This window comes from Coregonus clupeaformis, chromosome 28, assembly GCF_020615455.1.
Source record: "Coregonus clupeaformis isolate EN_2021a chromosome 28, ASM2061545v1, whole genome shotgun sequence".
NCBI lineage: Eukaryota > Metazoa > Chordata > Actinopteri > Salmoniformes > Salmonidae > Coregonus > Coregonus clupeaformis.
Window position 1 is genome coordinate 34,838,101 of NC_059219.1, and position 52,963 is coordinate 34,891,063.

Here is a 52,963-nt window from a genome sequence, read left to right on the forward strand (position 1 = left end):
TAGATGTGTCTGAGAAGAATGGGGGTGGGAAAAGATGGAAGTTTGGGACAAACTTGACTTGGGTGGGCAAGGATGGGAGGTTGTGACAAGCTTGGCTTGGGTGGACAAGGATGGGAGGGTGGGACAAACTTGGGGGGGGTAAAGGGGGAGGGAAACTGGGAGGGGAAGGTGGAGAGGGACAAGCTTGGCTTGGGAAAGTGGGAAGGAAGGATTTATCTATACTACAATGAGACGGCATCAGACATTTTCCTGAAGTATGTGTGGTGCATCCACTCACCTCACTTCGGTCTCAGTGGATCCACTCTCCCCCAAGTAGAGCCCCACCAGCTACTATACTTTAAGGTATTACAAACTGACCAAAATATTTAAGTGCCAGTCTTTCTTCAATGTATGTACAATTACATAATCCATAGATTTTTGGTACATTAGGGGAGGAGTAAATTAGAAGCTTAAAAGCCCCAAAAAGGCAGAGCACCTCAAAATACAAATACATACTTTATATTTTGTGTATGTTCTCTGTTAAATGATTGCACAGCCTACATGTTCCTACATGGTCACACATTTTATATGTGTAATGTATACAATAACTATGTATTCATGCTACGACTCCATATCCATGGGATGTCCACTGCCATCATATTACATGTTTTACCTGGTTCTTCAATGACAGATGGAACAGACAAGGTTAACTTTGTAGGCCAACAAAATCCAACTTATTACATGGAATGTGCACAGGCTTTATGATGGAAAAAACAAGCATAAAGTTCTTGAACATTTAAAGAGATTTTCAGCAGATGTGTTTTTTTGCAAGAGCTACACTTCAAAAAATGAAGAATTTAATATTTAAAGAGGAGCTGGGTTGGAGAGGCCTATGCTGCCACCTACTGTAGTAACAGCAGAGGTGTAGGTATACTGATAAATAACAATGCACCCTTTTTCCTTATATCCCAGCAAAGGGATCAATTAAGGATTTTATTCACATTTTGAATTGTACCTTACATGGGGGAAAATACACATTGATTTCATTGCATATCATACCCAGGGGCAAAACTGGTGTTTTTAGATAGAATTCAAGCTATATTAGATCAAACCCAGACATAAACTATTATGAACTAAGCATTCAGAAAATTAGACAGATATAGCAATAAAAAAGGGAAATTCAAGGAAACTCCAAAGAGACTGAAAATGTTCATCTCTACAAATATTTTACAGGACACCTGGAGATTATCATCCCCAACTTCAAAAGACTACTATTTTTTACTCAAAGTAAGAAAAGCTATTTTTTTTCTAAAAAAATGCACTTCTAAAATCCATGATATATTGATATCAGATCATTCTCCTGTATTATGCTTAATTACACCAACAGAAAATACACTTCAGAACAGAGCGCATCTTCAAGACCTTTACCATTACAAATGTAGACATAGAGGACAGAGAAAAGCTGACCCCCAACATAATTTGGGATGCTTTTAAGGCATACATTAGGGGAATGATAATCTCATACTCTGCAAAAGTTAAAAATTAAGGAAAAAGACAAAGAAATCACTATCTTAGAAAAAGCCCATAAAAATCTTTACAAGGTAAAGAACAAAAAAAAAATCTGAACTTAAGCAGGAACATGATCTTTTACTTTTGAAGAGAGCCAACAACTATAAGTTAAACTCAAATAAAGCATACTATTTAATAGCAAATAAACCTGGTAAACACCTCGCAGCCTTCACAAAACAAATACATGCCAAACCAGTTATAATTTAATAAGATAAGGATAAACAACGATGCTATTAATAACCATTTTAAAAGCTTATATGAATCAGAATTAAATAACAGTTGGACTGATCCTGCAGCCTTCTTAGACTCAATAACCCCAAAGCAACTATCAGCAGATAACAAAATAATCATTAAAAATGGAAATCACCCAAAAAGAAATATTAGATACTGTTAAAACATTACCATGGAGAAAAGCACCAGGGAGGGGTGGCTTTCCCATATAATTTTATTTTATATTCTGGGTCAAAGTAGCGGCCCTATTTACTCAAATGACAAAACAGGTCATTCAATTCAGTGCTTCCGAGTTCCATGTATAAAACAGTTATTTCACTTATATTAAAACCAGGAAAATCTGGGGAGTCCCCTACAGAGTACAGATCCATAAATGTAATACATTGTGACAAAATAATAACAGAACTCATAAGCAACAGAATGGCAAAAGTATTATCAGACTTGATACATATTAATCAAACAAGGTTTATGAAAAATATACACTTACAAACAAATACAAGAACATGTTTTAGTCAGGGTTGTGTTCGAGACCCCCTAAAGTGAGACCGATTCAAGACCAAGACCGGAGCAAATTGAGTCCGAGTCAAGACCAAGACCGGAAGGGGTCCGAGACCCGAGTCAAGACCGAGACCAGAAAAATGCATATCCAATTCAAGACCACCTTGTAATTTTGTCAAATCACCACCATAATAAGAGTTCAAAATGTCCAGTATTTATGTGTTCATATTTCAGAACAACATATGGATTATTTAGACATTCAGAATAGTGAAAATATAGCCACTCTATAAATTATTACTAACCCAAACACAGTGGAGAACAATGGGCCTTCTATGTCTTCAGAGAAGGGCTAATGATTTATAAAATAATAATAATAATAATAATAAATAATAATATTATTTTCAATGATCTGATTTTTGTTGGAAAGAAAAGGGTTAACGCTGAAGAGAAAACAATATCCAATCAGGATTTTTCTTTGCTGGTCTCTGGGGATATAAATCTAGCTAGCTAAATCAGCCATTGGCTAGGCCATGAGAAGCTAGATAAAAGGCACCTGTCATTCAATTGAATTTGGGCAACATTTTGGCGTGACAGTGGAATCAACCAATCACATTTTGACTTAATTGGTGGGACTGTTTTTACAAAAACGTATGGAAACTTCTGCCAAAGATTTTTTATAACTAATCCTCATTGTTCTATCTGTGCTTCTGTCTTCTTGAAGTCGAACAGGTCGCCGCGCTTGCTGTTGTTAGCCATCTCTTTCGAAAATATTGTTGCATTTAAAGTGGAACTGCATTTTAGCAACATGAAATCTTATTAAAATCTGTTCATATACACCCCCAGGAAGAATGACACTTTTTAAAGATTTCTCTAACAAGCGACCACTTAGATATGGTCATTTTCACGTTTTCATAAATTCTTAGAATGTTTGGGAATTACGTATAGAGGGCTTGCAGCTGCGTCACAAATAATCTAGCAACCATGTTGGAAGACCAAACTCAGCCTGTTGAAAGTCCTACATTAGTCGACATGGCTGGCTGCGTGTTGCTACCACCAACAACTTCCGGAAGATAGCCCATTATTTTATTTTTTCTAAGGACCCAGAAAACGGAGGAGGAGACTGAGGACGTTTATTGTATCGATTTGAAAGTCTGTGTAGCAAGCTATGTAGCGATATGTGCTGATAAAAAGGCACACATTCACGCATTACAACGATTTTGGTCTGACTTTAGTGTTTGAAGGTCTACATAACGAAAAAATCAGTACAATTTATCGTATTGGACGTGGGGGAAATTGGAAGAGTAGGGGGAGTCGGAGGAGAAATGTTGTCCCTAGACAAGGCAAGAACTAGATGTATGTCAGGAGAAGTGCAGTACTGTCATAAGGAGAGTTATACTTGGAATACAGAGGAGGAATGGAGGGAAAAAGAGAGGCAGAGGAGGACTAAGAGAGAGAGGGAGGAGCTTGAGTCAGTTAAAAAATGGCGGAAAAAAGGGAGATTGTTTGTTAAAGAAGAATGGTAGAAAGTGTAAACAGTGAGTTGAAGACAGGAGGAGAAATGGAAGTGAATGAGGGCAAAGTATCGGAGGTGGTAGGTGTGGTGAAGTTCTCGGAGCCCGAGGTTTGCACCGAGGGTCAGGATAAAGATGAGTCTGTGACAGTAGGAGTGAAGTTTATGGGAAAAGTGGACCTTTGCCTTTTGGTTGATCCATTTGTGGTATCACGATGGGTGAAAACAGAGTTGGGTGCCGTGAAATCGATGAGGGTAACCAAAAGTGGTCTAGTGATAATTGTTTGTGTTTCTGTTGGTCAGAGGGAGCAGGCGCTCCGTGTTAAACAAATGGTGGCAAGAAATGTGAATTGTTTTGCTCTCAAGAAAAGGGTGCGTGTTTTTTGGTGAGGGTAGTATTAGATGGTAGGGTATTTGTTGTATTTTTAATTTTTTTAAGCAAAGTATGAGGGAGTTATACTCCAGTCTAGTAGGTGGCGGTAATGCAACATTTATCGGATGCCAACCGCCATTAAACTTAATCGAAGAAGAAGAAGAAGAAAACGGAGGAGGTTTGGTGGGAGGAGCGAACGGAGGCATCTGGAGGAACGACGGCTGAGAAGCTGTCTGCGTTGGGTAAACTAGGATAGATAAACAACGATTATTCAATATAGCTAAGTCAATAGATTTGAACAAAGATAAACGAAACGGAGAGGAAATCCGGTGGAGGTGGTTGAGCAACACTGGGCTGTGACTGGAGCAGAGATGGATGGAAAGGTAGGGGGGTTAGGAGTTGAGGAGGACGGGATGGAGTGTAGTGGTGGAGTGGAAAAAGGTGGAAGTATAGTAAGAGTAAAGGTTAAGAAGAAGAGGAAGCCTGAGGAGCCTTTGCAGGTCTGTTCAGAGGAGAGTAGGGAGGGAGGTTCGGGTCGCAGTGTTGTACTGAGAGAAGTGGAGTTCAAGGTGTTGGTGAAATTTAAGGATCAAGGTGATGTCACGGTGGTGAGTCCGATCACGTTGGCTATGGATTTGGAGAGTAAAGTAGGAGAGGTTGTGTCTGCTAAAGTTCTTTGTGATGGAAGTTTGGTGGTGGTGTGTTTCAATGTTAAACAGTATGAGAAGGTGCTCAAACTCAAGCAGGTATGTAAACGTGTGGTTGATAGTAGCATGCCAGATCAAACTAGACGGAAGTGGGTGAAGGGAGTTATTACAGGAGTAGAGGAAATTGTTAACATGCAAGAAATAAAGGACCACTTGAAGGGAGGCTCTCTTATTGAGGCAAAGCGCCTCCAGATAACACGAGATGGGAAGAAGGTGGATAGCTTGTCAGTGCTACTAAACTTTGAGGATCTGGTATTGCCAGGAAAAGTTAGGATTGGGTATATGAGTTACTATGTGCGAGCATATGTTCCGAAACCATTGCGTTGCTATAACTGTCAAAGGTTTGGGCATGTGGCGGTGTATAAAGGCAAAAGGAGATGTGTGAAGTGTGGGGGAGAACATGCATATGGGGAATGTGGAGAAGGGGTCCAGTTAAAGTGCTGTAACTGTGGGGGCGCCCATAGTGTAGAGTATGGGGGTTGTTCAATGATGAAAAGACAGGTAGTAGTGCAGGAGGTGAGGAGTGAGCATAACATCTCGTATGCAGAAGCATCTCGTAGTTCACGCAGAAACAATCGGGGCACCTAGAAGAGAAGGTATTCCAGGGCAGATTGAGATGCAGGTTGGGCGTGATGGAGGGAGCAGAATGGGGGAGAACACAAGACTGGTAGGTGTCATGAGGAAGGTTGTTACATTTGTGACAGCAGCAATCAATTACACAGAAAAATTACAATGGAGGACTAAGAAGATAAAGGTCATAGTGGAGCAGGCAGTGAGGTATCTTGGGATCACAGGACTGACATGGGAAAATGTACAGGATGACCTCAATAACATTGAGAATCAGTCCAGCCAGGAATCATGTATTGGTTAATTTGCATTGTGGTGTTAATCCTTCAATGGAATGCCAGAGGTTTGATGGCTAATGGGCAAGAGTTCAAACAGTTTTTTGAGGAGTTACCAGCCAAACCTGATGTGATATGTCTCCAGGAGACTAGATTTTGTATTACAAGGTTATGTTGCAGTCCGTAGAGATTGGGTGGCAGGGGGAGGAGGGGGGTGTTTGGACACACCTACTCATTCAAGGGTTTTTCTTTATTTTTACTATTTTATACATTGTAGAATAATAGTGAAGACAACAAAACTATGAAATAACACATATGGAATCATGCAGTAACCAAGAAAGTGTTAAACAAATCAAAATATATTTTAGATTTTAGATTCTTCACTCTACACTCTTGGCATTCTCTCAACCAGCTTCATGAGGTAGTCACCTGGAATGCATTTCAATTAACATGTGTGCCTTGTTAAAAGTTAATTTGTTGAATTAATTTCCGCCTTAATGCATTTGAGCCAATCAGTTGTGTTGTGACAAGGTACAGTGAGGGGAAAAAAGTATTTGATCCCCTGCTGATTTTGTACGTTTGCCCACTGACAAAGAAATGATCAGTCTGATGATCAGGTTGGGCTCTGGGATATAACAGCCGTTGAGTATCTGATTTTATGGTGGATTGTGGAGGAGGGGGGTTGAGTGTGTTGGAGTATGTGAGTATGTGCGTGTGTGCTTGTCTGGCATCTGATGTGGGGGCGTGGGGATGTTGGGGGGGAGGGTATGGAATGGACCACGGGAATTATTTGCTAGGATAATAATTGCTTGTCAATGAATTAAATGTAATACAATGGCAATCCGGGTTATATGTTAGAATCCTACGCGTGAACTGCCGACATTATTACACATATTAATTGATAATGATGGAAAATATGATATGCATGATTTAAAAAAAAGAGCTGATCACTGGGATGACGGCTCAACTTGGGATGGGGAGGGGCTTTAGCGGGGGAATTAGTGGAGAACAATTGAAGGGTTGCTCCGTAGCAGTGCAAATATCACGGTACAGCTATATGGACACTCAATCATTACGCTATTTTTTATTGGTAAATTTACAAACATATATAATGATGTATGGTGAAATAAGTATAGCCAGTTACAATTGTAATGGCTTAGCTGATAATAACAAAAGAAGAACAATATTTACATGGCTCAAAGAGAAAGAATATAATATCTATTGTATACAGGAAACTCATTCAACAATTCGAGATGAAGTAGCGTAAACAATGGGGGGGGGGAGGGGGGGGAATATACAGTGGGGAAAAAAAGTATTTAGTCAGCCATCAATTGTGCAAGTTCTCCCACTTAAAAAAATGAGAGGCCTGTAATTTTCATCATAGGTACACGTCAACTATGACAGACAAATTGAGAATTTTTTTTCCAGAAAATCACATTGTAAGATTTTTAATTAATTTATTTGCAAATTATGGTGGAAAATAAGTATTTGGTCACCTACAAACAAGCAAGATTTCTGGCTCTCACAGACCTGTAACTTCTTCTTTAAGAGGCTCCTCTGTCCTCCACTCGTTACCTGTATTAATGGCACCTGTTTGAACTTGTTATCAGTATAAAAGACACCTGTCCACAACCTCAAACAGTCACACACCAAACTCCACTATGGCCAAGACCAAAGAGCTGTCAAAGGACACCAGAAACAAAATTGTAGACCTGCACCAGGCTGGGAAGACTGAATCTGCAATAGGTAAGCAGCTTGGTTTGAAGAAATCAACTGTGGGAGCAATTATTAGGAAATGGAAGACATACAAGACCACTGATAATCTCCCTCGATCTGGGGCTCCATGCAAGATCTCACCCCGTGGGGTCAAAATGATCACAAGAACGGTGAGCAAAAATCCCAGAACCACACGGGGGGACCTAGTGAATGACCTGCAGAGAGCTGGGACCAAAGTAACAAAGCCTACCATCAGTAACACACTACGCCGCCAGGGACTCAAATCCTGCAGTGCCAGAGGTGTCCCCCTGCTTAAGCCAGTACATGTCCAGGCCCGTCTGAAGTTTGCTAGAGTGCATTTGGATGATCCAGAAGAGGATTGGGAGAATGTCATATGGTCAGATGAAACCAAAATAGAACCTTTTGGTAAAAACTCAACTTGTCGTGTTTGGAGGACAAAGAATGCTGAGTTGCATCCAAAGAACACCATACCTACTGTGAAGCATGGGGGTGGAAACATCATGCTTTGGGGCTGTTTTTTCTGCAAAGGGACCAGGACGACTGATCCGTGTAAAGGAAAGAATGAATGGGGCCATGTATCATGAGATTTTGAGTGAAAACCTCCTTCCATCAGCAAGGGCATTGAAGATGAAACGTGGCTGGGTCTTTCAGCATGACAATGATCCCAAACACACCGCCCGGGCAACGAAGGAGTGGCTTTGTAAGAAGCATTTCAAGGTCCTGGAGTGGCCTAGCCAGTCTCCAGATCTCAACCCCATAGAAAATATTTGGAGGGAGTTGAAAGTCCGTGTTGCCCAGCGACAGCCCCAAAACATCACTGCTCTAGAGGAGATCTGCATGGAGGAATGGGCCAAAATACCAGCAACAGTGTGTGAAAAACTTGTGAAGACTTACAGAAAACGTTTGACCTGTGTCATTGCCAACAAAGGGTATATAACAAAGTATTGAGAAACTTTTGTTATTGACCAAATACTTATTTTCCACCATAATTTGCAAATAAATTCATTAAAAATCCTACAATGTGATATTCTGGAAAAAAAATTCTCATTTTGTCTGTCATAGTTGACGTGTACCTATGATGAAAATTACAGGCCTCTCTCATCTTTTTAAGTGGGAGAACTTGCACAATTGGTGGCTGACTAAATACTTTTTTTCCCCACTGTACTTCTCCCATGGGCAAAGAAATTCAAAAGGGGTGATGATATTAATTAATAGTAATTTCGATCCGAATGTGCAAATTGTACAAATAGATACACAAGGTAGATGGATTATTTTAAATATGTTATTGGACCATAAACAGATATGGCTCATTAACCTTTACGGACCAAATAATGATGATCCACAATTCTTTGACAATATATATAATAAATTATCAAGCCTGCAAGCAACTCAAGACAATATTATTATGGTGGGGGATTATAATACTGTTTTAAATAGCTCATGGACCGTAAAGGAAATCACACCACAAACAATCACCCACATGCTCTTAAGGAAATTGTGAATGTCATGGATACATTAGAACTAGTAGATATATGGAGGCTTAAATATACTGATCTAGTGAGATGTACATGGCGGAGACTGAATCAAGCTAGTCGTCTTGACTTCTTTCTTATCTCATTCTCGTTGGCACCAAAAAGTAAAAAAAAAGTGTTGATAGGGGACAGAATGCGGTCGGACCATCATATAATAGGCATATACATTACTCTTACTGAATTTCCACGTGGGCGAGGATATTGGAAATTTAATCAAAGCCTATTGGATGATAATTTATTTATAATTAGAACAAAGGAATTAATAACTGACTTTTTCCCAACATAACATAGGTACAGCGAATCCCCTTATTGTATGGGACACCTTTAAATGTGCCTTTAGAGGCCATGCATTTCAGTACTCATCTCGAAAACAAAAGCAATTTAGGTCAAAAGAGTTTATACTAAGAAAGGAAATAGAAAGTCTAACAGAACAGATAGATGGCAATAAAAACTGTAACATAGAGGCTCAGAATAAATTAGAGGAAAAACAAAAAGAAATGGAGAAACTTATTCAAGAAAGATCAAGTGTAATATATTATAAAAATAAAGCAAACTGGATGGAATATGGGGAAAAATGCACAAAATTATTTTTTAATCTTCAACATAGGAATGCTACCAAAAATAACTTCATGAAACTGGTTACAATTGACGGAGTCACCCATAATTCAACAAATGATATTTTGAAGGAAGAAACAAAGTACTTTAAGCATGTGTTTTCTTTTCAGTCGCCTCCATCTCCTCTAACTGAAGCTAATTGTAGAGATTTTTTTTCTATTGATAATGTCAAATTAACAGCCACACAGAAAGACTCATGTGAAGGTGAAATTACAGAGGAGGAACTTCTGGATGCAATTAAAGACTTTAAGTCTGGGAAAACTCCAGGGTTGGATGGCATACCAGTCGAGGTATACCAAACCTTTTTTGATATACTAAGAGGACTGTTATTAGCATGTTTTAACCACTCCTATGTAAATGGTAGATTATCTGACACTCAAGAAGAAGGTCTGATCTCATTACTACTGAAACAGGATACAAGTGGAAAATATAAAGATCCAGTCCATTTACAAAATTGGAGGCCCCTTACACTTCAGTGTTGTGATGCAAAAATCCTAGCAAAATGTATAGCGCATAGAATTAAAAAGGTATTGTCGGATATTATTCATTCTAATCAGACAGGTTTTTTTTACATGGAAGATACATTGGAGATAATATAAGGCAAGTATTGGAAACAATAGAACACTATGGAAAATATGGGAAACCAGGCCTGCTATTCATAGCAGACTTCGAAAAGGCATTTGATAAAGTTCGACTAGGGTTTATATATAAATGCCTGGAGCATTTCAATTTTGGAGAATCTCTTATAAAATGGGTCAAAATCATGTATAGTAACCCTAGGTGTAAAATAGTAAACAATGGCTATTTCTCAGAAAGTTTTAAACTGTCAAGAGGAGTGAAACAAGGTTGTCCATTATCGGCATATCTATTTATTGATGCCATCGAGATGTTAGCTATTAAAATCAGATCCAATAATAAAATCAGAGGATTAAAAAATACAGGGCTTAAAAACAAAGGTGTCATTGTACGCTGATGATTCATGTTTTCTTTTAAATCCACAACTAGAATCCCTCCACAGCCTCATAGAGGATCTAGATACATTTTCTAACCTCTCTGGATTACAACCAAATTATGACAAATTTACTATATTACGTATTGGATCACTAAAAAATAAATATTTTACATTACCATGTAGTTTACCAATAAAATGGTCTGATGGTGATGTGGATATACTCGGAATACATATCCCAAAGGAAATAAATGATCTCACTTCAATAAATTTTAATAGAAAGTTAGCAAAAATAGATAAGATCTTACTACCATGGAAAGGAAAATACCTGTCAATTTGTGGAAAAATCACCCTGATTAACTCTTTAGTATTATCCCAGTTTACCTATTTGCTTATGGTCTTGCCTACGCCTAGCGAACAGTTTTTTAAATTATATGAGAAAAAAATATTCAATTTTATTTGGAACGGCAAGCCAGACAAAATTAAAAGAGCATATTTATATAATGAATATCAATTCGGAGGACAGAAATTATTAAATATTAAAGCATTAGACCTATCACTAAAAGCTTCAGTCATACAAAAGTTATACTTAAATCCGAACTGGTTCTCAAGCAAATTAGTAAGATTGTCTCAACCAATGTTCAAGAAAGGCCTTTTTCCCTTTATTCAGATTACAACCTCTCACTTTCAGTTATTTGAAAAGGAAATAATCTCCCAAATGTCACTATTTCTAAAACAAGCCATAGAAAGTTGGTTGCAATTTCAATTTAATCCTCCAGAAACGACAGAACAAATAATGCAACAAATATTGTGGTTAATTTCAAATATACTAATTGACAAAAAAACTTTATTGTTTGACAGAATGTTTAAAAAAGGTATAATCTTCGTAAATGATATCATCGGTAGGACTGGTGGAGTTATGTCGCACATGCAGCTGACAAAAAACATATGGAAATGTCTGCTCTACCCAAAATTACAACCAAATAATTGCAGCCTTACCGCAAAAGTGGAAGAGGAAAGTGGAAGGGGGAGAAAGTAAGGAACTTGTCTGTCGGCCTTGCATTAAAGAACATAATTGGTTAAGGAAAACTGTGATAAATAAAAAAGTATATCAGTTTCACTTAAGGACCAAAGGATTGACAGCCGTCCCATATAGATTGCAAAATAGTTGGGAAGAGATCTTTGACGTGCCGATCCCATGGCATAGTGTTTATGAATTGACACGCAAAACGACACCGGATTCAAAAATTAGAATCTTTCAATTTAAATTATTATATAAAATTCTTGCTACCCCCATATAATCTTGTATCCCCCATATAATGTTATTTATATGGGGGATACAATCTTCCCAGCTCTGCAGATTTTGCTGTGAAGAGACAGAATCATTAGATCATTTGTTTTGGTTCTGTCCATTTGTAGCTTGTTTTTGGACACAGGTCCAGGAATGGCTAAAGGATTGCAATATTTACCTGGAACTAACCTTGCAGATAGCATTACTGGGTGATCTGAAAAGTCATAGTCAATCAATCAATAATATAATAATACTTTTAGCAAAAATGTTTATTTTTAATTCACAATCTGTAGAAGCAATGAGAATAGAAAGGTTCAGAACTTTTGTAAAACATCACAGTACGGTTGAAATATATATGGCAAATAGAAATCCTATATGGATGGTGTTAAGAGATAGATGGGAGGTATTGAATAGAGTTGAAGGATGGGACTAATAACAAATAACAACAAATAATAACAAAGATAGCTAATAATGTAAGCATACTGTGTCCATAATAAGTATATAGGTTGTATGTTGGGAGCTTTTGGGAAAGAGCACAGTTAGAAAGATATGGCATATAGAAGCAAACCGGATGGACATCATGAAAATGATCGGAGAGGTTGAGAGGAGAAGAAGTTCAGAAGCAAAATAAAAAAATAAAAAAATAAAATATATATAATAGAATTATTGTAAAATTAACTCTGTCCATAAGGTGTAGATAGTAAGTATAGACCGGAAGTAGAGGCCTGGGCATTGTTGTTCACTAATTTACTCCAAGTAGGGAAAGGATGGTGGGGTTGAAAAGTAATAAAGGGGAGTATCCAGGCTCTGTCGCAGCCGGCCGCGACCGGGAGACTCATGGGCGGCGCACAATTGGCCCAGCGTCGTCCAGGGTAGGGGAGGGAATGGCCGGCAGGGATGTAGCTTAGTTGATAGAGCATGGCGTTTGCAATGCCAGGGTTGTGGGTTCGATTCCCACGGGGGGCCAGTATAAAAAAAAAAATGTATTCACTAACTGTAAGTCGCTCTGGATAAGAGCGTCTGCTAAATGACGTAAATGTAAATGTAAATGAGTGTATATATATAAAAAAAAAAAACTAACAAAAAAAAACATGGGGGATTGGAAGTGATGCAGACAATTACATTGATAGAAGATACAATCTATCTGCAATGTTAAGCTGATCCATTCCCCCCAAATAAAAAATAAATAAAAAACTTTGAAATGATCTGTATAATTTAGTAGGTAGGTTTATTTGAACAGTGAGAGACAGAATAACAACAAAAACATCCAGAAAAACGCATGTCAAAAATGTTATAAATTGATTTGCATTTTATTGAAGGAAATAAGTATTTGACCCCTCTGCAAAACATGACTTAGTACTTGGTGGCAAAGCCTTTGTTGGCAATCACAGAGGTCAGACGTTTCTTGTAGTTGGCCACCAGGTTTGCACACATCTCAGGAGGGATTTTGTCCCACTCCTCTTTGCAGATCTTCTCCAAGTCATTAAGGTTTTGAGGCTGACGTTTGGCAACTTGAACCTTCAGCTCCCTCCACAGATTTTCTATGGGATTAAGGTCTGGAGACTGGCTAGGCCACTCCAGGACCTTAATGTGCTTCTTCTTGAGCCACTCCTTTGTTGCCTTGGTCGTGTGTTTTGGGTCTTTGTCATGCTGGAATACCCATCCACTACCCTTTTTCAATGCTCTGGCTGAGGGAAGGAGGATCTCACCCAAGATTTGACGGTACATGGCTCCGTCCATCGTCCCTTCGATGCGGTGAAGTTGTCCTGTCCCCTTAGCAGAAAAACACCCCCAAAGCATAACGTTTCCACCTCCATGTTTGACGGTGGGGATGGTTTTCTTGGGGTCATAGGCAGCATTCCTACTCCTCCAAACACGGCGAGTTGAGTTGATGCCAAAGAGTTTGATTTTGGTCTCATCTGACCACAACACTTTCACCCAGTTCTCCTCTGAATCATTCAGCAAACTTCAGACGGCCCTGTATATGTGCTTTCTTGAGTGGGGGGACCTTGCGGGCGCTGCAGGATTTCAGTCCTTCACGGTGTAGTGTGTTACCAATTGTTTTCTTGGTGACTATGGTCCCAGCTGCCTTGAGATCATTGACAAGATCCTCCCATGTAGTTCTGGGCTGATTCCTCACCGTTCTCATGATCATTGCAACTCCACGAGGTGAGATCTTGCATGGAGCCCCAGGCCGAGGGAGATTGACAGTTATTTTGTGTTTCTTCCATTTGCGAATAATCGCACCAACTGTTGTCACCTTCTCACCAAGCTGCTTGGCGATGGTCTTGTAGCCCATTCCAGCCTTGTGTAGGTCTACAATCTTGTCCCTGACATCCTTTGGAGAGCTCTTTGGTCTTGGCCATGGTGGAGAGTTTGGAATCTGATTGATTGATTGCTTCTGTGGACAAGTGTCTTTTATACAGGTAACAAACTGAGATTAGGAGCACTCCCTTTAAGAGTGTGCTCCTAATCTCAGCTCGTTACCTGTATAAAAGACACCTGAGAGCCAGAAATCTTTCTGATTGAGAGGGGGTCAAATACTTATTTCCCTCATTAAAATGCAAATCAATTTATAACATTTTTGACAGGCGTTTTTCTGGATTTTGTTGTTGTTATTCTGTCTCTCACTGTTCAAATAAACCTACCATTAAAATGATAGACTGATCATTTCTTTATCAGTGGGTAAACTTACAAAATCAGCAGGGGATCAAATTCTTTTTTCTTTCACTGTAGGTATACAGAAGATAGCCCTATTTGGTAAAAGACCAAGTCAATATTATGTCAAGCTCAAATAAGCAAAGAGAAACGACAGTCCATCATTACTTTAAGACATGAAGGTCAGTCAATACGGAAAAGTGCAGTCGCAAAAACGATCAAGCGCTATGATGAAACTGGTTGTCATGAGGACCGCCACAGGAATGGAAGTCCCAGAGTTACCTCTGCTGCAGAGGATAAGTTCATTAGAGTTACCAGCCTCAGAAATTGCAGCCCAAATAAATGCTTCACAGAGTTCAAGTAACAGACACATCTCAACATCAGCTGTTCAGAGGGCACTGTGTAAATCAGGCCTTCATGATCTAATTGCTGCAAAGAAACCACTACTAAAGGACACCAATAAGAAGAAGAGACCTGCTTGGGCCAAGGAACACGAGCAATGGACATTAGACCGGTGGAAATTTGTCCTTTGGTCTGGAGTCCAAATTGGAGATTTTTGGTTCAAACCGCCGTGTCTATGTGAGATGCGATGTGGGTGAACGGATTATCTCTGCATGTGTAGTTCCCACCGTAAAGCATGGAGGAGGAGGTGTTATGGTGTGGGGGTGCTTTGCTGGTGACACTGTCGGTGATATATTTAGAATTCAAGGCACACTTAACCAGCATGGCTACCACAGCATTCTTCAGCGATTCGCCATCCAATCTGCTTTGGGCTTAGTGGGACTATCATTTGAACTTTGAATCACAACAAGAAGTGGAGAGAATAAACTCCCCACCCGGACAATCACTGGTACAGCTGATAAGCTGTCCTAAGTAAAGTATCTTTGAAAGTGAATTGAAGTGGGACCATTCTACTACTCTGCTCAAACCACCGTAGTACGCTACTCTCATCACCCCACTGGGAACCATCGACACGGCTGGCTAGCCTATCTTCAAAGAAGCATCATCCAGAGCGAATGGAAGGAAAATCCATTCTGTAGTTCTGTTCAGGACTACATGACAAGTCAACAGATACCGGACAACTACAGAGGAGAACAACAGTAGAATACTTTTTGGAACTTTTTGGACAATCAGAGCCTTACAAGCGTGCCGCGATAAGGCCCAACTCCCTTTCCAGGGCGGTCCTGTCCACGAGAGATACACGGCAAACCAAGGCATTTTCACGTAAATACATTCATGATTTCTTACTCCAAGCGTGCGGCGGTTCATGTGCAAAGTATAGGAGAACTATAAGTGAGAGTAGTTTCTAAATGTACCAACGTTAAGTGTCTCTGTCTCTCTCTCTCCCTCTCCATGTCTTTTGTAACAAGCAGCCATATTGTTGTCAGTCTGCTAGGGACCTGTTTTATATGTATTAAGTGTGTATGTTTATCCTGTGTTACCATTTAGTTGGCTAGTTAATAAATAATTAAACCAATTTGTGTAGTACTGAATCATAAGTAAGGCTCTGGTTTTTTCAGATGCACTTACGACATTCAGAATGATGATATGATACGAGGTTATGATTAGTAAGTTGACTGTTTATAGATGTGATAGGTAAAGACCTTTTAGAGTTTAATTCGGGAGATGGTAACTCTTTAAAGAACCGCTCTTGTGGTGCCCCAGATCCTAATGAGTTAATTGTTACATTATTAATTTAATCGGGTAACAATTAAACATAGTTAGTTAATTCGAGATAACAGTCTTCAGATTAATGTTAAAGTCACGTCACGACAGGTACGAGACAGGGATGTCTTCTCTCCCCGCTCCTCTTTGCACTGGCAATTGAACCGCTTGCAGAAATAATTATACAGAACCAAACTTAACGGGTATCAGTATTGGTAAACATGAAGTCAAACTAAACTTATTTGCCGACGATCTCCTGATATACCTGACTAATATTGAAAACTCAATGCCCCCTTGTAAAAAATATTTTTGGGAATACTCTAAAACCTCAGGATATAAAATTAACGTGGAAATAACAGAAATGATGGCAATAGGAAAAAGAAAAAGAATAACTCATGATCTACAGCAACATTTTTAATTGACCACTAAAGACTTAAAATGGTCCAAACACACATGGACAGTTGTGAAGGCTCAACAGTGCCTCTTCCTCTCAGGAGGTTGACATTTTTGGGCGTGGGTCTTCAAATCCTCAAAGTTCTACTGCTTTACCATTGAGAGCATCTTGACTGGCTGCATCACTGCTTGGTATGGCAATAGCACCGCCCTCGATCGCATGTCGCTACAGAGGGTTGTGCAGACAGCCCAGTACATCACTCGGGCCGAGACCCCTGCCATCAAGGACCTATATCAGGCGGTGTGAAAGGAAGGCCCGGAAAATCGTTAAAGACTCCAACCACCCAAGCCATAGACTATTGTCTCTGCTGCCGCACAGCAAGAGGTACCTGTGCATCAAGTCTGACACCAACATGCTCTTGAACAGCTTCTATCCCCAAGCAATAAGACTGATAAATAGCTAACAAAATAGCTACACGGACTATCTGAGTTATCCTTGTATCTTTATTGATCTTTACTGACCTTTTTATGTCCATTTTTGCACTGTCTATGCACATTCACAGGGACATACACACTCACACACACACTCACTCCAACACACACACAAACACTCCATCATTTTCTCACTCACACATAATATGCACATACATTTATACTGACTCTACACATATGCACACCCACTCACATACAAGCTGCTGCTACTCTGTTTATCATACATCCTGATGCCTAGTTACCTTACCCCTATACATATCTACCTCCATCACTCCAGTATCCCTGCACATTGTAAATATGGTATTGGAACTGACTTTTTTAAACATATTTCCTGTATATAGTATGCTTACTTACTTTGTGTTCTTCATATTTCTTATTCTTATTTCTTATGTGTTTTTTTCTATTAATACATTGTTATTGATTATTACATTGTTGGGTTTTGAGTTTACAAGAAAGGCATTTCGCTGTGACATCAAAACAAAAAATATGGAATACTTAGGATGCTTAATAAGTGACAACAAACAATAAATATATAAAGATAACTTTATCCCATTACTCAACAACATGAAATCCGATCTTCCACCTAATGGTGGAACAAGCTCCCCCACGACGCCCGGACAGCAGAGTCACTGACCACCTTCCGGAGACACTTGAAACCCTACCTCTTTAAGGAATACCTGGAATAGTATAACAGTAATCCTTCTCCCCCACCCCCCCATAAAAAAGGGTGGTTGTCCCACTGGCTATCCTAAATTGAATGCACCAATTTGTAAGTCTGGATAAGAGCATCTGCTAAATTACTTAAATGTAAATGTAAATTAAATTGTATAATCTCACTGTAAATCTTACAGGTAGAATGAACCTCTTTTAGAATGGCATGGCTCCCAAAGCTTTTATATTTATTTTCGGTAAAACCAATTACCCCACCGAAGACATTCTTTAAAAAAGTATACTCGGCCATAACAGACTTCATATGGGCAAATAAAACTCATAGAATAAATAGGAAAGTTTTAATGTCCCTAAATCTGAGGGTGGTTTTAACCTTCCAGATTTAGAATGTTATCAACTCGCCACCCAAGGCTTTTACATGCAACATATTGTTAAATTCACTAAAGCGGAACAATAGGTACATATTGAAGATTCACATGCTGATCCCCAGAATCTTTTCATAGTTAAGAACACTATAACAACATGGAAGAAAATGAAATGGATTTTACAAGAACCAATATCAATCCCTAAAAACACCCCCCAATGGAACAATCCTTGCTTTTCAGAATTCAGAATTCACAGATAAATTGGCCCACATGGAAAATGAAAGGCATAGAATAGGTAAATGATGTGGTAATGGGAAATACAATTATTTCCATAACATAATTAAAAAGCAATTTTGGAATGACCAATGTAGACAATTTTAAATATATATAACTTAAAAGTTTTATATCACAAAATTTAGACCTGAAAGATTTTGGATATCAGAGCAATGTTGAGGGAATCCTATTTGAGTCAGAAAAATATACTCATATTATAGGTAAGATATACAAAACCTTGCAGAAAGCCTATCCAACTGACAATCTCTTAGAAAAAAATATAAAGTATTAGAACCAAGACTTAAAAATAAGTGATATTGGCACAAGATGGAGGGAGTGTTGGAACATAACAAACTAAATTACAGTTAACTAAAATGTACGCTTAATCCAGTATAAACTAATGTATACAAGAGACAAAATTAAAAAATTCGACAGCATAATGGCAGAGTCATGACTTAAGTGTAAAACTAACAATTAATCAATAATTCATGCCCTCTGGGAGTGCTATAAAGTCCAACAGTTATGGGCATAGCTTGAACGCTGGCTGTTTACAATGTAGGTTTACTTTTAATCCTTCTATCTGCATATTTCAAGACATGGCATATGGGGGTGCGGTGAGATACCTAATGGGTTGGACAATATTCTTTTCGTCACTTATATTGAAGAAGCTATTACTTAAAATCCTTTCCTGCAAATCACCCTCTAGTGGCCTCATGGGTGGAATGTTGTTAATATTTTTCATAATTTCATAATTAATAAACATTATTAAAAATAAACTCAGAAATGCCGGTATTTTTATGTCAAACAGGTTTGATATATTTCAGTCTTCTGTGATGTACAGTGCATTCGGAAAGTATTCAGACAGACCCATTGACTTTTTCCACAAAGAAAACTACGTTAGAGCCTTATTCTAAAATGGATTACATAAATTTTTTCCTCATCAATCTACACACAATACCCTGTAATGACAACGCGAAAACAGTTTTCCGAATTTTTTGCAAATGTTTTAGGAATAAAAACAGAAATACCTTATTTACATAAGTATTCAGACCCTTTGCTATGAGACTCAAAATTGAGCTCAGGTGCATCCTGTTTCCATTGATCATCCTTGAGATGTTTCTACAACTTGATTGGAGTCCACCTGTGGTAAATTGAATTGATTTGATATGATTTGGAAAGGCACACACCTGTCTATAAGGTCCCACAGTTGACAGTGCATGTCAGAGCAAAAACCAAGCCATGAGGTCGAAGGAATTGTCCGTGGAGCTCCGAGGCAGGATTGTGTCGAGGCATAGATCTGGGGAAGGGTACCAAAACATGTCTGCAGCATTGAAGGTCCCCAAGAACACAGTGGCCTCCATCAATCTTAAATGGAATAAGTTTGGAACCACCAAGACTCTTCCTAGAGCTGGCTGCCCGGCCAAACTGAGCAATTGGGGGAAAAGGGCCTTGGTCAGGGAGGTGACCAAGAACCCGATGGTCACTCTGAAGGAGCTCCAGAGTTCCTCTGTGGAGATGGGAGAATCTACCAGAAGGACAACAATCTCTGCAGCACTACACCAATCAGGCCTTTATGGTAGAGTGGCCAGACGGTAGCCATTCCTCAGTAAAAGGCACCTGACAGCCCGCTTGGAGTTTGCCAAAAGGCACCTAAAGAGAAAGAGAAACCAAGATTGAACTCTTTGGCCTGAATGCCAAGCGTCACGTCTGGAGGAAACCTGGCACCATCCCTACGGCAAAGTATGTTGGTGGCAGCATCATGCTGTGAGGATGTTTTTCAGCGGCAGGGACTGGGAGACTTGTCAGGTTGAGGGAAAGATAAATGGAGCAAAGTACAGAGAGATCCTTGATGAAAACCTGCTCCAGAGCGCTCAGGACCTCAGACTGGGGTGATTGTTCACCTTCCAACAGGACAATGAACCTAAGCACACAGCCAAAACAACGCAGGAGTGGCTTCGGGACAAGTCTCTGAATGTCCTTGAGTGGCCCAGCCAGAGCCAGAGCCCGAACTTGAACTCGATCGAACATCTCTGGAGAGACCTGTAAATAGCTGTGCAGCGACGTTCCCCATCCAACCTGACAGAGCTTGAGAGGATCTGCAGAGAAGAATGGGAGAAACTCCCCAAATACAGGTGTGCCAAGCTTGTAGCATCATACCTATGAAGCAGGGGCGCAACTTTGGTTTTAGAAAAAAAAAAAAAATATCCAGTTGGATAAACACTCCAAACAGCCTGCCCGACCACTCGGAGGGGTCCGCATGGTCCTAAAGTACACAGTTGCCTCGTTTTGTATCACATTCCAATAATAAAACTGGGGCGGACAAAAATGCAATTTCAGAATGTGGCCCCGTCCCCAGTGAATGTTGGGCCCCTGCCAAGAAGACTCAAAGCTTTAATCGCTGCCAAAGGTTCTTCAACAAAGTACTGAGTAAAGGGTCTGAATACTTATGTAAATCTGATATTTCAGCTTTTATTTTTAATACATTTGCAAAAATTTCGAAAACCTGTTTTTGCTTTATCATTCTGCGGTATTGTGTGTGAGAGAAAGATCACGTATTTACCTGATTTGTTTAATTTTACATTTACATTTTAGTCATTTAGCAGACGCTCTTATCCAGAGCGACTTACAGGAGCAATTAGGGTTAAGTGCCTTGCTTAAGGGCACATCGACAGATTTTTCACCTAGTCGGCTCGGGGATTAGAACCAGCGACCTTTCGGTTACTGGCACAACGCTCTTACCCACTAAGCTACCTGCCGCCAATATTAATAGTTAACAATTAATAATATACTTAACAATAGTAGAGACATTTCTTAACTACCAATGCTGTGCTTTTCATGGGGATGGTTCCCTCTAGCTCCCTGCAGCTGGTCTGGGCATGTAGTCAAGGACATTGGATAGAGATAAACTATCAAGACAGAGCATCATAGTGACCACAGTTTTTCAGTTCATCCTGTCTTTTACTATCTCCCAAGGGCACAGCTGTGTGGAGATATGGGCAGTAACGGAGCTAACGTTATCACTTGTTTGTGCGCTATGACCCGATACACATAGTCACAAGAAGAAAACAAGGTGGCTCCTGATCTGCCAGGGAGGGGTGTGGTTGTATGAAAAGCAGAGATTGTTCTAGACACTTTTGTAGAACTTATGAAGAGCTATACAAATCCTGTTGACAAATCCTGTTGACATATACTCAGAAGCCGTTGTCTGTGTCATTTTCTAAAGTTTAAAGTTTGTTTAAGAATAAGAGAATATCAGCACTGTGCAAAGAATCCTCAACGTGTGTTGCAATACAGTTGTACTGCACTTGACTGCGTTATTCCCAAAGTTTAGCATGTCTTTGCAGGGGGACTCTTATTTTGAAGAAAGAAAATCTGTGATCACGCTGCCAGCATAATATCCTATAGAAGCCCATTCCCGCCACATATATACAGTGGGGAGAACAAGTATTTGATACACTGCCGATTTTGCAGGTTTTCCTACTTACGAAGCATGTAGAGGTCTGTAATTTTTATGATAGGTACACTTCAACTGTGAGAGACGGAATCTAAAATAAAAATCCAGAAAATCACATTGTATGATTTTTAAGTAATTAATTTGCATTTTATTGCATGACATAAGTATTTGATACATCAGAAAAGCAGAACTTAATATTTGGTACAGAAACCTTTGTTTGCAATTACAGAGATAATTCGTTTCCTGTAGGTCTTGACCAGGTTTGCACACACTGCAGCAGGGATTTTGGCCCACTCCTCTATACAGACCTTCTCCAGATCCTTCAGGTTTCGGGGCTGTCGCTGGGCAATACGGACTTTCAGCTCCCTTCAAAGATGTTCTATTGGGTTCAGGTCTGGAGACTGGCTAGGCCACTCCAGGACCTTGAGATGCTTCTTACGGAGCCGCCACTTAGTTGCTGGAAGACCCAGCCACGACCCATCTTCAATGCTCTTACTGAGGGAAGGAGGTTGTTGGCCAAGATCTCGCGATACATGGCCCCATCCATCCTCCCCTCAATATGGTGCTGTCGTCCTATCCCCTTTGCAGAAAAGCATCCCCAAAGAATGATGTTTCCACCTCCATGCTTCACGGTTGGGATGGTGTTCTTGGGGTTGTACTCATCCTTCTTCTTCCTCCAAACACGGCGAGTGGAGTTTAGACCAAAAAGCTCTATTTTTGTCTCATCAGACCACATGACCTTCTCCCATTCCTCCTCTGGATCATCCAGATGGTCATTGGCAAACTTCAGACGGGCCTGGACATGCGCTGGCTTGAGCAGGGGGACCTTGCGTGCGCTGCAGGATCTTTAATCCATGACGGCGTAGTGTGTTACTAATGGTTTTCTTTGAGACTGTGGTCCCAGCTCTCTTCAGGTCATTGACCAAGTCCTGCCGTGTAGTTCTGGGCTGATCCCTCACCTTCCTCGTGATCATTGATGCCCCACGAGGTGAGATCTTGCATGGAGCCCCAGACCGAGGGTGATTGACCGTCATCTTGAACTTCTTCTATTTCCTAATAATTGTGCCAACAGTTGTTGCCTTCTCACCAAGCTGCTTGCCTATTGTCCTGTAGCCCATCCCAGCATTGTGCAGGTCTACAATTTTATCCCTGATGTCCTTACACAGCTCTCTGGTCTTGGACATTGTGGATAGGTTGGAGTTTGTTTGATTGAGTGTGTGGACAGGTGTCTTTTATACAGGTAACGAGTTCAAACAGGTGCAGTTAATACAGGTAATGAGTGGAGAACAGGAGGGCTTCTTAAAGAAAAACTAACAGGTCTGTGAGAGCCGGAATTCTTATTGGTTGGTAGGTGATCGAATACTTATGTCATGCAATAAAATGCAAATTAATTACTTAAAAATCATACAATGTGATTTTCTGGATTTTTGTTTTAGATTTCGTCTCTCACAGTTGAAGTGTACCTATGATAAAAATTACAGAGTTCTACATGATTTGTAAGTAGGAAAACCTGCAAAATCGGCAGTGTATCAAATACTTTTTCTCCCCACTCTATATACAGTGGGGAAAAAAAGTATTTAGTCAGCCACCAATTGTGCAAGTTCTCCCACTTAAAAAGATGAGAGAGGCCTGTAATTTTCATCATAGGTACACGTCAACTATGACAGACAAATTGAGAAAAAAATTCCAGAAAATCACATTGTAGGATTTTTAATGAATTTATTTGCTAATTATGGTGGAAAATTAGTATTTGGTCGATAACAAAAGTTTCTCAATACTTTGTTATATACCCTTTGTTGGCAATGACACAGGTCAAACGTTTTCTGTAAGTCTTCACAAGGTTTTCACACACTGTTGGTGGTATTTTGGCCCATTCCTCCATGCAGATCTCCTCTAGAGCAGTGATGTTTTGGGGCTGTCGCTGGGCAACACGGACTTTCAACTCCCTCCAAAGATTTTCTATGGGGTTGAGATCTGGAGACTGGCTAGGCCACTCCAGGACCTTGAAATGCTTCTTACGAAGCCACTCCTTCGTTGCCCGGGCGGTGTGTTTGGGATCATTGTCATGCTGAAAGACCCAGCCACGTTTCATCTTCAATGCCCTTGCTGATGGAAGGAGGTTTTCACTCAGAATCTCACGATACATGGCCCCATTCATTCTTTCCTTTACACGGATCAGTCGTCCTGGTCCCTTTGCAGAAAAACAGCCCCAAAGCATGATGTTTCCACCCCCATGCTTCACAGTAGGTATGGTGTTCTTTGGATGCAACTCAGCATTCTTTGTCCTCCAAACACGACGAGTTGAGTTTTTACCAAAAGGTTCTATTTTGGTTTCATCTGACCATATGACATTCTCCCAATCCTCTTCTGGATCATCCAAATGCACTCTAGCAAACTTCAGACGGGCCTGGACATGTACTGGCTTAAGCAGGGGGACACCTCTGGCACTGCAGGATTTGAGTCCCTGGCGGCGTAGTGTGTTACTGATGGTAGGCTTTGTTACTTTGGTCCCAGCTCTCTGCAGGTCATTCACTAGGTCCCCCCGTGTGGTTCTGGGATTTTTGCTCACCGTTCTTGTGATCATTTTGACCCCACGGGGTGAGATCATGCGTGGAGCCCCAGATCGAGGGAGATTATCAGTGGTCTTGTATGTCTTCCATTTCCTAATAATTGCTCCCACAGTTGATTTCTTCAAACCAAGCTGCTTACCTATTGCAGATTCAGTCTTCCCAGCCTGGTGCTGGTCTACAATTTTGTTTCTGGTGTCCTTTGACAGCTCTTTGGTCTTGACCATAGTGGAGTTTGGAGTGTGACTGTTTGAGGTTGTGGACAGGTGTCTTTTATACTGATAACAAGTTCAAACAGGTGCCATTAATATAGGTAACAAGTGGAGGAGAGAGGAGCCTCTTAAAGAAGAAGTTACAGGTCTGTGAGAGCCAGAAATCTTGCTTGTTTGTAGGTGACCAAATACTTATTTTCCACCATAATTTGCAAATAAATTCATTAAAAATCCTACAATGTGATTTTCTGTGTGTACCTGACGTGTACCTATGATGAAAATTACAGGCCTCTCTCATCTTTTTAAGTGGGAGAACTTGCACAATTGGTGGCTGACTAAATACTTTTTTCCCCCACTGATATATATATATATATATATATATATATATATATATATTTTATGTACATACTATCTAAAACTTTCGAGATACTATCTAAAGATTTCGAGATACTAAATCAAAATTATGTGTCGATCTCAATCTAACCATGTTGCAGAGATCAGCACAGAAGGGCCACTGGGAAACGCTGGCATGTGCCCCAACACTTTTGATTCGTTTTGATAAAACATATTGACATGGAATGCGTTGTTTAGACTGATTTGCATCATGATTTCTAAACTCGTGCACAATTAATCTGTGCTTCAGTTTGATCAACTGTAGCCCACAGCTGCAGGTCCAGAAGCCTATGCTGCTCAGATCCCCTCTGGCCAGGGGAAATGAATCAGTACTGTCATTTATTTATAGCCTAAGCTATGTATTTATAGCCTAAAATAGGCCTATTTATTTGTGTTAAGAGAAAATGTGAATGTGATCAAATTTGGTTTATATTCAAACTCCGGGTGGCTAGGCTACCTAGACCTTTAATCCACAATTATTGACTGGAATTAATTAATTAATCAATCAACACAATAGTGATGACAGACTGTGTGAATAACTGTTTTATTACTGATGCAAAGTCCTACATGATGCAACCCTGCATAAAGCAAACTCAGCCCTGTTGGTTCTATTGTCCAATTGCAGTTGTCAAAATAAAAAATACAAATATCCTATGACCTGATTACAAAAAATATGCTCCCATCATAGCCCATATAAAACAATTTTACAGCTGATTTATTACTATGTCATACCTTCCAACTAGGGTCCGGAGTTTTACCTGATTAGGTTAGCCCAGTGGTTCTCAAACCTCTCCTCTGGGACCCCCAGACGTTTCACAATTTTGTTTTAGCCCTGATCTAGTTCACCTGATTTACCTAATCAAGGGCTTGATGATTAGTTGACAAGTTGACTCATGATTAGTTGACCCCCCCACCATGTTACAAATGAAGAAACATATGCTATAAGTGTGCTCTACTATCTAAAAATGTTGAGTTAGTATCTCAAAATGTCGAGTTGGTATCTAGTTTTAGATAGTATTGACATAAAATAAAAATGGTGGGGGTAATGGGCTTCCATAGGATATTATACTGGCAGCACATTCACTGATTTTCTTTCTTCAAAATAAGAGTCCCCCTGAAAATACATAGTATCTTGACATTTTGAGATAGTATTGACATTTTAGTGGTGGGAATGTGCTTCCATAATATCCTGCTGCTAGGAGAACGGTAATGGTTGCTGATATAGTCGACAGGTGGTATTGTAGCCATTCTTCATCCGTCCACTTCAACAAGTGGTTCCATACACAGATAATTATAGCAGGAAACATTCTGTACCTGCAAATCGTTTTAGGTCTGAAGTTTTAGATTTCACCTTGAATTTTTAGATATTCTATTCCCATGGCAACTGCCCTTTGTGAACTAACAATTGTGCAATGTGCATAGATTCATAAGTCTACTTTTTAAATGATTTTCTATGTTGAATGTCTTGTGTTCTTGTTTGTCATCTGGGTTATCTTCATTTATCTCTCTCTAATGTCCATATGGCTCATCTCAGCCATGACTTTTGGAAGGGATATGTGGAATAACCTACACGGGCTCTTTGTCTCCTCGAAACATCAGTAAATGAATTGAATGCAAGTCTGTGATACCATAGTGTACTAGAGTTGACCTAATTAGACTATGGTGAGTAAAATAATTTAATTGTGATCCATTAACTTCACCAGCATGCCGTTTTACGTTTTTTTCTCTAACACTTTCCCCATATCTAGGCGAATGATGGTGGATCAGCATCATTTCATGGGGACTGGATACAAATTGGGAGAGAGGACCTTGTGTCTGCCTCCGAGCAGACCTCTTTGAATTCTTCAAGGTAGTAGACCCCCTGCTGAATGTTTCAAATAAATTGTGGAAGCAGTGTAGAGGCAAAATGAGTGTTCCTTCAGAAATCATGTATTTGCTGAGTGTACCTGTTGCCATGTAACTACATTGCAGTTACTGGCACAATACACATGCCGGCCACTGTAGAATACAAAATCACTGCCAACTGTTTATTTATTTTGTAGTTTGTAGCATTCTATTACAGCCAACACTCAACATCACAGCTATGGCTTAACTTGCTTTGTATTTTACCCGCTATAAGCTGGAGATGTTTATCTGTTGTTTTTCTTCTGCCACTAATTGGATAATTGGCTTATGAGCGCAACACTATGGTTTAATGTGTTTTTGCAGATGTTCCACCGAGAGGGTGATCAGCAGTGTTCCTCAGTACGTGGAGGCAGGGCTGGTGTCAGGGCATTGCATCCCACCATCACAGCCTAGGGAGAACACTCTCAACCCTGGTAAAAGAGAGCACTGCATTTGTATAACACATGAAAGGTACAAAAAATACTGCAGGCGAGTGACGATTGAATGGATTACGTCATGTTCATTTAGGCCTAACAACTGTCAAAAGCAGGTGATTACCTCTGGGTATTACCTCTGTCTCAGGGCAGGTTTTACATCTCTCAGGTATAGGTCCAAGCACACCTGTAAATGTCACCTCCACCAATTACAGCAAAAGCCACAGGGCAGAGCATTATGAGGTATTCGATGATAACTTCCTGTCCATTGATCATGGTGAGACACTCCTTATATTCCAAACACTAGATTGCATTGAACTGTATATCTTGACTGAGGGCCCTGTTCAATCAAAAACCACTAACTAGGACTTTCCTGGGGCAAGACAAAACATCACTTGAGTAAAGATCTTTGTGTGTTTTCATAGAGGGATGTAGCACCAAAGGGAATGATGAAGATAATGATGTAGGACCCTCCAGTTCCAACAATCCCCACAGCAGCCATGAGTACCTACTCCATCTCAAACAGCAGGCTGGTTCCCACCTCAGGGCCCAGAAGGAACGCCATGTCAAAGGTCAGAGGGAAATATCAGAGGTCTTTGACAGGGCATAGGGGAAATATACTGGGTGGATTTGGAATGTACCTGAATCATGTTTTGCACAGCATGTGGTAGTAATCAGAGCCTTTCACTGTCTAGGATCCAAAATTACTCAGAGAATATCTTCAAAATGTAGGCCTAGTTGATGTTTGGTTTGCATTTAGCTAAAGTTAATGTATTATTTTATTTTTCTCTGATAGATCTCTCCCTGAAAAAGGACAAACTCCAGCATCTTCTCCTGAAACTGGACACCATGAAGGGCCCCCCGGAGCAAGACACTAGACGGCAGTACAGCAGCGAGCGAGACGAACCAATGGGTGTACTTACAGTACTAATGTCTAATGTCTTGCAGTACTAATGTCTGTTCCACCCCTTAACCTCTATAAAAGGGACACTGGGGGACAATCCTTTAGCATGGCATTTCTGAGGATCAAATGAATGAAGTTGCACAGTATTATCTCCCTCCATTTCACTTTATTGCACCAAACAACACTTTCTCTACTCATGATTCACAGTATTTGCAGCACCAGTACAGTTTATTTTGGCAGTACATATAGGCAGCTTCCTTAGATAATACATCTCTAAAGGCAACAGTGCTTCTAAAGCGATAGTACTACAATATATACATGTCATACAGACATAATAACTGAAAATGAATCACAATCTAAAGCAGTCCAGTCTGTGGATGTGTGATTGATATCCAGAGTGGTGTGAGAGATGTGTGTGTTTCCTCTCTAAGGAGTCTGGAGAGGATGACAGGGCTCCTGCAAGTCCTGGGAACAAACAGAGAGAGGCAGCAGGTGAGAGGACAGCCAACAACCACATGGAGGATGGGTAAGCAAGCACACAGCAGCTCACAGCCCCTTGCAAAGCATTGTTTGGTTGTTCTGCGTTGTTTGGTTGTGCACATTGAGTATTCAATTTATTGATTGATTATTAATAAAGTCTTAGAGATTTTTGTTTTTGTTTCACAGACCTGTGCAAATGTTACCCCATAACAGAGAGAGCATGAGCCCAGAGGATGGCGATGCCTGTGACCATGCCCTGCACAGGTAGTGACACACCTTTCTTGCCACACTTTGTTCATTATCCATGTTTAAATTGACCTTCTTGCTGAAGTTTATTTTGTCTCTGCAGGGGGAATAAGATGATCCACAGCTGTTGGCGCAGAATCTTCCAGTCCATTAGCTTCCCCTTCAGCCTGGCTACTGCCTTCATCATAGAGCTGCTCAGCTTCATCACACAGTATGTCATCAAGGTAAAGTTGCTCTCCAAGGGATAATGATGTGCATGGGTATATTCAGATTAATAACTGGAATTCAGTTATTTCAAAGTATATTATATTAGGTCTACATTACCAATATTTCAGTTGCATTTAGTTCACCTGTCTTTACCTGTGTGCACACAGGTGTTGATAGTGGGACTAGTCGTAGTGCTAGGGGAACAGGTGATCACACCTCTGTTCGGGGCACTGTTTAGCCACGCCCTCCAGCCCATGGCAAGGTGTCTCATCAACGTCTCATGGGCTGTCAGGGACATTCTCCACCCTCTATTGGCCATTGTTAGGGAAGTCTTTATGCACGTGACGCTACTCGTCCGATCGTTCAGGCTCGTGGAGGTCAACATGGCTACTGCTGAGCCTCGTTGCAGCCAAGACGTGTGATTCATGAAGCCCAAGGGCAATTAAAATCCTATAAAGCTAATATAACCTAACTTTTCTCAGTGATTGAAAGTGTGCCTTTATGTTTAGGACGAGTGTTTTTAGCTAGTTATTAGCTAAAATTATACATTAATACAAATGTCATAATTATATAGACACCCAATATCATTCTATCATAGCTGCACATACAGTGAGGGAAAAAAGTATTTGATCCCCTGCTGATTTTGTACGTTTGCCCACTGACAAAGAAATTATCAGTCTATAATTTTAATGGTAGGTTTATTTGAACAGTGAGAGACAGAATAACAACAAGAAAATCCAGAAAAACGCATGTAAAAAATGTTATAAATTGATTTGCATTTTAATGAGGGAAATAAGTATTTGACCCCTCTGCAAAACATGACTTAGTACTTGGTGGCAAAACCCTTGTTGGCAATCACAGAGGTCAGATGTTTCTTGTAGGGGGCCACCAGGTTTGCACACATCTCAGGAGGGATTTTGTCCCACTCCTCTTTGCAGATTTTCTCCAAGTCATTAAGGTTTCGAGGCTGATGTTTGTCAACTCGAACCTTCAGCTCCCTCCACAGATTTTCTATGGGATTAAGGTCTGGAGACTGGCTAGGCCACTCCAGGACCTTAATGTGCTTCTTCTTGAGCCACTCCTTTGTTGCCTTGGCCGTGTGTTTTGGGTCATTGTCATGCTGGAATACCCATCCACGACCCATTTTCAATGCCCTGGCTGAGGGAAGGAGGTTCTCACCCAAGATTTGACGGTACATGGCCCTGTCCATCGTCCCTTTGATGCGGTGAAGTTGTCCTGTCCCCTTAGCAGAAAAACAACCCCAAAGCATAATGTTTCCACCTCCATGTTTGACGGTGGGGATGGTGTTCTTGGGGTCATAGGCAGCATTCCTCCTCCTCCAAACACGGCGAGTTAAGTTGATGCCAAAGAGCTCAATTTTGGTCTCATCTGACCACAACACTTTCACCCAGTTCTCCTCTGAATCATTCAGATGTTCATTGGCAAACTTCAGACGGCCCTGTATATGTGCTTTCTTGAGCAGGGGGACCTTGCGGGGGATGCAGGATTTCATTCCTTCATGCGTAGTGTGTTACCAATTGTTTTCTTGGTAACGATGGTCCCAGCTGCCTTGAGATCATTGATCCAAGATGGCGTAGTAGTGCAGTCCTGTTTTTGTCGTGTGTCTGTAAATAGCCTGTAAATAGCCTGTTTTTTTTGTATTTTTCGTACATATTTCCCTATCAGACTTTTCATCCTTCTACAAAATATACTTTCCTGCAACCCGCCTCACTCAATGTGGAACGGATTCTATTATTGACTTACCTTTTATCTCCAGTTGAAACTAGCTAGCCAGCTAACTTGCTATTAGCCACAGTTAGCGGTATTTCACCCAGAACATTGGATTTTCTGCGGGAATAATTTAATCACTGGACATTAATCACCGGATCGCAACTAGCTAGCCGCAACCGAATGGATGTTGCTGTCTGGCTAATCAACACTGCCCCTGATGCAAGCACCAGTTAGCCTCGAGCTAGCCTAGAGCCAGGCTCATATCTACCTCTAGGTCTACCGGACGGGAGTAGCCAGCTAACTAGCTACTTGCTATCAGCTACCGTTAGCGGTTTTTCACCATTGTCCGTGGCCTGCACCACCCACCAGCCAGCTCTAGTCTGGACTATTATTCGGCCAGTCTGCACTGTCTGCACAGCGCGTTATCGACCCAGAACATATCAGTTTTTCTGCCGGAATCACTGAATCACTGGACCTTTAACTCCCGGATTCATCGCTACCAGCTAGCTGCAACAAAATGGACGTTGTGGTCTGGCTAATCATCCTGAGCTAGGCCCATCTCCCGGCTATCTACCTCTACGTCAACCGGACGGGACCACCTAGTGTTGACACGGAGCCCCGCCGATCCTACACGACTAGTCTGCCGACAAAATCGTCTGATGTGATTACAACAGGCTTCCCGTTACCACGTCGACCACGAAGATTCCATCTGCTAGCCCCGGCCCGCTAGCACACGCTAGCCGTGGCCTCTTGCTCGCTAGTGCTTTAGCAGCCCCCGAACTATCCTATTGCTGTTCACCGGACCTTATGATAACTCAGCTATACAGCTGATGCCTCCTGGACTGTTCCTTTTTACGGTACCGCATCCTGTTTATGTTTAGCCTCAGCCCAAACTGTGTCGTCATTACCAGCTGTTGTCTTAGCTCTCTCAAATTACACCGTGATTGCTTTATGCCTCTCTCCCATCTCAATATGGTTAGCTTATTGTTGTTTCGGTTATTTCTAATTGTACTATTTCACTGTAGATCCCCCAGCCCAGCTAAACCTGCCTTAGATAGCTCCTTTGTCCCACCCCCCATACACGCGGAGACCGACTCAATTGGTGCCTCCAGTGATGCTATCTCTTTCATTGTTACCCAATGCTTAGGTTTACCTCCACTTTACTCATATCCTTCCATATCATTGTCTGTACATAATGCCCTGAATCTTTTCTACAACGCCCAGAAATCTGCCCCCTTTATTCTATGTACCCAACGCACTAGAAGACCAGTTCTTAAAGCCTTTAGCCGTATCCTTATTCTAGTCCTCCTCTGTTCCACCGGTGATGTAGAGGCTAACCCAGGCTCTGCAGCCCTCAGTATCACTCCTACTCCCCAGGAGCTATCATTTGCTGACTTCTGTAATCGCAAAAGCCTTGGTTTCCTGCATGTAAATATCAGAAGTCTACTTCCTAAGTTTGAGTTATTCACTGCGTTAGCACACTCCGCCAACCCTGATGTTCTAGCAGTGTCTGAATCCTGGCTTAGGAAGGCCACCAAAAATTCTGAAATTTCCATCCCCAACTATAACATTTTCCGTCTAGATAGAACTGCCAAAGGGAGTGGAGTTGCAATCTACTGTAGAGATAGCCTGCAGAGCTCCATCATACTATCCAGGTCTGTGCCAAAACAGTTTGAGCTTCTACTTCTAAAAATCCACCTTTCCAGAAATAAGTCTCTCACTTTTGCTGCTTGCTACAGACCCCCCTCAGCCCCCAGCTGTGCCCTGGACACCATATGTGAATTGATTGCCCCCCATTTATCCTCAGAGTTCGTACTGCTTGGTGACCTAAAATTGGGATATGCTTAATACCCCGGCCATCCTACAATCCAAACTAGATGCCCTCAATCTCACACAAATTATCAACGAACCTACCAGGTACAACCCTAAATCCGTAACCATGGGTACCCTCATAGATATCATCCTGACTAACTTACCCTCTAAATACACCTCCGCTATCTTCAACCAGGATCTCAGCGATCACTGCCTTATTGCCTGCGTCCGTAACGGGTCCGCGGTCAAACGACCACCCCTCATCACTGTCAAACGCTCCCTAAAACACTTTAGCGAGCAGGCCTTCCTAATTGACCTGGCCCAGGTATCCTGGATGGATATAGATCTCATTCCGTCAGTAGAGGATGCCTGGTTGTTCTTTAAAAGTAATTTCCTCTCAATCTTAAATAAACATGCCCCATTCAAAAAATACAGAACTAAGAACAGATATAGCCCCTGGTTCTCCTCAGACTTGACTGCCCTTGACCAGCACAAAAGCATCCTGTGGCGTACTGCATTAGCATCAAATAGCCCCCGCGATATGCAACTTTTCAGGGAAGTTAGGAACCAATATACACAAGCAGTCAGGAAAGCAAAGGCTAACTTTTTCAAACAGAAATTTGCATCCTGTAGCACTAACTCCAAAAAGTTTTGGGACACTGTAAAGTCCATGGAGAATAAGAGTACTTCCTCCCAGCTGCCCACTGCACTGAGGCTAGGAAACACTATCACCACCGATAAATCTACAATAATCGAGAATTTCAACAAGCATTTTGCTACGGCTGGCCATGCTTTCCACCTGGCTACCACTACCCCGGCCACCAACTCTGCACCCTCCGCTGCAACTTGCCCATGCCCCCCCGCTTCTCCTTCACACAAATTCAGACAGCTGATGTTCTGAAAGAGCTGCAAAATCTGGACCCCTACAAATCAGCTGGGCTAGACAATCTGGACCCTTTCTTTCTAAAACTAGCCGCCGAAATTGTCGCAACCCCTATTACTAGTCTGTTCAACCTCTCTTTCGTAACGTCTGAGATCCCCAGAGATTGGAAAGCTGCCGCGGTCATCCCCCCTTCAAAGGGGGTGACACTCTAGATCCAAACTGTTACAGACCTATATCCATCCTGCCCTGCCTTTCGAAAGTATTTGAAAGCCAAGTTAACAAACAGATCACCGACCATTTCGAATCCCACCGTACCTTCTCCGCTATGCAATCCGGTTTCCGAGCTGGTCATGGGTGCACTTCAGCCACGCTCAAGGTCCTAAACAATATTATAACCGCGATCGATAATAGACAGTACTGTGCAGCCGTCTTCATCGACCTGGCCAAGGCTTTCGACTCTGTCAACCACCGCATTCTTATTGGCAGACTAAATAGCCTTGGTTTCTCAAATGACTGCCTCACCTGGTTCACCAACTACTTCTCAGAAAGAGTTCAGTGTGTCAAATCAGAGGGCCTGTTGTCTGGACCTATGGCAGTCTCTATGGGGGTGCCACAGGGTTCAATTCTTGGGCCGACTCTTTTCTCCGTGTATATCAATGATGTCGCTCTTGCTGCTGGTGACTCTCAGATCCACCTCTACGCAGACGACACCATTTTGTATACATCTGGCCCTTCATTGGACACTGTGTTAACAAACCTCCAAACGAGCTTCAATGCCATACAACACTCCTTCAGTAGCCTCCAACTGCTCTTAAACACTAGTAAAACTAAATGCATGCTCTTCAATCGAACGCTGCTGGCACCCGCCCACCCGACTAGAATCACCACTCTCGACGGGTCTGACCTAGAGTATGTGGACAACTACAAATACCTAGGTGTCTGGTTAGACTGTAAACTCTCCTTCCAGACTCACATTAAGAATCTCCAATCCAAAGTTAAATCTAGAATCGGCTTCCTATTTTGCAACAAAGCCTCCTTCACTCATGCTGCCAAACATGCCCTCGTAAAACTGACTATCCTACCGATCCTTGACTTCGGCGATGTCATTTACAAAATAGCCTCCAACACTCTACTCAGCAAATTGGATGTAGTCTATCACAGTGCCATCCGTTTTGTCTCCAAACCCCCATACACTACCCAGCACTGTGACCTGTACGCTCTTGTTGGCTGGTCCTCACTACATGTTTGTCGTCAAACCCACTGGCACCAGGCCATCTATAAATCACTGCTAGGCAAATCCCCGCCTTATCTTAGCTCATTGGTCACCATAGCAGCACCCACCCGTAGTCTGCGCTCCAGCAGGTATATCTCACTGGTCATTCCCAAAGCCAACACCTCCTTTGGCCGCCATTCCTTCCAGTTCTCTGCTGCCAATGACTGGAACGAATTGCAAAAATCTCTGAAGCTGGAGACTCTTATCTCCCTCACTAACTTTAAGCATCAGTTGTCAGAGCACCTTACCGATCACTGCACCTGTACACAGCCCATCTGAAATTAGCCCACCCAACTACCTCATCCCTATATTGTTATTTATTTTGCTCTTTTGCACCCCAGTATCTCTATTTGCACATAATCTCTTGCACATCTAGCATTCCAGTGTTAATACTAATTGTCTTTATTTTGCACTATAGCCTATTTATTACCTTACCTCCATAACTTGCTACATTTGCACACACTGTATATATATTTTCTGTTGTATTTTTTTTGACTTTATGTTTATTTACCCCATATGTAACTCTGTGTTGTTGTTTTTATCGCACTACTATGCTTTATCTTGGCCAGGTCGCAGTTGTAAATGAGAACTTGTTCTCAACTGGCTTACCTGGTTAAATAAAGGTTAAATAAAATAAAATAATAAAAGAAAAAAAAAATTGGACAAGATCCTCCCGTGTAGTTCTGGGCTGATTCCTCACCGTTCTCATGATCATTGCAACTCCACGAGGTGAGATCTTGCATGGAGCCCCAGGCCGAGGGAGATTGACAGTTATTTTGTGTTTCTTCCATTTGCGAATAATCGCACCAACTGTTGTCACCTTCTCACCAAGCTGCTTGACAATGGTCTTGTAGCCCATTCCAGCCTTGTGTAGGTCTACAATCTTGTCCCTGACATCCTTGGAGAGCTCTTTGGTCTTGGCCATGGTGGAGAGTTTGGAATCTGATTGATTGATTGCTTCTGTGGACTGGTGTCTTTTATACAGTTAACAAGCTGAGATTAGGAGCACTCCCTTTAAGAGTGTGCTCCTAATCTCAGCTCGTTACCTGTATAAAAGACACCTGGGAGCCAGAAATCTTTCTGATTTGAGAGGGGGTCAAATACTTATTTCCCTCATTAAAATGCAAATCAATTTATAACATTTTTGACATGCGTTTTTCTGGATTTTTTTGTTGTTATTCTGTCTCTCACTGTTCAAATAAACCTACCATTATAGACTGATAATTTCTTTGTCAGTGGGCAAACGTACAAAATCAGCAGGGGATCAAATACTTTTTTCCCTCACTGTAGAATACATCAATTCCTTACAGTTATTCATAGGAAAACACAATTTTGAAACAGTTACTGAAATCACAAAATGTGTTTATTTACAATGTGCTGAACACATCATTCAAGTGGGGTTGAACCATTGTTTTTGAAACAACACAAATGTCTTTGTGTGTGGACATCTACAGTATGAAACTTCGGTTTACACTCTATAGCAGACAGTAGTGAGTCACAATCACTGTACACTATAGTTACACAGTGTTGGGGAGTAGTGAACTACATGTAGTTCAACTAGTCAATTACATTTTGCAGTAGCTTGGTGGTAGTTGAACAAAATTCTAATCTTTGTAGTGTTTTCAGTAGTTAATTCCTTTTAGCCATGTAGCGGTGTAGCTAACTATTGGAACTACACACTACTTTTTTGCAATAAGCAAATAAAATATACAGTGCATTTGGAAAGTATTCAGACCCCTTGACTTTTTCCACATTTTGTTACGTTATAGCCTTATTCTAAAATTGATTAAACAGTTATATTTTTTTCATCAATCTACACAATACCCCATAATGACAAAGCAAAAACTGGTTTTTAGAAATGTTTGCAAATGTATTAAATATAACAAAAACTGAAATATTACATTTACATAAGTATTCAGACCCTTTAGTCAGTACCATGTTGAAGCACCTTTTGCAGCGATTACAGCCTCAAGTCTTCTTGGGTATGACGCTTCAAGCTTGAAACACCTGTATTTGGGGAGTTTCTCCCATTCTTCTCTGCAGATCCTCTCAAGGTCTGTCAGGTTGGATGTGGAGCGTCGCTGCACAGCTATTTTCAGGTCTCTCCAGAGATGTTCGATCGGGTTCTTGTCCGGGCTCTGGCTGGGCCACTCAAGGACATTCAGAGACTTGTCCCGAAGCCACTCCTGTGTTGTCTTGCCTGTGTGCTTAGGTTCAGGTTCATTGTCCTGTTGGAAGGTGAACCTTCGCCTCATTCAGAGGTCCTGAGCGCTCTGGAGCAGGTTTTCATCAAGGATCTCTCTGTACTTTGCTCCGTTCATCTTTCCGTCGATCCTGACTAGTCTCCCAGTCCCTGCCACTGAAAAACATCCCCACAGCATGATGCTGCCACCACTATGCTTCACCGTACGGATGGTTTCAGGTTTCCTCCAGACGTGACGCTTGGCATTCAGGCCAAAGAGTTCAGTCTTGGTTTCATCAGAACAGAGAAACTTGTTTCTCATGGTCTGAGAGTCCTTTAGGTGCCTTTTGGCAAACTCCAAGCGGGCTGTCATGTGCCTTTTTACTGAGGAAGTGGCTTCCGTCTGGCCACTTTACCATAAAGGCCTGATTGGTGTAGTGCTGCAGAGATTGTTGTCCTTCTGAAGTTTCTCCCATCTCCACAGAGGAACTCTGTGGAGATGGACCATCGGGTTGTTAGTCACCCCCCTGACCAAGGCCCTTCTCCTCCGATTGCTCAGTTTAGCGGTTCCAAACTTATTCCATTTAAGAATGATGGAGGCCACTGTGTTCTTGGGACCTTCAATGCTGCACATATTTTTTGTCATTATGGGGTATTGTGTGTAGAGTGATGAGGAAAAAATGGTATTTAATCAATTTTAGAATAAGGCTGTAACGCAGTGGTCACCAAACTACGGCCCGCGGGCCGGATACGGCCCGTCAGCACATTTGGCCCGGCCCTCTGAACAATACCAGAGACGCTATCGGATTTTTTTCCTATTTGGCCTCCAGAAAAAAAATCCTAGGCCCGGCCCTGTCAAAGAGAGAACGGAATAATGGCGAAAAGGTTAGGTAAGAGAAAAATTGATTCAGAATGCAGGGTATTTAACCTGCAGTGGACAAACGATTATTTTTTTGTTCAATGCAAAGAAAAGGCTGTTTGTCTCATCTGTCAAGAGACGGTGGCGGTATTCAAAGAATACAATCTTCGCCGACACTATGAATCCCGTCACAAAGACAAGTACGTCACAAAGACAAGTCCACTGCCTAATTCACCAGCAAGCACTGTGCTGCAAAGTGTTGACGTGGGATTCTGTAATGAAGGTTGTGGTGTCGTGCATAAACTTCATCAGAGCAAAGGGACTTAAACACAGGCAGTTCCAAGAATTCCTGTCTGAACTGGAGTCTACGCACGGAGATGTGCTGTACTACACAGAGGTCCGATGGCTGAGCCGGGGCAGAGTTTTTGAGGCGTTTTTACGAGCTGCTACCCGAAATTAACGCATTTCTTCATTTAAAAGACAAAACGGTCCCAGAGCTGATCGACCCAGAATGGAAATGGCACCTCGCATTTTTAACAGACGTGACAGAAATACTTAACAGCCTTAACTTGCAGCTACAAGGCGAGGGGAAACTCATTTGCGACATGTATTCACACATAAAAGCATTTGAGGTGAAATTAGCGCTGCTTTTGGAACAAGTGAAAAAGCGCAACTTCGTCCATCTTCCTGCTACCCAAAACCTGTCGACAGAGAACCCAGCGGTCCCGTTCCCAGCTGAAAAGTGCGTGGAAGCACTGGAAATGCTGAAGGCGGAGTTCGGTGTGCGATTCAGTGAACTACATGTTCATGCAAAAGAAATCCGTCTTTTTCAGAACCCCTTTGTTGCCGACATTGATGAAGCCCAGCCTTCATATCAGTTTGAGTTGGCTGAGTTACAGAACTGTGATGTTCTGAAAGACGCATTCAAGCCCAACAGTCTCATTGACTTCTATGCCGCCCTCCCCAAACGACACATATCCAAACATCAAAAACACGCAATGAAAATGTCCACAGTTTTTGGCAGCACGTATATCTGCGAGAAAACCTTTTCTCGCATGAAACTGCTGAAAACTCCGATGAGATCAAGATTGACAGATGAACATTTGCATCAGTGCTTGAGACTGGCTGTAACTAGAATGGAACCTGATATTCAACTTCTCACCAGCCAGATGCAGGCCCACAGTTCACACTGATGAACATACATAGGTAAGCTCACTTTTCTGACTTGAATGAGTCATTCTGAGCATAAACAAATATAATCATAATAAAATCTACTGGGATAAAATCCATCTTTACAACCATACTGGTAGTGAAATGTATTGTGCTGTGTAGGTGCTGTATCACTTAGTTCAGTTTCTCAACCTGCTTCCTTTGTGGTTTTCACAGGGAAGTTGATGAGAGAGAGCTGCAAACAGCGGTGTCTACAAGCCTACTGGAACCTACAAAAGGATTATAAGGAAGGAACACAAGAACTTTAAGAGACTGCTCATATGTGTCAGAGAGATTCTGCTCTGACAACTGAGCTGAACTTTTATCTGTTAAGATTGTGCATGGCACAACAGAAAGTTAATGTTCCATGGCTTTTTTTTCTATGAAGAACCCAGAGAGAGTTATTTAGTTATTATTTATTTCATAAATAGTGTTATTTATTTCCTGTTTTTTCTGTGAAGAACTCAGAGAGGGTTATTTAGTTATTATTTATTTCATTAATAGTGTTATTATTTGTTTCCTGACTTTTTTTCTGTAAAGAACCTGGAAAGGGTTATTTGGTTATGTGTGGCTTTCTGGAAAACAATAAATTTTTTAAGCTCCCCTACGATCGTCACACTTTTTCTGTTACAAACTGACACCGGCCCCCCATCAGAGAAGGGAAAAGTTATGTGGCCCTCACAGGAAAAAGTTTGGGGACCCCTGCTAACGTAACAAAATGTGGAAAAAGTCAAGGGGTCTGAATACTTTCCAAATGCACTGTAGGTGAAGTAGGCAAGAACTGTCTTTCTTTTTCATCATCAGACATGCATAATTCTCACTTGAAACGCATTTTGTGTGCCTAATTCTCACTACACATTCTGTTAACATCTGACTCCAGAGTGATTTGTTCTTGCAATATGTAATCTATGTTATTTCAGATTTAGATATGATAATTTTTAACTAAGCAGTTTGGATGTAGTGAACTACTTTTTCAAAGTAACTTTAGCTAAGTAAACTATATTTTTCTTAAGGGTAGCTTTAGTGTAGCTTAACTTCATCCAGTGTGAAGTAATTGGTAGCTTGATAAACTATATTTTCAGAGTTGCTTCCCCAACACTGTGGTTACATTGCATGCGTTTACATTCTGACTTTAATTCCTGAAATACTAGTCCTTCAACACTGCAAATGAAAGTAATACAGAATGGCTTCCTCGCATTATGGCTGGTCCCACACAGTTTCACAGAAAACAAATGTTTTTGTTCTCAGATTTACATTTGTTCATTTACTCAGTCAAGACCTGAAAAGTGGTTGAGCTCTTTTAGGCCCAACATAATCATTTGGAATTGGAGAGAGAAAAAACATTGAGAGAAAACAAAACAATTTAAATAAATGTTTGTCTGTGTACAAAGTTCGTTTGGCTCCATAATGTCAGTTTTATTTTTGAATAAATGGTTAGAGTTCTTCCTCAATGTGAGTCTGAAGCCCAGAGTGTGAGTCTGAATGGTGCATCTGTGGGTTACTTGGTCGTCTGTTTGCTTGATCGCCGGTTTGTTTCGCTGAGCCCTTGCGCTGCGATTCCCCACTCGACGTCCTGATGCTGGAGTAATGGGACCTGTCGCCAGGTTCGTCCTCAATGGCTGTCTCATAATCGTCTGAAAGACAGATCACAGAGTGCATAGTCTTATATTGGTTTTCAGCCTCAGACTCCTCTTCAGAAGTGCTTTTGTGTCTGACTTTGAGTTCTCTGATTTGGTGTGTTTTCATCCTGTGGCTCTGAGGCTTTTCTGTGTTTGTTTGGTCCTCAGAGGCTTCGCTTACATCTGCGCTCTCACTAGAAGCATCACTAGAAGCACCCAAAACATCTCTCGACTTGTCCGTCCTTTCCCCCTCGGAATTTCTCTTCTCTTTTGTGGCAACGGCGCGTTCCCACTCCTTCTCCCATTCCCTCTCCTCCTCCTTCTCCATATCCCTCTGCTTATTCCTCTCCTTCTCCTTCTCGTCTTTCGTCACAACCCCCGTGCTGATGGTGCTGTCAGCTTTCCTGCCGTTGGAGATGAGGGAGGGAGTGAGGTTTTTAACCAGGGGCTCTGGCATCACCAGTATAGGCAGCATGTCGCCTGTTACGGTCCTGGAGCCGCAGTCTGGATGGCGGCTGTGGGAGCGTGGTTGTGGCGGGATCAGCGACTGTTTCCTGGTGTAGACCCCATGTCTCCCATGGAGGCTTCCGGAACCTCCCGAGGCCTCGTAGTCTATGCTGAACCCTTCGTTCTGGTAGGAGACCCCCTCGATCAGGGGCATCATGGACCGGCTCGAGTTCACCTGTCGATCACGGAAAGAAGGGACATTTAGAGGGTTGCTTTGAGTTGAAATGGATGCTTTGTGACTTGTTATGTTCCAACTGATGTAGTGTTGTCCTTGTCTGTGCAAAAGTCTCATTGATCTCGTTCAGAATTTCAGAAGTACAAGACAATTACGGAAAAGCAGTGTTGTTTCAAATTCAGCACATTTGACAGTGTTTTCCGAAAAGCAGAGGCTGTGCGACCGGATCAAACCGCCCCTCCACGCCCATACCCCGCCCACCAGGACACCTCTTCCCCAGAGCTAAACAACCGTATCATATTCTGTCCATGTGTTACTTTCCGCACACATTTCTGAACAGCTGAAATAAAAGCCCTGCAGAGTTTTGAACGAGCGTTCCAAAAAAAATTATATTTTGTAGGCTAATTTAGGACGACATGATGGCCGTGTAGCTACAACCTTCTCTGTCTGTTGTAACTAAGGATATTGCAGTAGCACAAACATAAGCAGTACGCAAACAATATTTTTTTGCAATATCCTTATCCTTAATGTGGTGTGAAACCAAATGCATTTAGCCTACATGACAACATAACATGTAGCCGACCATGTAGCCTAGCCCTGTCTACACATTGCATTGGGGCAAAACTGCATTTTAACCAAAAATAACATAAAACAGTTATTTCGCTTTTCAATGATCATGCAACACCAAACGATATGATGAACTAGCACATACGCAGAAGGTACGGTTGTTTAGCTATCGGGAAGAAGCTTCCAGAGAATCTGGTCACGCAGCCACTCCGTATTCAAAATATTCAAAGCACAACACACATTAGCCTACTGAATCCATAGAGAAAGATACTATATCTGTTCTATGACTGAATCTATGATATTCCCCTTACATATGGGGTTGGGTACTGACCATAAATCGGCTTCAGTCTACGATGCAAAACATAACAAGTCAGTATTTCACCTTATCACCAAACTCACAATAATTACATATGCAATACTATTACATACAGTGAGCTCCAAAAGTATTGGGACAGTGACACATTTTTTATTGTTTTGGCTCTGTGCTACCATGCTACCATGATTACGGATAATCCTGAATGAATCATGAGTAAGGTTGAGTGAGAAAGGGACAGAGGCATAAATATCATACCCACCAAAAAATGCTAACCTCCCCTGTTATTGTATTAGCATGTCTTGGGGGTATGATATTTGTGCGGCTAACTTTCTCACTCATCATTATTCACGATTAATTCAGGATTATCCATGATCATGGTAGCATCCACATGAATGTAGAAGTGTTTAGAAACATTCAATTCTTATTTAGAATAAAAGTGACTCCAAAATGACACAATACATTATTTACCATTAATTTCTAATGGGCACAAAATAATCTGAAACACAACCAAAACAAACAGCAAATGCATCCAACAAATTTGTAGAGTCACAAGCTTTCTGTAATCAGTGCGTGCTATGAATATGGGACCACTTAACTTTTTACTACTTTAATACACATAAGTGAATTTATCCCAATACTTTTGGTCCCCTAAAATGGTGCAAAATGAAAGCTGACAGTCTGCACTTCAACCTCATAGTAATTGTATCATTTGAAATCCAAAGTGCTGGAGTACAGAGCCAAAACAACAACAAAAATGTCACTGTCCCAATACTTTTGGAGCTGTACATGTAACTATTATGTTGCATGTGTTACGGTTGTTACATATCACCAATGTGTAACATTTACAGAGTTCACCATAGTACATTTTCTCAAGCTGCACTACATTTTCTTGTTGCTGCATCTTGGGAAAACAAAACACATTGCAGAACCACAACGTCACAGTACAACCACAGGTGCCATACTCTCATTTGCATAATTATGCAATGGTAGTGCATCACATGTACGCATTTAACACACATTACACCATCTCACTGTCAAAACCACAACATCACTCTAGTGCGTACGTCAAAGCAATGCATGCATGAAAACTCACCATCTGGAACCACCTTAAGCTCTACATAAACAGCATTAGTAAAAAGAGACGTCAGGAGCGTAGAGGGAGAGAGTAAGGAGGGGAGGAAGGAAAGAGTGTCTGATATGCTGAGTTTTAACTTGTAGTGCTGACCACTGGTTTAGTAGTCAGGGCTCAAATGTTGTGGTTGATATGGCATTACAGACATGTTTAAAAATATATATATTAGTCTCTATGGTTTTTTGCCTTGGATTACTCTGTAGTTTAGATAAGTGGTCGATTAGTTTAGATTAGACAGTAGCTGGGTTTCCATCCAATTGGCGACAGATTTTCATACGAATATTCTAAAACCCTCATAAAGAAAATATGCTAATCTTCCCACCAGTGTTTCCACCAAATGGACTTGTTACGGATAAAAATCAGTGCGTGATGTCCTAGTGCACACAACATGTACTTTTTCGCTTAAGTTTTCATGTACCGAATAAAAATCTAAAGTTGAATGTGTTTCCATTGCATTTTCAACTCTACTGATAGTTTTGTCACAAAAACTGTTGCGTTAAATAGCAAATGTGCCTACTATGGTCTGGGCACGTGCGCTCTAGCCAACAGCTCGCAGATACAGTGTGGGTAGGCTGGTCTACATTATGAGATTATTGGTCAAATGGCAGTCAATCATCGATCATCATGTCACCAGAATCAGACCCTTGATATTTATTGGAAAGGAGCATCAAGATCACTGTGCACTTTCACCACCCTGTGAAGTTCATCATAACTTTATTTCATCAGTAGCCTAATAAACTGCATGGTTTCCCGAGTCGTAGTGGGAGGACCACGCACCATATCATCGTGTGACTCCAAGTTTACTTCAATATGATGGTTATTATATCAATATTTGCGCATAAAGGCGTTTCCACCACCATTTCTCACATCATTAATTTGACTGACACAAAAACATCCCACCTTATCTAGCATATTTTGTTTTGTCGACATTTGGAAAGTTTGCCAACAAATGTTCTGTTTCCATCAGGCCTGTCGTGACATTTCTTTACCGACATGTACTTTACTTGCATAAAAAGGTTGGATGGAAACCTGGTTAATGACACATTTAGCTCGGATTAGAGTTGTATAAGCGAACTATCCTTAGTTGCTTCATTGTGTTTGATTGTAATACTCAGTGGGTTTACATGTTTTTTCATGCTTAAACTGTATGTATCATTGCCATTCCTCATCATTCATTCAGTCGCCACTGGCCAGCAAATGGTAATTCAATATTTCAACACCTGGATCAATATCTTTATTTCACTTGTGTGTGTTCTTTAGTTGCCCTTGTGTGAGAGTTGTGTGTGGATACAGTGTGTGTTATGTGTGCATAGAGCAGCCCTTACCACATTGGGGTGCTTCCCAAGGGCGACAGCCCCTCGTCTGGCCGGGTCCCGTCTCCGTCTCCTCCTCTTGGCCCATCGGATCAGCAGGAACAGGGTGGTCACTAACAGCAGCAGCATCCCACCCATGATACCGCCGGCCATCCTCACATCCATGTCTCTGAACAACCGCTCTTCTCCGAAAGGTGTCCGTGGAACTATGAAGGAAGGGATGGAGGGATGGAGGGGTAGGAGAGGTGGGTTAGCGTATGAAGTCCAGCAGCCCACACAACTGGTCCATTATCTTCACTTTGCAACGGCTCATGCTCATAGCCCTGCAGAGTCCTATTCATTCAACCAAACGTTTTGCCTGAAGGCCAGATGAAGAGAAAGTTTGTGTCTGTTTTGTAAGCGGTCTCTCAGTCTACACTTCTTTGAATGGGGAGAAAATACATTCTGGGAAGTTCGAGCAGCTTGACATCCAGCCAGTTGCCTGGCTTAACTCATCCTATTGTGTCCATGTTGTCAGGAGTAGCGTGATTGACAGTGCATGGAAGGGGAGAGAGGGGGGTGAACTGGGAGATTATAAGTGGATCTTCCAGCAAGATAATAACTTCAACCACACATTAAAATCCACAAAGAAATGATTAATTGTCCACAAAATCAACATTTTGCAATGGCCATCTTAGTCTCTGGACTTAAAACACATTGAAAACCTGTGGTTTGAATTGAAGTGGGCAGTCCATAAGTGCATATGAAGGTTATAAAGGATCTGGAAGGATTCTGTATGGAGGAATGGTCTAAGATCCCTCCCAATGTGTTCTCCAACTCATAAAACATTTTAGAAAGGCTCAGTGCCGTTATCCTCGCATGGTAAGGTATTGAAAACAGGGTGTCAATAATTTTGACCCCTACCTTCAAAAATAATATATTTTATTACTTGTTAAAACAAAATATATTTCCCTGAGCAATTGTATTAGTATAAAATAATATAATTTCCCAATAATTTGGAGCATACAATATACTGTAGCACCGTTTTTCAATTATTTATTTTATACAGTTTGCTCATCTTTATCAAGGGTGTCAATAATTTCGGACCCCACTGAAAAGAAATCAATGGAACACAGACCGTGGGGGAAAGAACAAGGATGCCGTCATTTGCACACATTCCAAGAATCTGATTTTACAAAGTGGATGTTCTTCAAATCCATGATGATTTTTGTGTTCGAACAGGCCCACAATGTGGTTACTAAAATCCAATTTAGATACAGTATGTTTGGCTGTTTTCGCTGCATAATATTAAGAAATAGTCAATTTCGGGGTTAGGAAAGATTTCTGCTAACTGCTGTTCGTGTAAACTGGTAGCATAGCTAGCAGAGATGGAAACTCGAGTCTGAGACTCGGACTCGAGTCACACTGAAGTCACAAAGAAAATGACTTGCGACTTGACTTAGACTCGTGATCAATTGACTTGAGACTTAACTTGGACTCTAGATGAGAGACTCATGAACAATGCAAGTCAGTACTGGGATAAGTTTTTGTTGTGCATTCTGTCAGATAACATGGAACAGGCGGCATTGTAACACAGAGAAAGTAGTTTAATACAGAGGGTTGAAAAGCGTTCTAGAACGTCTGTGTCATTTGTCCGTCACTGTAGTACTACAGATAAACAATCGTAATCAGCAACAATGTCATCAGGTGGTGAGGCTATCGTTATTCAATTTGGTTACAAGAACCTGCAGTAGAATGCCAGTGGCAAAAAACAAAATTATTTTTGCAAAACGTGTGGAATTAACATTAAAGATGCTGGCGCAACTACATCTAACTTCATCCGACATTTGAAAACTCACAGCGAAAGGTCAGTTAGGCTAGCTAGCTAACAACGTTACAATGTGGTTAGACTAATAATAGCCTGTTTAGTAGATGCCAGCTGATATAGCTAGCTTTCTTGTGTGTCATCTTTTAGCTAACAGGAAATGTATTACTGTCTAATATTTCTTGAAAGGTTAAGAGGTGGGTTGTCAGATAGCTAGGCCTACTTGTTAGCAGAGATTATTAAATTACATCTCGGCGATATGCATATAACTCTGAGATTTAATATACTTTCTGTTGTAGCCTGGTCCTAGGAAGTAATTTAGTATAAAACGAGTTCAAAGCATGCAACTTCTTGGACATTTCTGCTGAAAAATCCCGAAGACCATATATATTTGTTTGTGTCCTTGTACTTCCATCTCAAGTCAACAACAACTATCCATCATGTTGTTCATCTGCAGGTTCACTGAATTCTGAAAAGCAAAGGTGGCCAGCGCAGGGACAGAAGGACAGAGCAGCATTGACTCATTCTTGACCACCACAGGTGTCCATGTGTACAGCCAGGGCCAACCCAGGCAGAAGGCCATAACAGAGGCTATACTGCAAGACCTGATCATTTCCTGCAACCTGCCTATGTCCTTAGTGGACAACCCTCACTTTAGGCATTTCATATCAGTGGTAGATGACAAATATAGACCAGTAAGTAGGCCCACGTTGACCAGGCGCCTGCATGACTTAACACTGAACAAAGAGGCTACAATCAAAAGTGCCCTAGAGAAGACATAATCAGTGTCTGTCACTGTAGATATATGGATTGACAGGACCATGAGGGGCTTCATGGAGTAACAGCCCATTAAATGGCCATGGAAGAGAAAAAAACTCCCAGACTGGAGTCAGTTTTGTTGAGCTGTGATAGATTCACAGGGTCACACACTGGGGAAAGAATCAGTGATACATTTGAAGTATTATGTGATAATTTTGGCATTAAACATAAATTAGATGATATCATATGTGATAACGCTGCAAATATGAAAAAGGCCTTCACAGTTTGTTTCCCCAAAGCAAGCAACGATCATGATGATAATGATGTGGATAACCCCAGCCTATGCGAAGAATTTAGTGAAGAGTACAATGCTGATGTTGAAACTATCCAAACCAACTGGAGATTAGAGATGGACTAAAGGAAACAAAAATCATAAACAGTGTGATGGCTAAGGTAACTAAACTTTGCAGCTTACTACATACTACCTGTGGTCTGAAAGAAGCATTTGAAGCTGAGTTCGGAGCCAATCGTAGTATCCCTGCTGCTGTGTCTACCAGATGGAATTCCATCCTCCGTCTTGTTAAAGCAGTCACCAATCTGAATCAACAAAGCCTCAATACTCTACTTGAGGCCCAAGGACACAAGGAGCTCTGCTTATCACCAAGGGAATGGAGCCAGCTATTGGAGCTAGTGGACATTTTGGACCCTTTTGTCCAGGCCACCGACCTTACTCAGGGGGAGAAAGTGGTGACTCAGTGATGCCCTTCCTTGTGAATTGTCACTCAACTATCATCTGCAAAGTATACTGAGCACAAGTCGTCACCTAGTCAGTCTAGTAAAAGCACTGCAGCAGTCACTCAAACGCCAAGGGGGTGTTTGTGAATGTCAGAATGGAGCACTCGGATGAATTGGCAACAAAACTTCCATTTGGTGACAATGTATACATAATGGCTGCACTGCTGGACCCATCTTTCTGCCTGTTCTGGCTTGATCATGATGTCCTCATACCACATGAAGATAAAGCTGAATTGAAGGAGATTCTGATTGGTAGGTACAATGCATTACAGCATGCAATGTTTTCTATGTCACTTGCATTCAAATAATAATGATTTGTTTTCATGTATAATGTATACTGTTATATTCTTGATAATATACACATACTTTTATGATTTTTTTTCAGACCTTGTTTTGGCTGAGGCACGGAAAGTCACCGTTACGGAGAGCAGTAGTGGAGAAGAAAAAGAACAACCACCTGCCAAACCCTCCAGACTGTTCTCTGGCTACCGCAACAAGATCAGCAAGATAAAGTCATCTGTCAGAGCAGAGATTATTCGCTACATTCAAGTACCTTTTGATGAAAATGAAGTTGATTGCTTGGATTTTTGGAGAATCCATGTAAAAGACTTCCCAAGGCTCAAGCAGGTTGGCTGTGCCTGCCACCAGTGACCCAGTGGAGAGAGTGTTTAGTCATGGAGACCTCATCATGTGCCCTCATCATGCCAGGCTCAGTGCAAGAACGCTGACAAACTTGATCTTTCTGAAATGTAACCTGTCTGCAACAGAAATGTTCTCTGTCTTAGGGCACAGGACATAATTTGCTACTTGTTACAGGAAATTGTGTTTCTGTTAAGTGTCCCGGTCAGTAAGTATGTTTTAGGGATAAAGGTTATTACGTTGGATATATAGGACACTTTAGTAGTGCAGTTATTGAACAGTTGTCAGTTATTTTAGTTTACATTTATACTTGTAATTTATCTTCCCTCACCTACAGATTTTCTGTTTGTGTGACAGAATGAAGTGAAATATAGGCAATGTCTGCCACAAAATACCATGCACTTTAAAAATGTTATGTTTGCTTTTTTTCATATCCGGTACAGTTACTTTTATTAATGTAAACTGTCTACATTTTAAAAGGAAATTTATTTTGATTTAAATAGTGCCTGATGTGATTTCTTTCATACAAGTATGGACTAATGAACAAGGGAGTCTCTTCAAATAATTTACGAGGTTTAAAGACCTAACCCACAGCAGGCAGAAAGCCATTGCCAAAAGGGACTTGAGACTTGACTTGGACTCTACCTCAAAGACTTGTGAACATCTCTGATAGCTAGCCATATAGAAATCGGTGGTGGTACTTGAAGCCGTTTTTAAGTGTAATGCAGTTAGTTGGTGACAATGTCATGAACATGTATTGGGGTTGACATCCATACAATCATTATACTCTGAATTTTACCCCAAAATAGTGTGAAATACCATAGCCTAAATGTAGGCAACTTTTGATGGGGGGCAATGAGGAGATTCTGAATCTTTCCCCCATTGGAGACGCATGAGTGGCGTTGCCATGGCATTTCCATTGTTTTGGTCGAGTTCAATTGATGTCTTTCCTGCATCTACAGTGAGGGAAAAAAGTATTTGATCCCGATGCGTCAGTAATGCTCAGTACTTACCTGGCTGGCCTCTTTGAAGCAGCTCTATGTCAACTGAGGCTTTAGCAACTTCACCTGATTCCTCATCCATAGCGACCACCTAAAGGATAAATAATGATATTACAGAGAACTGTAGATTCAAGCCAAAAAAGGATTCTATGTGTATTTCTAACCCTAATCTTAAGTGAAGCTAATTTTTTTTAATTTAAGTGTGTGTTGTATTACTACTGGACCACTTATTGGCCTAACCTAGCTATACAGTTAGCCAGGGACGACTAGTAAAACCAACTGTCCCTGTTTAACAAACTCATCCAGGTTTTTACACTGAAAATAAATATAAACGCAACATGTAAAATGTTGGTCCCATGTTTAATGAGCTGAAATAAAAGATCCCAGAAATGTTCCATACGCACAAAAAATGTATTTCTCTCAAATTTTGTGCACGAATTTGTTTATATCCCTCTTAGTGAGCATTTCTCCTTTGCCAAGATAATCCATCCACCTGACAGGTCTGGCATATCAAGAAGCTGATTAAACAGCATGATCATTACACAGGTGCACCTTGTGCTGGGGACAATAAAAGACCACTCTAAAATGTTCAGTTTTGTCACACAATACAATGCCACAGATGTCCCAAGTTTTGAGGGAGTGTGCAATTGGCATGCTGACTGCATGAATGTCCACCAGAGTTGTTGCCAGAGAATTGAATGTTAATTTCTCGACTATAAGCCGCCTCCAACGTCATTTTGGAGAATTTGGCAGTACGTCCTACCAGCTTCACAACCGCAGACCACACGTATGGCATCGTGTGGGCGAGCGGTTTGCTGATGTCAACGTTGTGGACTGAGTGCCACATGGTGGCGGTGGGGTTATGATATGGGCAGGCATAAGGTATGGACAACGAACACGATTGCTTTTTATCGATGGCAATTTGAATGCAAAGAGATATCGTGACGAGATCCTGAGGCCCATTGTCGTGCCATTCATCCGCTGCCATCACCTCATGTTTCAGCATGGTAATGCACGGCCCCATGCCGCAAGGATCTGTACACAATTCCTGGAAGCTGAAAATGTCCCAGTTCTTCCGGCCTGCATACTCACCAGACATGTCACCCGTTGAGCATGTTTGGAATGCTCTGGATCGACGTGTACAACATCGTGTTCCAGTTCCCGCCAAATCCAGCAACTTTGCACAGCCATTGCAGAGGAATGGGACAACATTTCACAGGCCCCAATCAACAGCCTGATTAATTTATGCGATGGAGATGTGTCGCACTGCATGAGGCAAATGGTGGTCACACCAGATACTAACTCGTTTTCTGATCCACACCCCTACCTTTAAAAAAAAGTTATCTGTGACCAACAGATGCATAGCTGTATTCCCAGTCATTTGAAATCAATAGAGTAGAGCCTAATGAATTTATTTCAATTGACTGATTTCTTCATATGAACTGTAACTTAGTAAAAACTTTGAAATTGTTGCATGTTGCGTTTTATATTTTTGTTCAGTATATATTTGTCTGATTATGACCTTACCTCTAGGATGTGCCTCTCGAAAGGTCGTAGGCGGTCGGTCTTAGCGATGATAATCCCTTCCTGGGTGATGTGGTACAGTCCAGTTGTGGCTGGTGTGGGCTGGAGAGAGTAATGCATTTTTGGATTCACCCTCTGCAAATGGAGGGAAGGTGAACCAAGAGAGGATGTACCATGAACCAAGATGGGATGAAAATACTTTTGTTTATGATCCCTTTTAACTAACTAAATTTAGTCAGACACACACATTGTCCCACTGCTTACATCTATGAAGTCCTGGTCTATGGCTTGGATGAGAAGCACCTCATTCCCATAGGTGGAGACTAGCGTGGCAGGGCTGGAGCTCTCGATGATGAAGCCCTTGTATGTGGTTCTGTTAAAGAGGGGAGGGAACCGGTTCTCTGCTAGCACCCGGACCAGCGCTGTTGCCACACTGTACTTCTTTGGGTCATTCAGCTGAGATGCCTGTAGATGATTGATGGGGTTTTCAATGTCAAACAGTCCAGGAAGATCATATTTCAGATCTATTCGGTTACCAAATTAGATTTCAAAAGGCTCTTAGTACGGGGCTTAAAATTGTCTTATTTGTGGCTTTTTGATTACGCATGCTACTGATACTAGTGCTTTTATCATTGTTTCGATCAAGATTTTCTTACCATGATGCGTAGTCGGAATATAGGTGTCAGATGTCTATTTTCCACCCGTCTTGTCAATGTGATCTCTGCTGTTTGGTTGTCAATCTGAAACCTGTTTTTGTCTGCACCTGAGGCATGTGTTATAGGTAAATACACAGGCCACGGAATGCCACACAGAATGACCATATGAGTTCACTTCTGTAAGGCTGCAATGCAATCCTTTCAAAAAAGAAACATTAGAGCAGTCTACTGGCCTCTCAATAGGCCTTGAAAATGCCTATTGGCGACTATGGATTAAGCAGCCATTATTAGGTAGGCCCACACCTGAGAGAATGGAGTAGAGCAAAGGCGTATCAAGGCTTCTGTCTCCATCTTCGGCATGAATTGGACCAGGAGAGAAATTCAGTAACATGTCCTGAAACCAGAGAATTACTGCATCTTAGAATTCACATGGATTGTTTAATCAATCAATTGTTAAATATTGACTCCTGCCAGGTTGCCCTCGCAAAAGCGATTTCTAACTTCAAGTGTCTTTCCTGGTTAATAAATGAAGGTTTAATAAATACAAAAAATCTATAGTGCATGCAGTATGCACATGCATATAATTTGAATTCTACAATGAAAGCACTAAGCAGTAGTCATCACCTGGTCCTTTTCTGTGATGTTGACCGCGTAGATGGGGTTGGTGCAGACAACCGTGTGGTTGTGGTCCTGGGAGATGGTTGTGCATGGTAGGAACTGAGGGTACTGGTCGTCCCCGTCCTCTATGTTCACGGTCAGAGAGGCGGAAGTGTTGTACCACTCCTTGGTGTTGGTTTCCTGGAGTAGATATTTATTATTATTTTATCTAAGCTTCAGTAATGATACCCAATATAATGGAAAACTCCTCAACCTAGCAAGACTGAGAGAAAACCCTTATGGAAAAACATGATTTCACATGTGCAAAATTGCATTTCACATTTTTACATGTTTTGCACATGTGAAATCATGTGAAACCATGTGTTTTTGGAACACTTTACAGGTGATGATATTTCACATGTTTCTCATGTGGATTTTCACGTCATCACATAACCTTTCACATGTGGATTCAAATTTTCAC

The 52,963-nt window shown here is 41.3% G+C and overlaps 1 protein-coding gene across 2 annotated transcripts; it reads left to right on the forward strand.

The window, feature by feature from the left end:
• Positions 1-4,377: 4,377 nt before the first annotated feature.
• On the forward strand, positions 4,378-29,555 carry LOC121543714. 2 transcript variants are annotated; one of them, XM_041853857.1, is made up of 10 exons: positions 4,378-4,543; positions 26,723-26,823; positions 27,183-27,292; positions 27,441-27,569; positions 27,718-27,864; positions 28,089-28,207; positions 28,628-28,722; positions 28,863-28,940; positions 29,026-29,146; positions 29,297-29,555. In XM_041853857.1, the coding sequence occupies exons 1-10, from the start codon at positions 4,532-4,534 to the stop codon at positions 29,549-29,551; spliced, it is 1,167 nt and encodes a 388-aa protein (XP_041709791.1). In that variant the 5' UTR covers positions 4,378-4,531; the 3' UTR covers positions 29,552-29,555. The 2 variants fall into 2 exon arrangements, with proteins under 2 accessions (XP_041709791.1, XP_041709793.1); XM_041853859.1 differs by lacking the exon at positions 4,378-4,543 and adding an exon at positions 26,445-26,636.
• Positions 29,556-52,963: the final 23,408 nt, after the last annotated feature.

Coding starts and splice junctions, on each gene's coding strand:
- LOC121543714 (XM_041853857.1), top strand. Junction 27,865..28,088: donor GAAGGAACGCCATGTCAAAG/GTCAGAGGGAAA, acceptor TTTCTCTGATAG/ATCTCTCCCTGAAAAAGGAC. Junction 28,723..28,862: donor AACAACCACATGGAGGATGG/GTAAGCAAGCAC, acceptor TTTGTTTCACAG/ACCTGTGCAAATGTTACCCC.